Source organism: Humulus lupulus, chromosome 7 (genome assembly GCF_963169125.1).
Source record: "Humulus lupulus chromosome 7, drHumLupu1.1, whole genome shotgun sequence".
Lineage (NCBI taxonomy): Eukaryota > Viridiplantae > Streptophyta > Magnoliopsida > Rosales > Cannabaceae > Humulus > Humulus lupulus.
In genome coordinates this window covers 101,513,377-101,585,465 of record NC_084799.1, presented here as the reverse complement: position 1 = coordinate 101,585,465, position 72,089 = coordinate 101,513,377, and the positions used below count along the sequence as shown (strand labels likewise).

The 72,089-nt window shown below is 38.1% G+C and overlaps 1 protein-coding gene and 1 long non-coding RNA gene across 2 annotated transcripts; one reads left to right on the top strand and one right to left on the bottom strand.

Moving 5' to 3' along the window:
* Window positions 1-49,019: 49,019 nt before the first annotated feature.
* Window positions 49,020-52,007, top strand: LOC133788495 (uncharacterized). Its single transcript, XR_009873235.1, has 3 exons — window positions 49,020-49,536; window positions 50,003-50,110; window positions 50,528-52,007. It is a non-coding gene; the product is annotated as an uncharacterized LOC133788495 (long non-coding RNA).
* Window positions 52,008-55,431: 3,424 nt separating this feature from the next.
* Window positions 55,432-58,365, bottom strand: LOC133792028 (protein FAR1-RELATED SEQUENCE 5-like). Its single transcript, XM_062229938.1, has 3 exons — window positions 58,146-58,365; window positions 56,185-56,480; window positions 55,432-56,121 (listed from the first exon to the last, which is right to left on the bottom strand). The coding sequence occupies exons 1-3, from the start codon at window positions 58,363-58,365 to the stop codon at window positions 55,432-55,434; spliced, it is 1,206 nt and encodes a 401-aa protein (XP_062085922.1).
* Window positions 58,366-72,089: the final 13,724 nt, after the last annotated feature.

The window sequence follows — 72,089 nt, the reverse complement described above, 5'->3', positions numbered from 1 at the left end:
TGACATTTGGATTGATTCCCACCATATCTTCATGTGACCAAGAAAAGACATCCAGGTTATTTCTTAGTGATAAGTGAATTTTAGATTCACTAATTATTGTCATTTTATATCTCATTTGTAGGTGTCTAGGTTGTTTTCTTTGGTTTTACGCTTGTGTTGTGTATGTGTAGGGTCCAAGGAGAAGTGGTGCGAAGTTCGTACAAAACGAGAGTGAAACAGAGAAAAAATGAAAAAAAAAATGAAATAGGGCTACAGCCCCTTGTTCTAGTGCTGCAGCCTTATCCTGTAGAATCAACATTCCAGGAATTCGCCCAGGCGCTGCAGCGCCACCATCAGGGGCTGCAGCACCTGACTATTACATAGAGCATGTATTTTGTCTTCCAGTAGCGCAGCATCGCCCGTTCGAGGGGCAGCAGTGGATGGATGCGTACAAAGAGTTTAAGTGATTACTTTTGAAGGGCAAACAAGGTCTATTTGAGGGAATATAAAAGGAAAAACATAATTAGATCCATAATTATGTTTTGGGAGAGATTAGACCTGGTATTGCACGCTTGGAAAGGGGAACGAAGGCTACAATTCATCAACATCATTAAATCTAGTTTCTTTCTTCCTCCTTTTATTTTAGTCTTTAATTATGAAAAACTACATTGCTATTGTGTTTAAGTTTGTAATGGAGAACTAAACTCCTTTTGTGCTAGAGTACTATATGGATCTATTTTAATTATTGAATTAAGGTTTCTCTTATTATCTTTATGAAGTTCTTCTTGTTTGTTCATATCTTCTTGATTTAATTATCTCATATTAATGTTTGGCCATCATTATTGTGAATTGAGATCTAGGGTTTATGCTTGAGAATGATAAACTTAGATTGGACATAGGAAGAATTGACATAGAGTGATTGTGAGACTGAGAGATTCCTTGAACTCTATGAATTTAACTTAAAAGAATTACTTGATTAATTAATAGCGAATAGAGGTATCATATTGATTAATTAAGAATAATTGCATATATGCTTGAGAGTGATAGATGCGTTACATTAGAATTCTAGAGATTACAAATGAAGAGAACTAATTAGGATGATAAAGAAACCATGGTTCATAATTTAAGATAGTGAAATCGTTACTCTAGTACATTCCTCATTCATTATATTCTATTATTTTGTTATTTCATTTTTTTATTTTCTTGTTTGAGTTATTTGTTGAATTTTCTAATTAAAATTATAGACTTAAAAATGTATAGTAATTGGTGAAATTAAATATTTAATCCCTATGGGTTCAACATCCTTTAAATTAAAACTATATTGTAATGCACCGCACACTTGCGGTAGAAAAATCTGTATCAAGTTTTTGGCGTCATTCCCGGGAATTAAAATTAATTTTACTAATTTTGAAAATTTAAGTCTTGATTTTAAATTATATTTTAATTTTTTTTGTTACCAACGTTATTGTTTGTACTTTTATTCTCAGTATATGCAAAGGAATAGGAGTTCTACACCTATTGAGCCTTTGAATCCTGAAATTGAGCACACACTCCATCAGTTGAGAACTAAGAAAAGGACTGAAGCACTTAATATGGAAAACAATGGAGTGAACAACAATGATGACAATGGCATCAATAATAATCAACCAGCAGTCGGTGGGGCTCCACTTAATCCAGCGCAGCGGGCAGTACATGACATTTACATGCCAGTTGTGAATGAAAATCTCACTAGAATCGCAAATCCAGCCATTGGTGCCAACAACTTTGAATTGAAACCTATTGTAATTAACATGGTGCAGTAAAATCAGTTTGGGGGTTTAGCTACTGAAGACCCCAACATTCACTTGGCCATATTTATGGAGGAATGTGCCATAGTGAAGATGAATAACGTTACTAACTATGCCATCAGATTGCGTCCCTTCCCCTTCTCCTTGAGGGATAGAGCCAGGAGTTGGTTGCAATCTTTGCAGCCTGGAACAATTACAACCTGGGATGAGATGGCAAGAAAGTTCCTGATTAATTTCTTCCCTCCTTCCAAGTCAGCCCAATTATGAAGTGATATTGGGAAATTCCGACAGTTGGAGCAAGAACCATTCTATGAGGCTTGGGAAAAGTTTAAGGACTTATTACGATGTTGCCCACAGCATGGTTATCAAAATTGGATGCAAGTTTAGATTTTTTATCAAGGGTTAAATGCTCCAACATGAACAATGGTTGATGTTGCTGCTGGGGGTGCTCTATTAGCCAAGACAGTTGATGAAGCCTTCACTTTGATGGAGGAAATGGCTACCAATATTTACCAGTGGCCTAATGAGAGGTCAGGCCCAAGGAAAGTTGCTGGGTTATATGAAGTTGATCAGATGACATCCATGCATGCCCAAATTGCTACTCTACAAACCCAAGTGGTTTCTCTGTCAGTGCAGAATAATCCAATTGTTATGGAGAGTGTAACAGTGGCTACTGCAATACAGGGGCAAGATATGAGTCTAGAACAAGCCCAGTTTATGGCAAACCACTCCTTCACCAATAACTATAGAAGCAACAACATGCCTAATTATTATCATCCAGGATTGTGAAACCATAAAAATTTCTCATGCAAATAACAAAAATGTGTTGTAACCACCTCCGGGATTCAATTCTCAATAGCAACAAGAGAAAAAGCAATCATTGGAAGACATTTTGGGAACTTTTATTATGGAGTTTAACAAGAGGTTCGGAAAAAATGAAGCAAGACTCGACAATATCGAAACCTATATGACTAACATGGGTGCTTCAATGAAGAAAATTGAGACTCAAGTGGGCCAATTACATATTGTTGTGAATTCTAATCAGAAGGGAAGTTTTCCTAGTGACACTGTGGTAAATCCAAAGGAATCATGCCAAGCAGTTTCTTTGAGAAGTGGTAAGGTGCTTGATGAGGGTAATGTTCAACAAGGTTCAAAGGAGAAAGTAGAGTCAGTGGTACAAGAGGTAGACAAGGAAGAGCAAGCCAAGAAGTAGAGTGGAAGTGACAAGACTGACACGAAGAAAGATAGCCTTCCAATGTATCAACCTCCCATTCCTTACCCTCGGTGATTTCAAAAGAAGAAATTAGATGAACAATTTGCAAAGTTTCTAGAAATCTTCAAAATAATTCACATAAACATTCCATTCGCAGATGCTCTTGAGCAAATGCCAAATTATGTGAAATTCATGAAAGAAGTCATGTCGAAGAAAAGAAGATTAGAAGACTTTGAAACCGTGAAACTAACAAAAGAATGCAACGCCATCTTACAGAAAAAGTTACCTCAAAAGGTGAGAGACCCTGGCAGCTTTACTATACCATGCACTATTGGAGGGTCGTCATTTGACAAGTCATTATGTGATCTTGGAGCGAGTATTAATTTGATGCCACTTTCAGTTTTTAAGAAGTTCGGGGTAGGAGAGGTGAAGCCCACAACCATTACTCTTCAATTAGCAGATCAGTCACTTACTTATCCTAGGGGAGTGATTGAAGATGTATTGGTTACGGTGGATTCTTTCGAGACAGTAGTAGAAGAGACAATGAGAAAAGAATTATGTGTTGATCCTCTACAACATTGTCTTAATTCTATTATTACTCAATATGATTTGGAGAAGGTGAATGGTGAGTTCGTGGATGACGAAGTGGCTGAATTTGTGATGGCTCTTAGTGCCATTCCTAGTGCTAGTGGTGTTAATGTTGAAGAAACTCTTTCTCAAGCTAAAGAAGGTGAAGTTGAGAATGAAGCGGTGGGTAAGCAAGATTTGAAACAACTCCTAGATCATTTGCACTATGAGTATCTAGGAGTGAATTTCACTTGTCCAGTGATCATTTCATCAAAACTCTCGGAATGTGAAACTGAAAAATTGCTAAGGGTTTTGAGGAAAGATAAATCTGCAATAGGATGGACAATTTCAGATTTGAAGGGAATAAGCCCAACTATTTGTATGCACAAGATTTTGTTTGAGGAGAATTACAAGCCCTCCACTGAGCATCAAAGGAGATTGAACCCAGCCATGAAAGAAGTGGTGAAGGCAGAAGTTTTGAAGTTGTTGAATGCTGAGATTATTTATGCTATTTCTGATAGTAGTTGGGTTAGTCCTGTGCAAGTTGTACCAAAGAAAGAGGGGATAATAGTGATCAAGAATGAAGCCAATGAATTGATTCCGACAAGAATAGTAACGGGGTGGAGAGTTTGTATTGATTACCGGAAGTTGAACAAAGCTACTAGAAAGGATCATTTTCCACTGCCATTTATTGATCAGATGCTTAACCGGCTAGCTGGCTAATCAAATATACACATTATTATTTCTTAGATAGTTATTCAGGCTATAATCAAATAGCCATTGCCCCTGAAGATCAAGAAAATACAACTTTCACATGTCCTTACGACACTTTTGCTTACAGGAGGATGCCTTTTGGACTTTGCAATGCATCTGCCACTTTTCAGTTGTGTATGATGACCATTTTCTCAGATATGGTAGAATAGATCATGGAGGTATTTATGGATGACTTTTCTGTTTTTGGGTTGTCGTTTGACCATTTCTTGCACAACTTGGAATTGGTCCTTTGTAGATGTGAAGAGAAGAACCTTGTGCTGAATTGGGAGAAATGTCACTTCATGGTTTAAGAGGGAATTTCATTGGGGCATAGAGTTTCAAAGCAAGGTATTGAAGTAGATCGGGCCAAGGTAGCCATTATTGAGAAGCTTCCTCCACCGGTGAATGTCAAGGGGATAAGACATTTTTTGGGGCATGCGAGTTTTTACAGAAGGTTTTGTCTTTCATGAAGAGTGTAGGAAGGCATTTGAGTTGATAAAAGAGAAGTTGGTGTTAGACCCTATAATGATTGTACCAGATTGGAGTCAAGCATTCGAGATTATGTGTGAATCTAGTGATTATGTAGTGGGGGTTGTGTTGGGGCAGCGAAGAGAGAAGACTTTCCAGGAAATTTATTATGCGAGCAAGATTCTTAATGATGCTCAACGAAATTATTCAACCACTGAAAAAGAACTATTAGTGGTGGTGTTTGCATGCGATAAATTTAGACCATATCTCTTTTGTGCCAAAGTTATTGTATACATGGACCATGTAGCACTCTGTTATTTGTTTGTAAAGAAGGATGCCAAGCCAAGGTTGATACGTTGGGTGTTGTTATTACTTCAAGAATTCAACATCGAGATTGTGGATAAGAAGGGGAGTGAGAACTTTGTGGCAGATCATTTATCAAGATTAGAGAATGAAGAAGCTGAATGTAAAGATCTGATCAAAGAATTATTTCCGGATGAGTTACTATTGGCTGTATCAACACAACTTCCATGGTATGCCAACATCGTAAATTACATTGTTAATGGCAAGCTTCCTCCTGATTTTAATGCACATCAAAAGACAAAATTGATCCATGACTTTAAATACTGCTTCTTCGATGATCCATACTTTTTCAAAATGAGTACAGATTGAATGATTCGTTGTTGTGTACCAATGGAAGAGATTCAATCAATAGTAGAGCAGTGTCACTCGGCACCTTACGGTGGGCATTTTGGGCATCACGTACAGCAGCAAAAGTCTTGCAATCTAGTTTTTATTGGCCTTCGATTTTTAAAGATTGCTACACTTTTGTCAAAACTTGTGATAGATGTCAACGAGTCAGAAATATCTCACAAATAAACGAGATGCCCATGGATGTGATTTTAGAGGTGGAACTATTTGATGTGTGGGGCATTGATTTCATGTGGCCTTTTCCACCATCTTTCGAGAAATTGTTTATCTTGCTCGCTGTTGATTATGTGTCAAAGTGGGTCGAAGCGATAGCCACTACTACAAATGATTCCAAGGTGGTTTCTTCTTTTCTGCAGAAATTTATTTTTAATCGTTTTGGAAATCCAAGAGCGATAATAAGTGATGAAGGAACACATTTCTGCAACAAAGTTATTAAACCACTCTTGACGAAGTATGGTGTTCGACATAAGGCGGCTTTAGCCTATCATCCCCAATCTAATGGCCAAGCTGAGGTATCAAACTGAGAGATCAAGTCCATCTTGGAGAAAACGGTGAATTTAAATAAAATGGATTGGTCTCAAAAGCTTGATGAATCTCTATGGGCCTACAAGACAGCGTACCAAACTCCTCTCGGTGTGTCTCCTTATCAACTAGTATTTGGCAAAGCTTGTCACCTACCGGTAGAGTTGGAGCACAAGGCATATTGGGCGATCAAGAAGCTGAGTTTTGATTACGAAGCAGCGGGTGAGAAGAGGTTATTGCAGCTGAATGAAATGGAGAAGTTTCGGAATGATGCATATGAGAATGCTCGCATTTAAAAGGAGAGGACCAAGATAAATCATGATCAAATAATCTTAAAGCTAGAGTTTGTGCCAGAACAGCAAGTTTTACTTTTCAATTCTCGTTTCAGGTTATTTCTGGGTAAGCTTAAGTTCTGATGGTTTGGTCTGTTCGTCATCACCCAAGTTTCTCCTTTTGGATCTGTGGAATTAAAAAATAGTGATGGTTCATTTTTTCAAGTGAATTGAAAAAGGTTGAAACATTATTTCGGTGAAATTAATATGAAGGTGGAGATGATGTATCTCCAAGACAGCGAATGAAGCTTCATCAACGTCTAGCTAAAGCGAATGAAGCGATAAATTAAGCATTTAAGTTCTTGAATATATATGTAAAGCAAGAGGACATTTTGTTTTGCGATTTTGATGAGTGTTGTGAGTTGCATTGTTGGAATTGATGATTAATGGACTGTCTTTGAAGTGTTATTTTGATTTTGGGGGATTAATATGTAATAAAAAGTGGAAGTGAAGAGTGAAAATAGTTTTTGCCCACCAAGTGTTTGAGAATTTGCCTAAGTGGCTGTTCTTAGTGATTTTTGCTTAACTGTAACGAGGTAGCGGTGGTGAATTAATTTTGGTGGTATTGTTTGGTTGTTAGGAGGGTTAGTACGTGATTAATTGGGAAGTGTGTTATTGCTTGGTTGCTTGGAGGGTTGTTCAGAGTCACCATGGGACCTAAGAGAAATAATCCAAGACCATCAACTTCAAGACCATCGTCCTCAAGGACACCGCCATTTGATGCCACCAAATTTGTAAGTAAGGAGGCGGAAGAGCGGTATATTTCTCTTGTTGGGAAACCGATGCTAAAGGAAAGAGGTATAGAATACACCCCTCAACCTAGTTCGTGTCCTATCTTTGAGCCAATTCGAACAAATATAGAAAGTAGGCAGTGGGAAACCATTGTGATGCAACCAGATAAAAGGATGAAAATCTCTTCGGTGTATGAGTTTTATGCTAACTTTCCGGAGTTGAATGAGAAGGGTGAATGTTTTATGAGAGAAAAATGGCTACTTGTGGGCCATTATAAAGCAATCGATGAGTTTTTGATGACTAAGAGCTATGATGAAGAGCATGGTGAGTACCAAAAGTTTGTACATGGCCAGCAAGATTATGTTCTTATAGCGGAAACATTAGGATCTCTCGGAGCTAGAGTTTTCTACGCACGCGATGAGCCCAACAGATGTATTTATGGCAACTTAACAAGGAAGCTCGAGCATGGTTCTACTTTGTGGTGGCCAAATTAATACATACTGGTCATGTTAACCATGTCACAAATGACCGGATGTGGTGGATATTTGCTATCATGAAGGGGATGACAACTGATGTTGGAAAAATTATTAGTCAGGGTATGCGGTTTGTTCTTCGTGGCACCACTACTGGGGGATTTCCATTTGGATCATTTATCACGAATATATGTGCAATGTATGATGTCTGGAAGGAAAAAACTGATATAATGGTGCAGGTCAAAGGGAAACTCACTCAAGCAAGAATTGTGTGTTATCCGAATGCCTATTTAGTAGCACCAGTGGCACCCCAATATAAACAAGGATAGTGACGAAGGCGGGAGTGTGATGATGGGGACCTCGAGAATCAAGAAGATGACCATGTTTCATAGAATGAAGAGTGGCCAATGAATGCGGATGTTCCTTTGGCTATTGGTGGTCCAATTGATCCTAATATGCAATACTCGCATGACATGATGCACTATATTGTCCAACAAAACACAATAACTCATAAATATTTGGCTGTCCAAGGGGAATATGAGCATAATCAGGTTGATCAGCTCAATTTTTTGGTGGCTTAGTGGACATTGAACAGAGGACAAAATAATTGCTTTGCTTATCCTCCTCTGTTTGATGGCATGCAAGACCAACCACCACCTCCTCCTTATTAGCGAGCAAGAACCGTTTGTAAGTTTCTTTCCTTTTCTTTGTAGTTAAACATTGGGGACAATGTTTGATTTATGTTTAGGGGAGGGACTTTATGAAAAAAAAAATTAATTATCATTTTGTGAATGTGTGTTTAGAGTTGGGTTGTTGTGAGTCGTGTTTGAATCAAATCATAATAAAAGTTAAGGATATGTAATGAATGCCATGTACATAAAGTTAGGAAATAAAACCATTTTGCATCCGTGTGGTTGATTTTTCTGCTGCCATGATTGACTAATATATGATAATGGAATTAACTTTTTGCCATGATTGTTAAATTCGTGCTAATTGATTGTGGTTTGCATGTTAAATGGGATTTGTGGAAAGATTTTGTTGACTACTCTAGAATTTGTATTACTTGTTATTTGAGACGAAATCCTAGATAATGTGTGCTTAAGAAGACGATGTAGGAAATTTTGTTTGGTCCGTTTAAGCCTTTCTAGCCAACTCAAAAAAAAATTGTATCCGTAGTCACCCTATTTGAGCCTAAGCCTATTTGTTGTTTGAAACCCTAAATTGTTGAAACTTAACAAATATCTTATCAAATATCCTACCCATAATAACATCATGAGCATACAAAGATAATTTGGGTTGTGGTTTTGTAATGGAAATCATTTTGGGTTTTCAAGAGAGGAATAGATGAATGAGAGAAAGTTTCTTCTTAAAAGAAAAAAATCATCATGGAGATACACTCCCTTAAGGAAATATATTGTAGACGCAAAGTTTGGGGGAGTGAGCTTTGCTAAAACAAAGAGGAAAAAAAACAAATAAAAAATAATAAAAACAAATATATATATATATATCTCATTCATGTCAGTGTTGTTCAATTTGGGTGTTGGGGATTTATGTGTACACAGTTGTTTGAGAGTTTAGTATGCTTATGGTATTAGTGCCTAATTGACCTTCTTACCTACCTTACCTAAGCCATACATTGTAAGCCATTAAAGTATTATTGAATCTTAAGCATGCATTGTTTACATTAGTGGAGAATAATGAGTAATGCAAACTTATGGAGTAATTTTGATTGTGGTACGAATGTGACGATTTGATATGCATAACTATGTCAATTGCTTGAGTTTTAATCATTATGGTGAATAGTTAAAGGATGTGAATGATGATTAGTTGATTATGGCAGTGGTTGAGATTGGAAATCTGGATTGTGTTATTGGAAAATTTCTGAAGCATTATGTAAGCGTGGTATTCAGGAAATTGAAGCTTGAATGTTATTGTTGGTTTGATTCGCATTGTGTGAGTGTGTTTAGTTGTCTATTGTTGACCCAGATTTTGGTCAATTGACACGGAGTCAAAATATGCTTGATGTGGAAGAATGCGTTGGAAGAAACGTAATGACGAAAATAATAAGAACACGATATTTTATAGTGGTTCGGCCCCAGGATCTGGTAATAACCTACGTCCACTTAGATTGTTATTGATGTGAGAATCAAATGAGTGATCAAAGAACTAGGGTTCAATGAGTTTCACTAGCCTCTGAAGAACAATACAATATGATTTCTATGATCTTTATGATCACCATCGATTTAGAAGTAGGAAAAGAGTAAAAAGGGTCTGATCCCCTTCCCTGAGCCCTCCTCTTCTATTTATAAGCTCAAGGAAGATTTACATTGATTTGTTACAAATATTATTTCCTAAATAATCGGATACTCAGGAAATCGTGGGAGAGAATTTCGAATTCCATCATAACTGCCTAAGATTTCCTCCGCATGTTACGTGCCTACGACCAGACTGGTCGTAGGAAAAGACTGATCGCACAACACCGAACACCTTTCTGGTCGATAGTCGAACATAGGCTTTGCCAGGTGTCAGCCACGTGCAATTAATTCCTGCCATGTCATTCACTTCTGATTTTTGGGATAACATTTGCCCCCCAAGTTTGTTTAGTGCGACCAATAATGAAGAAACTTAAGGAAACAACCGTTCGCCTTCCCACGCTTGTCAGAATCCCCGTGCACTTTCGAAAACTGTGACATAATTATGTCTAATCAAGTCTTTTCGGTTTCCAAAAAGGAAATTTGACGGCTTGTCCACTTCACTACGTTTCGAAAGTGGGAAGTGATGATTACCGTATTTTGGGCTACCCGTTTGATCTTTATAAGTAGCCTTCCTTCTTTTTCAAGAAATCTTTACACGTCATTCTTGCCAAAAATTTCAAGAACTTGCACCAGTTGTTCAGAGCTTCGAAAACCAGTTCGACGTCGTGCTGAAGATCTTCCGTCTCAAGTTTTCATTTTCCTCCGAATCTCCTCCCACTCTCAGGTAAGAATTCCATTCTTTAAACTCTGTACTATTCCATGCATGCTATTTTTGTGCTCTGGTATGTCTGCGTTCTTGAATAGGGTTTTTAGGGTTTTTGATATAAATCGCCTAACATTCTGCAGAACTGTATGGGTTAGATCAGTACTTTGATAGATAGATTTTCCGATTTGGGACGTTAGGTTGTCAAAAGGTTCAACCTTTAAGCTAGACGAAAAAACTGAAATTTTTTCCGGCCCCTTAGGAGTTGAAAAAAGTTATGTTCAGAAAACGTTCTTCTTTCCTTTTTTCGTATTTATTTACCCACGTTGAAGTTAGCGTAGGATTAGGATGCTGCTGGCTACTTAGGCACGAGCAACGTTATCCCAGTTCCCCACACTACTTTGCGGATTGTCTTATCTCCTCCATTGTCTGTTTGCAGTTCATATGCAAGACCCTTGGGGAGGAGAAAGACCTATCGAGGACGAACTCTTAGCCCAACTGCTCGAAGGTGAAGAGAATCCATCCACGTTGATTCCAGAAATCCCTTTCTCACGTTCTAACCCAAATCCTCCACCAGCTCCTACCCAGAAAATGTCCAGAACAAAAACTATGGCCAGAAAAAGACGTAACCCTTCTTCAAGTCAGCCTCCTGCTGATGCCCCCTCGACCAGTGGTTAAGGAGAATTCCCGCCTGAGACCGAAGTCCAGGCACATGCCCGTCCTTGTCACGCCAACCAGCCGGCTGTCGAGTGGCACATAGTATCTCCGAGCACGGTGACCATTCGCATGGTCTCCAATTATTTAACTAAGTACAATCTGACGGGGATAACATTAGTCAGACCTTCGATCGACCAGCGAGCCAACCTGACAGGGGGGGCTTATAGCGCCTGGTCGAGATATCACATTGAGGCGGGTGCCACCTTGCCTCTGCATTCTTTTTTCCAAGGGGTGGCTAATTACTTCGGGGTGGCCCCTTTTTCAGATTACCCCAAATGGATATAGGATGCTGACCGCGCTCTATATTCTTTACAAACTCAAGAAATGGCCAGCCCCCTCTCCTCACGAGGTCAATTATCTATTTGACCTTAATTCTAATCCTAACCAAGACGGTACGGGGTTCTTCCATTTTTTCCACCAGGAGACCGGACGTACATTTCTATCCGAGACCACCCATATCTCCAATGTGGGGAAGTATCATCTGGAGTACTTCCTTACGCCTGATATTGTCGCGGACAACCTGGCCTTCACCCGAGGAGGTAAGGGAATTAACGAGCCTTAAACCAGTATTTCCTGTCCTTTAAATCCTCCTTATCATAATGCTTTTCTGTCCCACTGTACTCCAGGTCCATGGTTGCGTCCGACCCCCACTCCAGGAATGGAGTCGAGGGCAGCTCTCTTAGTTAGCATGCCCAATGCTGCTAAGAGCGTGAAAAACTTGATCACTGAGGCTAACCTTAGGTTGGCTAGCCTCAAGGGCTCTCTTCCTGCGTCCAGTGAACCTGCGACGGGTGGAGTCTATGCTGATGTGGGACGTGAGCAAGGTCCCGAGCAGCAACCTCAGGCACCTCCTCCTAGGAGGAGGCCAACTGGGGTTACTATCAGGGAGCCTGGTGTTTCCCAGCGAGCAGCAGAACCGTCGGTTCCCGAGGGCAAGGGGAAACAAAAGGCTGCTGAGCCTGCCGAACAATCTGACGACTCATCGGATGTATACGGTACACCATTCTCGTTTTTAAATAACTTGCCAATTCCCATCCATTTATTTGATGGGGATGGCAACTTTAGGAACGCTCCTTCATTAAATTCAGATTTCTTCCAGGAACTAGGTAGTTCTGTAGATAATGTTACGACCAGTAGGTGTAGCTCAGGTACCTTACTTTTACAACACTTTTATACTCTAACCTTTGTTTCTTTGCAACCCCTTAATCTCATCATTTGAAATGTTGCTCCTTGTGCAGGCATGGAACCAGGGGATTTCTTTGCACACTACCAAGCTGCTGTCGAAGCCTCTGTCCCGATGAAGGACAGCAAAAGAGCTCGTGGGGAAAGTAGCAAGACCCCTGCGAAGAAGGCCTGAACAGAAGATGCTCCTGCCGACGCCCCCTCCAGAGAGGACTCAACACCTCTGCCTGCCCCCGAGCGACAAACTCCCGCGCCTGCCAACCCTCGGCCTTCCTCAAGGGCCGTAGACAAAGAGACCACAGACAACTTGCCCGAAGGCTCCCTGCCCAGCCACATAGTTGGCATGGCCAGGGAGAGATTATACCGGCTCTCCAAGCATAAGCGCGCCCAGGTCGCCATTACTGACACTGCCATGATGGATATCAACAAAATCATAAACAGGGGGTTGAACGAGATAGCCAGTGTAAGTCGCCTTTCGCTGCTTTGTCATTTATGCTTACTTCCTTTCTTAACTCATTTTTTCTTCAGGGATTCTTGTCCTTGACTGGCAGTTGGCGTCGATCTGGGGCGATGGTTTCTCGGGAGAGGAACTTTGATGCCAGGCTTGCCCGGGCCACGCAAGCGCTCGAGGATGAGAAGGCCAAGCTGCTCGAGGAGAACAAGGAGCTGGCTAAGCTGAACGAGCAGCTATGCGAGGACCAATCCACTCTTACCCGAGAGCTTCAGGAGAGTGAAGCGGCCTGGAACAAAGCCATCGACGAGCGGCACAAATGGAAGGAGAACTGCAAACTCAACACCCAAGAGTGCAAACTGCTCACACTCGATTGACTGCCAGTAGGGATGAGGTAAAGAAGCTTGAGGAACGGGTGCGCGAGCTCGAGGAGGACAGAGTTAAAACTCTGCAGAAGTATAAGGAAGCCACCTTCCTCTGCTTCTACGACCTCTGGAAGCACAATCGGGGAGTAGACATTAGCTATCTCTCCGAGCAGTTGCAAAAGACGCTGATGGCGCAATGCGTTGCTCGGCTGGAGGCAGAAGAGAAAGCCAAGGCCCAAACTCCTGCTGCTGCTGCTGTGGCCAAACCTCCGGCTGATCAAAACATCCCAATCCAGAAGACCCTCCTGCCCCCCAGCAATATTAATATTTATTTATTTTTCTTTTTCCGCTTTATGGCCCACTAGTTTTTTTGTAAAGACAATCTTTTTTTCTTTTATTACTGCGAGGGTAGCTCTTTTGCTTATACTTGAACAGTTACATCCGAGCAGTACTGCTCGCGGTGTAAAGGTTTCTTTTCTTTTAATTTCATATTTACATCCGAGCACTAATGCTCGCGGTGTAAACGTTTGCCTCTGATATTATAATCTTTCTATTATAATACATGTTTGCATGACCGAACTTAGCATAGTACTTTGGTTTGATTTAACAAAATCATATATTTTGAAAAATACTCTAAGTACCATAGCATGCTTTCACTTATTTTGTTCATGTGTTTACATACCTTGTAGTATGCTTTGCTATCGATGTGCCTTATATGCCCCCCAAGTGATCGAGGAGCTTTAGGTCCTTGGTCACTTGCCTTGACCACGACCTGTGCGAACATTACTGCTCGCGTGGAAACGTAATACTTTGTAATACAGCAAAACAACACATGTAGTGAACAAATACTTGTAAAAATAAATTTACAAAGGTTGGCAAGAATGACTGGCTGCGCACAGTCCCTTATAATCTCGTATTAAAAATGGACTAAACATGTCTTTACGAGTGATCCTAAAGAAAGGATCTTACATATATAAGTGATTAGCCATACAACGTGGCTAACCCTTTTTGCAAAACTTGTAAAAAGTAGAATTTAATACAAGCCAGTCCTTTAAAAAGGACTGTTCACTGATAATACTTGCGCAGGTGTTCTCCATTCCAATAACGTGGAACGAGATCTCTGTTTAGGCGTGCAAGTTTGTAGGTGCCCGGATGAAGGACTTCTTCAATCTGGTAAGGTCCTTCCCAATTAGGTCCGAGTACTCCAGCAGTGGGGTCGTGGGTATTTAAGAAAACTCGTCGTAGCACCAAGTCACCGACGTTGAATTTTATTTCTTTAACTTTTGAGTTAAAGTACCGGGTGACCTTTTGCTGGTACGCAGCAACTCGGAGTTGGGCCTTCTCCTGTATCTCGTCAATTGAGTCTAGGGACTCCATCATTAGTTGACTGTTCTGGTCCTGGTCGTATGTTATGCGCCGATGCGAGGGGGGATCTAATTCGACACACAACATAGCCTCATATCCGTAGGCTAAGGAAAATGGGTTATGTCCTATCGTTGTTTGGTGAGACGTTCTATATGACCAGAGGACTTCAGGCAGCTGTTCTGGCCATGCTCCTTTAGTGCCTTCAAGCCTCTTTTTCAGGGTGTCCTTAAGAGTTTTATTCACGGCCTCGACCTGCCCGTTTGCTTGGGGATGCGCAACTGAAGAAAAGCTTTTGATAACTCCATGCCTTTCGCAGAAGTCGGTGAATAAATCGCTGTCAAATTGGGTTCCGTTGTCTGAAACTATCTTTCGGGGCAAACCATAATGACAAACAATGTTCTTGATGACAAAGTCAAGAACTTTCTTGGTCGTTATGGTAGAGAGTGGTTCAGCTTCGGCCCATTTGGTGAAGTAATCAACTGCCACGACTGCGTACTTTACTCCACCCTTTCCGGTTTGCAGGGATCCAATCAAATTTATCCCCCATATCGCAAAAGGCCACGGGCTTTACATCTGTTTCAATTCGTTTGGTGCTGCTCATGGAGTTTTGGAGAACCTTTGACACTTATCGCATCTTCGCACAAACTCCATCGAATCTTCGTTCATAGTTGGCCAAAAGTAACCTTGCCTTAGAATCTTCGTTGCCAAACTCTGCCCCCCAGCGTGATCCCCGCAGAAGCCTTCATGCACCTCTTTCATGAGTTCCTTAGCTTTTTCTGGTGTAACGCATCTGAGTAGTGGCATCGAATACCCTCTTCGGTACATAACACCATCGACCAGTATGTACCTAGCGGCCTGCCTTTGTAGAGTTCTGGCTTTGTTTCTATCTGTTGGTAGCACACCGTTTGTCAGATACTCCAAGTAAGGTGCCATCCATGTATCCTCCATTCGAATTTCCATACTGGTTCCAACCGCTTGTATGCTTGGCTCACTCAATCTTTCTACCGGCACAATGTTCAAAGTGTCAGCATCTTTCGCGCTCGCGAGTTTGGCTAAGGCGTCTGCGATTGAATTCTGATCCCGCGGTATTTGCTGGAGGGTGTACTTCATGAACTGGGCTAGCAGGTCCTTAGTTTTATTCAAGTAGGACACCATTTTTAAGCCTCTTGCTTGATATTCCCCTAGAACTTGATTCACCACCAGCTGTGAGTCACTGTAAATATCAAGCGTCTTTATGCTCATGTCTTTCGCCATTCTCAATCCAGCGAGGACTGCTTCATATTCGGCTTCATTGTTTGACGTGGTGAAGTCGAACCTGATGGCGCAGTGAAATCGATGCCCTTCCGGCGTTATCAATATCACTCCCGCTCCAGCGTGGGATTCGTTGGACGACCCATCCACGAGTAACTTCCACGAAGGAGCTTTCTCTTGAGGCTCAGGCGCACTAGGCGATTCGCACTGCTCGCTGTCTGGGATTTCTGTGAACTCTGCAATAAGATTAGCCAAGACTTGTCCCTTTACCACTGCTCGCGGTGAATAAGTTATATCGAACTGCCCTAGTTCGACTGCCCATTTATTAATCGCTCAGCCGCCTCTGGTTTTTGGAGGACTTGCCGAAGGGGCTGGTTAGTTAAAACTGTGACAGGATGGCCTTGGAAGTAAGGGCGCAGCTTCCTAGAGGCCAAGATTAAGCAATAGTCTAACCTCTCAATTGGTGGATATCTCAGTTCTGCCCCGATTAGCCTCTTGCTAACATAGTAGACTGCTTTTTGTATGCCTTCCTCTTCTCATACCAGCACCGTGCTAGCAGCAACTTCTGTGATCGCCAGGTAAATAAACAAAGTTTCTCCTTCGATTGGCTTTGATAAAACGGGAGGCTGTGCCATATGGGCTTTCAAGGCCTGGAAAGCCTGCTCGCAGTCTCCTGTCCATTCAAACTTCTTATTGCCCCTAAGTAGATTGAAGAAAGGGACGCATTTGTCTGTTGACTTCGAAATAAATCTACTTAGGGTTGCGATTCTCCCGGTTAAACTTTGTACATCTTTGATTCTTTCTAGCGATTTCATGTCGATCAGGGCTTTTATCTTGTAGGGGTTGGCCTCGATTCCTCTTGAATTTACAATGAACCCCAAAAACTTCCTTGATCCAACTCCGAAGGAACATTTGAGGGGATTTAACTTCATCTGGTATTCGTTCAATACATCGAAGCACTCTTGTAAATCCTTCACATGTCCTTCTGCTTTCTTAGACTTTACCAGCATGTCGTCTACGTATACCTCCATCTTTACTCCGATCAGCTCCCTAAACATGTGGTTGACTAGCCGCTGGTAAGTCGCACCTGCGTTTTTCAGTCCGAAGGGCATTACTTTGTAACAGTATAAGCCCGTATCGGTCCGAAAGCTGGTGTGATCCTCGTCAGGGGGATGCATGCTAATCTGATTGTAGCCCGAATATGCATCCATGAACGAGAGGATCTCGTGTCCTGCAGTAGCATCAACCAGCTGGTCGATTCTTGGGAGTGGAAAGCAATCCTTTGGGCAGGCTTTATTGAGGTCTATAAAATCCACGCAGGTTCGCCATTTGCCGTTAGGCTTGGGAACCAGCACCGGATTGGAGACCCACGATGGATAAAATGCCACCCTGATGAACCCATTCTCTTTTAATCTTTCAACTTCTTCTTTTAAGGCTCTCGATCTATCCTTATCGAGCAGCCTTCTTTTTTGTTGCACGGGTGGAAAAGTCTTGTCTATATTCAGGACATGGCTGATAACTGCAGGGTCTATCCCAGCCATGTCTTTGTGTGACCAGGCAAAGACTTCCTGGTTACTCCGCAAAAATTCCACCAGTGCATGTTTCGTGGTTGGTTCTAAGTTTCTCCCGACCTTTATGACTTTGGTCGGGTCTTTTTCGTTGAGTTGGACTTCTTCCAAGTCCTCGACGGGTCCAACGTTCTCTTCGAAATCCCCAAAGCGAGGATCTAGATCTCTATCCTCACTTTGGGCAACACCCAATTTGGTGACCTCATCACCGGATTGGGCTTGTGTATTAACCGCCATCTGCAACCTATCTGAGGTAGTGCTTTTTGATGTTCCTTTTTTCGCCTTTGTAACTGAGGCGTTATAACACTCTCTGGCTTCTCTTTGGTTCCCTAACACACATCCTACCCCTGCGTCTGTTGGGAACTTCATGGCTAAGTGCCACATAGAGATGACGACCCGCAGATCAACCAGTATAGGCCTTCCAATGACGACATTGTATGCCGAAGAACAATCAACTACTACAAAAGTAGCGAGTAATGTCCTGGTAGCAGGTGCTGTACCTGTCGTCACTAGTAGTCTGATCGATCCGGCAGGGGCGAGTCCCTCACCAGAGAAGCCGTATATTGTTTGGTTGCAGGGCTCCAGGTCCTTAACGAACAATTTCATGCGTTCCAGCAAAGATTTATACAGGATATTCACCGAACTTCCTGTATCGACCAGCACTCTCTTTACCATCATGTTGGACATTTGTATGTCCACGACCAGCGGATCGGAATGTGGGAACCGGATGTGTTGGGCATCGCCATCAGAGAAGGTTATTTCGCCCTCTTCTGATCGAGCCTTTTTTGGCGCACAGTCCTCCACAGTCATCATCTCGATGTCCTGGTCATGGCGCAGAGTCCGAGCGTATCGTTCCCTGGCCTTTCCATTATTTCCCGCGAGGTGCGGGCCTCCACAAATGGTTAGGAGTGTGCCAGCCACGGGGGCAGGCTGCAAAGGTGGCGAGTGTTGGCGCGTGGGCGCTTGCTCGTTGCTTTCTGGAGCTTCTCGTTGGGAATTTCCTGAGGCCCGTACATATCTTCTCAAGTGTCCTTGTCTAATAAGGAACTCGATTTCGTCTTTCAACTGGTTGCATTCGTTGGTGTCATGTCCGTAGTCGTTATGATAACGACAGAACTTGGAAGTGTCTCTTTTCGAAATATCCTTTCGAATGGGGCCAGGCTTCTTATAAGGCACAATGGAACTCGTGGCCTGATAAACCTCTCCCCGAGACTCAATTAGGGCAGTGTAGTTAGTGAACCGAGGTTCATAACGATTACCCTTGGCTCGTTTATTGTCAGAGGTGGAAGGCTCATTGTGTGGCCGTTTTCCACCATTCTTGCCTTTGTCGTTACCGTTCCCGTTGGCTTTGCCGTTGCCGTTAGGTTTGGACCCATTGGCGGCTTTGGCAGGCTTGGCCGCTTTCTTATCCTTGCCTGAGGTCTTTCCATCGTCGGCAATGGCATCTTCGAGCTTGATGTACCAATCAGCCCGGTCCAAGAATTCCTGGGTAGTTCTAACTCCATCTTTGCGGAGGCTCTTCCAGAGGGGGGAGCGACGCCTAACCCTCGCGATCATGGCCATCATTTTGCCTTCGTCCCCTACCATTTTTGCTCCAGCTGCTGCTCGCATAAAGCGCTGGATGTAGTCCTTCAGTGATTCTCCATCCTGCTGGCGAATTTCAACCAGCTGGTTTGCCTCAGTCGGATGCACACGACCTGCGTAGAACTGTCCGAAAAACTCCCTTACGAACATTTCCCAGGAAACTATGCTTGCAGGAGGGAACTTAAAAAACAACTCCTGTGCGGCATCAGAAAGTGTTTCAGGGAAGATCCTACACCGAGTGTCTTCGAACACTTTCTGAATGTCCATCTGTATCTCAAACTTATTGACGTGAGATACCGGGTCACCGTACCCATCAAAGTTTGGTAGTGTAGGCATTTTAAACTTGCCAGGAGTCTCCACCATAGCTATCCCCTGGACGAAAGGAGTGCCTTTCCTCCTATCGTGGTCGATGTAAGATGTTCTTCCCCCAACCAGCTGTTGCACCGCCTGGTTGAGAGCATCTATCTGGCCCTGTACAACGACAGGAATTATTGTGGCCTCTATTGCTGGGGGGACGTTCTCGCCATGCTGCTCGCGGCGATCATTGAGTACATCTCTCAAATCCTTGTCTGTTCTCCGCTGCTCACTACCCCTGAGCCGGTTGAAGACATCATTTTGCCTGGGCTGCCCCCCAGCATCCCGTCTATTGGGTTGGTCATCTTGAGGTATCTGGCTCCCGCCTCTACCTCTTTCTTCATTCCTCCGGCCGGCATTTCCCTTGCCTGAGTCGGCCTCATTATACCCATGGCCATCTCTGAATCTTGATTGGCTATGGTGGGATCGACTGTTCCCTCAATTTCCATCCCTGGCTGAAACGTCTCGAGCGTTAGAGGGTGGCCTGCGCTGGTCGTTGTGTCCCCGTGCATTATCATGCCGTGGGGGACCCCGAACCGCAGAGCCTAACTCTGAGTTCCTCCTGTTACCAGGAGGATTTTGACCTCTGTTCGGAAGATTCGGTTCGTTGCCCCTATGGCGCGTAGGACTACGAGGCTGATGCTCGGTCCTATTTTGCCTCTGATACGGGGGATTGCCGCGACTGGCTTGGGATGGAGGCTGTGCCTCGGGGTCCTGTGGGACATCCTCATGGGGCACCTGAGGCTGCTCGGGTCTTTGCGGGCTCGAGGGTTGGATAGGCGGGCTGGGATTGGTACCCCTGTAGGGTGGCCCATTCGCAGGATGTTCAGGCTGCGAGGTAGGTGCAGCCTGATTCCTAGCCAATTGTAAGGCTGCCTCAAGGGCTGCCATGGCTTCGTTCTGGCGACGGTCCATCTCCGCCTGCCTCTCACTTAACTCTGCGCGCTGCCGTTCAATCTCTTGCTGCTGCCGCGCCATGATTTCGCCAGCACTTTCTTGGCCGGCCCTCAGATTAGCCAACTCTTCATGCAACGTCCCCAGGGTACTCTTTAGCGTCACGTCATCCATTTCTTCTTCCTCAAAGTCCAAATGTGGCTCATCCTCAGCCACGCTTGCAGGAGGAGGAGGAGGAGGCGGGTTTGACGGTGCAGCGGTGGCCGTCTGTCCAGTTTTCCTTGCAGTTTTTGCCATTGTTTTCTTCAACGATGATATATCAAGCTCTCAATGAAAGCACCAGAATGTTGACCCATATTTTGGTCAACTGACACAGAGTCAAAATATGCTTGATGTGGAAGAATGCGTTGGAAGAAACGTAATGACGAAAATAATAAGAACACGATATTTTATAGTGGTTCGGCCCCAGGATCTGGTAATAACCTACGTCCACTTAGATTGTTATTGATGTGAGAATCAAAGGAGTGATCAAAGAACTAGGTTTCAATGAGTTTCACTAGCCTCTAAAGAACAATACAATATGATTTCTATGATCTTTCTGATCACCAGCGATTTAGAAGTAGGAAAAAAGTAAAAAGGGTCCGATCCCCTTTCCTGAGCCCTCCTCTTCTATTTATAAGCTCAGGGAAGATTTACAGTGATTTGTTATAGATATTATTTCCTAAATAATCGGATACTCAGGAAATCGTGGGAGAGAATTTCGGATTCCATCATAACTGCTTAAGATTTCCTCCATGTGTTACGTGCCTACGACCAGACTGGTCGTAGGAAAAGACTGATCGCACAACACCGAACACCTTTCTGGTCGATAGGCGAACATAGGCTTTGCCAAGTGTCAGCCACGTGCAATTAATTCCTGCCATGTCATTCACTTCTGATTTTTGGGATAACATCTATGTTTAGTTATTGTCTAGTGTATGTTTTGAGTCGTTACTCGAGGGCAAGTAAATGTCATGTTTGGGGGAGTTTGATAAGTGAATTTTAGATTCACTGATTAATGTCATTTTATATCTAATTTGTAGGTGTCTAGGTTGTTTTCTTTGGTTTTACGCTTGTGTTGTGAATGTGTAGGGTCCAAGGAGAAATGGTGCGAAGTTCGTACAAAATGGGACTGAAATGGGGAAAAAATGAAGAAAAAAAATATGAATTAGAGTTGCAGCCCCTTATTCTAGCGCTGTAGCCCTATCCTGAAGAATCAACATTCAAGGAATTCGCCTAGGCGATGCAGCGGCACCACTAGGGGACGCAGTGCAATTTCTGACTTGAATTAGGGAAGCAGTACCACCACCAGGGGCTGCAATGCCTGACTGTTACATAGAGCATGTATTTGGTCTTCCAGTAGTGCAACAACGCCTGTTCGAGGGGCAACAGTGCCTGGATCTGTACGAAAAGTTTAAGTGATGACTTTTGAAGGGCAAAAGAGGTCTTTTTGAGGGAATATGAAAGGAAAAACATAATTAGGGATCTAATTATGTTTTGGGAGAGATTAGATCTGGTATTGCACGCTTGGAAAGGGAACATAGGCTAGAATTCATCAACATCAACATCACCATCATTAAATCTAGTTTCTTTCTTCCTCCTTTAATTTTAGTCTTTAATTATGAACAACTACATTGCTATTCTGTTTGAGTTTGTAATGGAGAACTAAACTCCTTTTGTGATAAAGTACTATATGGATCTATTTTAATTATTGAATTAAGGTTTCTATTATTATCTTTATGAAGTTCTTCTTGTTTGTTCATATCTTCTTGATTTAATTATCTCATATTAATGTTTGGCCATCATTATTGTGAATTAAGATCTAGGGTTTATGCTTGAGAATGATAAACTTAGATTGGACATAGGAAGAATTGACATAGAGTGATTGTGAGACTGAGAGACTCCTTGAACTCTATGAATTTAACTTAAAATAATTACTTGACTAATTAATAGCGAATAGAGGTATCATATTGATTAATTAAGAATAATTGCATATATGCTTGAGAGAGATAGATGCATTACATTAGAATTCTGGAGATTACAAATGAAGAGAACTAATTAGGATGATAAAGAAACCATGGTTCATAATTTAAGATAGTGAAATCGTTACTCTAGTACATTCCTCATTCATCTGTTCAATTTACAAGATCATTATCTTCTTTTCTTTTGTTATTTCATTTTATTATTTTCTTGATTGAGTTATTTGCTGAATTTTCTAATTAAAATTACAGACTTAAAAATGTATAGTAATTGGTGAAATTAAATATTTAATCCCTGTGGGTTCGAAATCCTTTAAACTAAAACTATATTGCAATACACCGTACACTTGCGGTTGAAAAATATGTATCACTTAGAAACTGGACAAGTTCTTTCTTCCTTTTAGTTCCAAGATTTCTTCCAACTTTTACAACCCTTGAAGGTACCTCTGGGTTTATACAGACTTCTTCGAGCTCCTCCAATGCTTGGAGCTCAGAACTGTCTTCGCCTAATCTCATATCAATGTCATCATGTTGGGTGACCTCGTTACCTCCTTACTGAGGTTCTTCTGCCCGATGGGCAATTTCCATTACTCGAGGCTCCTCTTCCCCCTTAACAATAACCATTGCTTGCTGCCTGAGTTGTGATTTTCCCTTCATAGCAATTTGTTGATGATAAGAACTCGTCAACTAAGTTAGATAAGGAAATTTTGGAATTGTAAAAGGAGTGAACTTTAAACTCTCTAAACTTTGGGTAAACTTCCTTACTATCTCAAAAACATCAAATGTAAATGCTGGAATTCTAAAACAAAGAATGGAGAAAAAGTTGAATGTCCCTTATCATTAGCAATAATTGGTTACAAAATGCTTCCCCAAAATCCTCCCCCCCCCTTCTCAGATGAAGGGGTGTCATATTTATAATAGAGCACTAATGACTCTTAGTACATTGTGGTCCCTGGGGACACGACTCTGCATATGCAGTTTACAGGTGGTAGTGGTGCCAGGAACGTAGTGATCGACTCTAGTACATGCCGAGAGTTTATTGGAGCACCTCAACTTCAATACATGGATGTACCTCTACCACTTGTTTGGTACGAGTGTCAAATATTGGATGATGAGGACCACAGAAGGAACCTTAATCGCACAACCACTACTTGTCTGGCGTTTACATCGTGTCCATACTCCAACTCCTCTTTGTTTGTAGGTACATTCCATATTTGTACGAGCTCCTCGAGCCACAGGTTTTCGCCCTTGCAAGGTACCTTATTCCCAAGGGCTTCAAGTGATGAAATCCTTATATGTTATTCCAAGATGCCTGGCAATCAAGGACCTCGCGAGATGGCCCTATGAAAATGAAACGAGGGAGGCCTCTCGACCCTAAGTGCATATTCTTCGCGCAAAGTGTGGCTTTGTAGGTGAGGCATGTGTCTCGCGAGACCTTCGGTGAGAGATGCGATGCCACTTATGATGGGAGACCTCGCGACATCCCCGACACGAGACCCACGGGACACCCTCGGCATGGAACGTTCATGACACCCTCGGTGCCCCTTATCATGGGTGACCTAGAGACATCCTTGGTGCAAGACACTTGGGACACCCCTGGCACGACACCCTCGGCATGGGACGTTCACGACACCCTCAGTGCCCCTTGTGATGGGTGACCTCGCAACACCTTCGGTGTGAGACCCTTGGGAGACCCCTGGCGCGACACCCTCGGCATGGGACGCTCACGATACCCTCAGTGCCACTAGCGAGGGGTGACCTCACAACACCCTCGACGCGCGATGAGGCATGTGCCTTGCGAGACCTTCAGCGCGAGGCCCCTACGTGCCAGACGAGGCTGTGGCGCGAAGCGCAGGGGTGTGTGGGTGAGACGATGTCTGCGAGGCCCCTTGGCGTGAGATGCAGCGGCGTGTGGGCGAATCTATCTCCATCCCAAACTTATATTTTGAGGGTCATGAGGCAAGGGCCTCATTCAAGTGAAATTTTGGTATTCACATTTGCCCCCCAATCTATGGGAGGGCCTTTAGGTGCTCCGATAGACTTTTCTGTAGGGTGTCTTCAAAGCATAGGTGGTGTTAGTGTGTTTCTTTGCTTTGGTGGCATATAAAAACAGAATTTGGAGGTGGTGATCCTTGTGAACCGTTGAGATTGAATGTGAGCCTATGATTTGGCTTCGCAGATCCCAATGTAGGTGTTTGGTTCCATTTTTTACCATAGGTCAAGCATTGTATTCAACGGCTAAGATGAGTTTCGGCTTCTTATAAATATATCTTCATCTTAAACATAATTACTACACTTTCTTTTCTTATCTTGGTGGTATTTGTATCTTCACATCCTCCAAGAGGTAAGTGGTTCCATTCCTCGCAAGGTCACTTTGGCTATCTTTCCTCTTTATTATTTTAAAAAAAAATTATATGTAAACATCTATATAGGTGCTAGGAGACTAAAGCACCTTTCTCCTCTCTTTTTGCACACGTGTAATTTCAACCCTTGGCATTCCTTCGACTGCAACGTGTACTTTCGACCATTGGCATTCCCTCGGCCGCGACGGTGCTCGATTTTACCTGCTCAAGGTACAATTTCTTCCTTTCTTATGTTCAATGGGTTTAAATTAGCATTACTCGGGATGGCTTGTCTTGGCTAGAGCTCCTCGTGAGCTAATCCACATATATGCCCCTGCTTGCTCATAAACCCTCCCTTGTACCCCGTAGTTGGCCGTTTCGAGCACTTGTGTCTAGAGGTTTTGAGCTTATTCCTTTGTGTTTTGTAGCATCCTTTACACCTACACTTGCACACCTAATATCAACAAGACGAGGTTCCATGGCATGTGGGGGATCATCTAGCGTTCCTCGGGGAGACGAGTTTGTAGACTTATCTTCAGACTCGGGCCCGTATACTTGCACCCTTATTACCAACAACCCTTACCAAGATTATGAGACCTTGAGGAGGGCCCGTATATGTCACCTTGAGCACATGGCCGAGCTTAGGCATAAAATCTGGGTGTTGGAGAGCGAGATAGATTTGGTTTTGAGGGGTGATGGAGTCATTTTCTCCTTTGACCTTAATGACCACATTGCAAGCCTTAGAGTGAGCCTTTTTGATCTACAAATGGAGTTGGAGTTCATGGCGGGAAACCTCCTCCTAAACCTCCTGCCCCATTCTCTCCCTATAGTAGCCCTGAGGCCACCCCTGGTCCCCCTGAACCCTTGTCTTCAATCCACCCGTGTTCGATGCTTCCACATTGAATGCTTCGGTGGAAAACTCACGCAAGAAGAAAAAAATGGAGGGTAAAGTGCCCTATTTTGACCTCACCTTTTTCCTTGGGTTTTGCAGATATGTCAAAGAGAATGAGATGATAGGTGGCTCCTAAGAAGCCATATTATGGTCCTTTGTTTCCATCCACCATCATTTCCAACGTGTCTGAAAACTGGTTGTCAGAATTATCCGAGAAGTATCACATTGGAAAAGAGTACAAGTTGTACGTACCTTCCAACAAGTGTCGGGCTGATAATCCCCCCCCCCTCAGGGCTACGTGGCAATGAGCGAGCACATCTTGAAGGTGGGAGGAACCATTCCCTTACACCTTTCTTCATCATGGTCTGCAACCACTTCGACCTTGCTCCACTTCAGCTGGCGCCTAACAGCTAGTTGACTTTAAGTTGCTTATATATTGCTTATATGGCGCCCAAGAGGTGCATTCTATGTACAATCTCATGCCCACCCCTAAATCCAAAGGCTTCTACTTCCTATAAAAAGCCAATTCTCATGTCTCCTTGATAAAGGGTTCCGTGTCTAACCCGGGTTCCTAGAAGCAGGACTTTTTCTTTGTGAAAGGTCCCCATTCCATCCGCGAACATTTTCGCCCATCCCCAAGTAAGTACTTCAAGCTTTTTTCCTTTTACATTGAATTTGCTATTTTGGAACTTACACTCATATTGATAATTAAGTTGATTGTTCAGAGAGCTTCAGTATCCCCAACGTTCCTGAGTCAAAGGCAACATCAGGAGACGTCTTTCTCGATGCCAACCCTGCTATGAAAATGGTTGCCCGTCTCTTCACCATGGCCAACCTTAACCACTATGGTTTATCCAGGGTTTCGGAGCCCGACCTGCTATGGCATATTTCTGAGCGAAAGGAGAAGGTGACTCTAGCTGAGCCTCACTCGGACAGGGGTGATGCAGAATGGGTGCTTGGGGAGGTTTCCCTAGAATCTAAGCATCTAGCCCAGTCATCTCCGTCCTCCAGGGGGTGCCCTCCTTTTGTCCCTATGGATCGCGACATGGCCTCTCATTCCCGCGGTCCACAGACCATGCCTGGGTGCTTCGTTATGCCTTTCTCCAAGGAATATGATAATCTTCCCTACGCTCCCACTACTCATGGCCATTCGAGGCACCCTTTGTCCAATGTTCCTGCTCCTCCTCCTCCCTCAATGAGTGGGTCATCCGTCCCTGCTCACCAGGGCACTCCTAATTTGGAGGGGTCATCTTGGGTGAGTCGTACGTCAGCTCCTTACGTGCAAAGGTATACCCGAGTCATCGAGGGTATTCCTGAGATCGAGTGGAGAGGTCTCGGGAATTTTTCCATGGCGGAGCTTAGGGAGACCCTTGTGCACTCCACAACTTGGGTGAGTTCATGAATCTTACATTGGTCATTCTTTTTATTTTTTTGTGTTTTGGGTTCTTTTCTTGCTCATTGTTTTTTCTTTTCGCTTCCTTGTAGGCTTCTCTGGTGGCTCAACGTTTCACAGACTCGACAGGGGACCTATCTTCCTCAAACACTGAAAGGGACCATCTAGTGGTCAAAGTTCAGGAGCTCGAGGGAAAGCTTGCTGACATCAAGCTCAAGCTAAAGAAACCCCTGGCGAAGGCCTCTTCGTCATCAAAAAGGAAGGGGAGAGCAGAAGCTAAGGCTACGATGTTGCAAGAGAGGGTCACTATCCTGGAGGCTAATTTGGCTGAGGTCAAGTACAAGTCCATAGTGCACACCCTTTATGGAATGTGGAGGTAGATTCCTAGCTTTGATTTCTCCTCCTTTGGTGACCATCCCGTTGCCAAGGTGGCTAAGTGGAATGCTCGTGGAGGGAGGCCTTGAGATTATGCTTCTATAGCTTTTACCTTTTACTTCGATTTGGTTGTATGCTCATTTGAACCTCATTATTTTTAAGAACTTTTCTAAGTCCTGCTGTGGCTGATGTCGATTTTATCTTGCAACATTATCGCAACTCTCTTTTTTTATATATACATAAATGATCATTTGTTTTTGCTTCTTTATGCTTGAGGTCCTTTTGAGCCCGCCTTTGTACACAGAGGCCGAAGGGGTTTAATAGGTCACTCTTTTTCCCAAAAACTCGTCGATACTTTATTTGGACCGGTAGTGATGGTCTCTTTGGTGCAACTTGATATTATTTGTAAGGATATGTTGACCCTTTGGGTTCTAGCCATCCTTTTATATATTTTTGATCGCCCTGGTTATTTCTTGCGAGAAGCGTCCTTCTCATCATTATGCATAGTACTACTTTTACAATGGTTTCTTTTAGGACCCTTTTTGGCTAGACGACTTGCTGGCCGCTCTAGGCTTATTGGTGGATGTTCTTCCTGAGGCCTTTCCTTTTGTGGAGGTATCAACCTTTATTAGGAGGCTCTTCCTGTAGGACCTTTTGACCCTCTTGATGTTCATAAGGGTAGCTAATCCTCATGAACTCAAGAGAGCCTTGCAAGGTTTTCTTCCTTATTTCCCTTTTTTTGTAAGGGTATCTTTTAGGACCCTTTTTGGCTGTATACTCTGCCCCCCAAGTGGTTGGCAAGATTTATCTCGTCGGGCACTTTGATCATTTTTTTCATGCACTTTGATAATTCCAATTGGTGATAGGTACACGAGAGTTAGATATGTTCTCACGTGAATGAGGAGTGTGTCATGCCAATAAGAAACATATTCATTGAAAATAAGTAGGGTACATAGGTATCTATGGCGACATGGTTCTTACTACATATCGGGGCATTTAGGTTACACCTATAATCCATAGCTGCTTTTAAGGGGAGGACTCACAACTATGTTGGGGGGCTAACTATGGTAACACTTTTGATTTATCGCACTAAAAGTGTGGCTTTACCTAATGCTCCCTCTTAGGCACGTATGCACAACCATCAATTCTGATCTCCTTAGTAACTTTGGGATTGAACTCATGCAGGTTTATACTCTCATGCACTAGCATCGCCATAGGTTCTGGCGGTTTCATGACTGTGCGGAGGGACATGTTATAACATTCCCTTGCTTCTTTCTGTTCCCCTTTCATGCTCGCTACTCCTCCAAGAGTTGGGAATTTTATGGCCAAGTGGTATATCGAGGTTATCGCCTTCAATTCTCTCAGGGAGGGTCTCCCTAATACCGCGTTGAAGGCCGAGGAACAACTTACTACAACAAAGTTTGTCATTACAGTGGTTTGTCTAGGCAGCTCTCCCATGGTGAGGGCCAACTCGATTGTGCCCGTGGGTTGTACCCAGTCTCCTATAAACCCATAGAGGGAGTTGTTTCAGGGCTTTAAGTTCCTGATGCCCAATCCCATCTTCTCTAAGGCCGGGTGATATAGGATGTCTACAGAGCTCCCATTAACTACCAGAACCCAATATACCTTCATGTTGGCCAGTTATATTCCTAACACCAAGAGGTCATTGTGAGGAAAATGCACACCTCGTGCATCTTCTTCGGTGAAGGTTATTGAGTCATTTTACCCTTTAAATTTTTTCGGAGGTGATTGTTCTAAGCTTAGCATGCATGGTGGACTTCGTCTGGCCTTCTGGGCGTATCTATCTCACCCATTTCTCGATTCTCCTCTGAATCCTGGTCCTCTGCAGATCATCCTCACCTCTGGGCTACATCTCGTGCTCGTGGCGAGGGTGGTCTACCATCTGGCCATTCATTTTCTCTTTGGACGTATCTACTCAAGTGCCCCCTGCGTATGAGTTCCTCTATTTCCACCTTTAAATGAGTTCATTCTGCTATGGTGTGGCCAATGTCTTTATGATACTTACAGTAATTTTTGGGGTCTCTCTATGGCTGATCTATCTTCATTGGCAGAGGTCTTCTGAAGGGGACCTGATTCTCGTTTGCTACGAAGATATGCTCCCTAACACACGAAGATATTCTCGTGTGTTAGGTCAGTGTAGAAGGTGTGGGATGTTTGCCTAGGATTTCCTCCGTGTTTGTGCTTCCTGTGGTGGTCATCTCTTGGTCCTTCGTACACCCTTTTCTTTTTTGCGTCATTCGAACCTTCAGGGGCTGATGACTTGATAAGTGATGCCTTCAGATTCTCTCCGTCGTCTTCGACACGAATGTACTTTTGTGCCCGTTGGTAGAAATCATCTAAGTCAGTGACCTCCCTTTTGAGCATATTGTCCCAAAGCTTACTGCCTGGGCGCACTCCAGCTGTGATTGCCATCTTGAGTTCTCCCATGTTCAGGCTTCCCACTTTAGCCGCCTCCATGTTGAACCTATGGATGTAGCTCTTTAAGCTTTCTCCTTCACCTTGCTTTATATTAGTGAGGCTAGTGCTCGGCAGGGTATAATCGCGTACAACATGATGTTGTTGGAGAAACTCGTTGGAAAATTGTTGCCATGACCTTATGGTCCCCGACCTCAGCCTTTTGAACCACTTGTATGCAACCATTTAGCGTGACCGCGAAACGGTGACACCTTTCTCTGCTATTGATTCCTCTTAGCTTCATCAAATCGTTAAAGGCATCCAAGTGGTACTTGGGGACCGAGGTGCCCTCATATGGGGTCATATAAGGTTCTTTAAAGTTAGACAAGAGCCATTCCAACTGGATTTCTCGCATGAAGGGTGACTGTAGTCAAACTCTTCATCAGTAATGTGCCCCCCAGATGCTGTGACGATCTTGCTCTGAAGGCTCCTCATTTCGATGTCTAGCTCCTATCGCCTCCTATTTAAGGAGTCCCTCAACTCGGTTGGGTTGGCCTTTTTCTTCTCTTTACCCTTCATAGGGGCCATAGGAGGTGTCATCCTTACTTCTGACCTCCTCCCATGGAGCTTTTTTCTTAGGTTAGGTGGCGCCTCCTTAGAGGCAACTTCAGCTTCATTATGAGGGTTAGCATTGTTCTTCTGCCCTGGCCTCTGGGGCTGCTTTGCCTGCCCAGGACATTCATGCTACTTTTTTCGAGGGGTATTACTAATGGAGAGTCAAGTCCTCCCATCATCAACAGGGACTGTGGTTTCTCCACCCTCTTGGCCTTTCTCCTTTCGTCTAGGAAGAGGCATGCTTGATTTTCCGTGTAGCAGGCCATTCAACACCTCTTGCTTATTCTCTAAGGCTCTTCCAATGTAACTCGCGTGTCTCCTCTTCATAAAATCGAGACCTAGAGCTTGAGCTTATGGAATGTACTCAGGGGCTCTTGTCTGGCCTACGCGTTGATGGACTCGGATCTTGCCGGCCGGAGTTCGGCACCTGCGGTGGCCTTGGGGGGGGGAACTCTCTGGCATCTCTCGCGGGAGCAGCTGTTCATCTCGGATGGTTCTCATCAGGCTGGACAGCTAGGGATGAAGCCTCCCTTTCATCTCCAGGAACCATGGGCTCCTTTGGTGCATCCACATTTTCGGGTGGCGAAGGATTCTTCATGGAGGCCTTCAGCTGATTTCCGTCAAGGTGGACCTCCACCTCTCATGGTTCTCTCAATCTCTTAGAATGTCTTGGCATCATTCTCTACCGGAATCAATGGAAGAACAGTGGCTTGGCACTTATCATTCCCACAAAAGGCACAAAACTGTTGACGGTAAGAACTCACCAACTAAGTTAGATCAAGAACTTTTGAAATTGTAAAATGAGTGGACTTTAAACTCACTAAACTTCAAGTAAACTTCCTTATGATCTCAAAAACATCAAATATAAATGTTGGAATTCTAAAACAAAGAATGGAGAGAATGTTGAATGTCCCTTTTCATTAGCAATAATTGGTTACAAAATGTTTCCCCAAAATCCTCCCCCCCCCCCCTTCTTAGATGAAGGGAGGTCATATTTATAGTAGAGCATAAATGAGTCTTAGTGCATTATGGTCCCTGGGGACATGACTCTGCATATGCAGTTTATAGGTGGTAGTAGTGTGAGGAACGTGGTGGTCGACTCTATTACATGCCGAGAATTTTTTGAAGCACCTCCACTTCAATACCTGGATGTACCTCCACCACTTGTTTGGTACGAATGTCAGAGATTGGCTGATGAGGACCACATCAGGTACCTTACTCGTACGACCACTACTTTTCTGGAGTGTACATCATGTCTATACTCCAACTCCTCTTTGTTTGTAGGTACAGTCTGTATTTGTACGAACTCCTCGAGCCACAGGTTTTCACCCTCGAAAGGTACCTTATTCCCAAGGGCTTCAAGTGTTGAAATCCTTATATGTTATTCCAAGATGCCTGGCAATCAAGGAACTCGCGAGATGGCCTTATGAAAATGAAATGAGGGGGGCCTCTCGACCCTGAGCGCATATTCTTGGCACAAAGTGTTGCTTCGTAGGTGAGGCATGTGTCTCACAAGACCTTTGATGCGAGACGTGACGCCACTTGTGGTGGGTGACCTCACGACATCCTTGGTGCTAGAGCCTCGGGACACCTCTGGCATGACACCCTCGGTATGGGACGTTCACGACACCCTTGGCGCCCCTAGTGATGGGTGAACTCGAGACATCCTTAGTACGAGACCCTCGGGACACCCCTGACGCGACACCCTTGGCATGCAACACTCATGACACCCTTGGCGCCCCTTGTGATGGGTGACCTTGCAACACCTTCGGCGCGAGACCCTTGGGACACCACTGGCGCAACATCCTCGAAATGGGATGCTCACGACACCCTCAGCACCCCTTGTGATGGGTGACCTCGCGATACCCTCAGCGTGAGACACTCGCAACACTCTAAGTGCCACTTACGAGGGGTGACCTCGCAACACCCTTTGTGCGAGGCGAGGCATGTCCCTCGTGAGACCTTCAGCGCGAGGCCCCTATGCACAAGACGAAGTCATGGCGCGAGGCCCTGTGCGTGAGACGAGGCTGTGGCGCGAGGCACAGGGGTGTGTGGGTGAGACGGCGTCTGCGCGACCCCTTGGCGCGAGACAAAGGGGCATGTGGGAGAGTCTATCTCCATCCCAAACATATATTTTGAGGGTTATGAGGCAGGGGCTTCATTCAAGCAGAATTTTGTTATTCACACAATGCTAGAGCATTCTCTGACAGTGAGTTGATCTCCTCTTACAGTACAAATACATGAGGTGACAGCCTCAACAATTATTAGCGCAGGTCATCCCAAAATTGCATTTTATGCAGCTGGACAATCGATTACAACGAACTCGAGCATTTTAGCAACAGCTCTCACATTATCTCTTAGTGTTTCTACGAGCCCGATCGTTCCTATGGCTATTGTTCCTTCTCTTGATAATATGTATAGGGTCATCGAGGTTGCCTTAAGATCAACTACAAACAATGCCATCTTTTCTAGGGTGGACCTAAATAGCACATTTACAGAGCTCCCATTCTCAATCAATATTCTTCGTACTCTTCGATTGGAGAGCTGAACGATTATCACCAGCAAATCATTATGCAAGAATTAGACGTGGCTAGTGTCCTCTTCCACGAAAATGACTGGTTGTTTCTCCAACTATTGTTGTTTTGATAACCTTTGCTCTGGAATGAACCCAGTGCCATTGTGGATTTAAGCTCCAATATGTACCTTTCTGAGCCCCATTACTCTTGCCCGCCAAATGAGGTTCCCCAGCAATAATGATTATATCTCTCCCTTCTATTGGAGGTGGGACGATTTGGTTCCCCTGATCTGATTGAGCCTGGGATTGACTGACCAGATTTTTCGGAGCTGGATGAATATTTTACCTAGTTGGTTGATTGGGAACTACCCTATTTCGGGCATATTGGCTAACGGTCCAACTCGGGTGAGAGTCTCAATCTCATCTTTTAGCTGACGAAAATTATCAGTATTATGGTTGATGTCATTATGATATCAGAAAATTTGGGTGGGGTCTCTCTCCCTCTAGTGCCTCAAGGGCTCCAGTTTCTTCCATGGAAGGCAATTAGAGTTTTCCAAAAAGTTACGCTCTCACATATCTATCAGGTCGGTGTAGGCGATGTAGATGGATTTTTACTTTTGACTGGGCTTGTTCTTTTTGGTTCCATTCTGGTTGCCCTCACCAGTCCCCTTCCGCTTATTGCTCCCCACCTAGTTATTCTGAGTGGTAGGTTGAGTCATAACTACAACATCCGCCACCACTCCAGTAGGCTGAACAAGGGTCTGGCTGGTTCATTCGACAACAAATTGTGCCCCCTCCAGATTTATACATTCCTGAGCCCGAGTGAGGAATTCATCAACACTCTTTACTCCTTCCCGCTGAAGTTGTTTCCATAAATTACCTTCTACTGTGATCCCTGTCCTCATAGCCATGAGCCTGGAGCTGTCATCAAAATCCCTAACTCGTGTTGCTGCATTGGTGAACCAGTTCAGATATTCCTTCAGGGACTCACCAGGTTCTTATTTAATGTTAGCCAGGGAATCAGCCTCAATGCGAGCTTCCTTCACAAATTGTAACTTTCTCTGAAACTTGAAAGATAGTTTCTTACAAGAGGTGATTGAATGCTTCTTGTACTTGTTGAACCACAATGAGTTGAATGTCTCGAGGTGACTAGACGGGTCAGTATTTCCATCATATGCGAGCATGGTCGACATCATAAATCTAATAGGATATGGAGTTGCCACAATGGTAGGAGCAAAAGGCTTGAGCTCCTTATCGAAATCACAATCATCTACTCATTTTCCAGATAGGAGTCTCTTCATATGTTCTTCCATTAAGGCTAGTCGCTCAAGGGTTGGATCCTTGGCATCTAGGTTATTTGGGAGCTGATTATCAGCCTCCATCCTATTCTACGGGTTAGATGGGTTGTTTTCCCTCCAAGCTTGAGCTCGATTAGGTTGGACCTTCCCATTTTAGCGTAAAATAGACGGCTCTCCCCTTGGTTGAGTGTAAGTCAAATCATCATGGCGAACTGGATATCGTCTTTGTGAGTTCAAATGATCACACAGGTTGGGATGTGGGTTGGAATGAAGATTGTTCGGAGCTTAAGTGATTTCTCAGGTCGCTCTCATGCCGGCCTCCGTGTTGGCTCTCTGTCTAGTAGCTTCCATTAGCAAAGCTTACAGCTCGTGGTTGAGATCGAGGACCTGGATTATTAGCGTGAGGTCATGGAATATAAATGTCCACTGAGGGAGGAAGATTTCTCCTGCCATCCCCTTGAACTAGAGCATTCCTTTGTGGCTGAGGTGGCATTGGATGTCGAACTGGTGACGATGGATTTCTCATTGGTGAAGTTATCTGTATTCCAACGGGGCACACTAGATTAGCTTTGGTCGTGGCACAGATGGATTCGCTGGAGTGTCTCACCTCCTCGAATAGGCTAGTTCCTGGGAGTGTGAGTTGAATGATCGTTCCTTCGATGGTTGATAAATTAAGCATTCCGTGGGGTATATATAGAAGGTACGAAACTCGAGGTTGCAGTCTGAACAGACCGACTGACATGAGGTCGATGATTCCTATGAGCATTAGCAGGTTGAGTATTTTTCTGTATCCGCTCTGAAGGTATGGAGCTTGGAGTTGCAATTTTGACAGAGCGACGAAGATTGGATTGATTATTCCTGTGGGGCCTATGGGTTCCACTTTTCCTCCTTCCAATGTTAACATCGATTATAGGAGGGGGTAATTGAGCCAAGATCTCCTTAATCTTCTTGTTAGCTTGAGCAAGATGGCTCCTTAACTAGGCATTTTCCATCTCGATGAATGTCAGGTATCCCAGATGGGGATTTGGTGGGCGTGATGCTGAGCTCCTAGCATCATGTTGGCCCACATGTTGTTTTCCAGGGCTACATTGAGTAGTTGAACCTTATCCAATGGGGACAGGTGCACGGTGCACCTCCTGATCATCAGGTTGTTCTGTCTCGTTGTCATGCACATAACAGGTGACCACCATAGTGCATGTTAGGTGAAACTTGCGTGGGGAATTAAGCATAATATACTCTCAACGAAAGCATCACTCTGTTAACGCAGTTTTTCGCCAACAGTGGATTAAGAAATATGAAAATAGAGATATGAGGCTTTTGCTGAGACGTAATTGAATAAATAAAAGAGTATTGAGATCACCCACACTTTTTACGTGGTTCATTGGTTAAAATCAACCTAGTCCACGATTCACTCTTATTAATTTTTTTGTTTCTCAACATGAAAATCTTTGTCACAATTTCACCAGAGTTTCAATATACAAAATGTTCTCTCGCTTTCTGTCCATTTTTCCTGTATTTATAGGGAATTCTACCTCGACAGTTTTGGGTAACTGTGCATAAATACATTAATGCTTATTGATTCTATGCCCCCAAAATAGGGTAATAAATACAGAATAATATATGAGCATTAATTAATGTATATGGAATCTCTGAGTCTTTTGGGATCCTTCACTATACGTCATGACCAGGCTTTCGCGAGTCGAACACTTCCTTCGAGCTAGATGTCGAAGAAGTATCCTAAACTGACATGGGTCACATTCAGAGCTTGTAGAAGGCGTTCTGGCCATCGCGCATCTCAAACTAAGTTGTCGGCGAAAGAGGCGATCTGGAGACTATCTGGTTTTCATAAGCTGTTAAGTTTGACTCGAGCTGCTCACTCAAGAGTTACCTAGATGTTCTATCTGTACGCTTTCTTCATACACTTGTCTGCCAGCGATACCCCATGCTTCGTAATTTATTTGGTATTTATTTTGGGTACAACAATAGAAGTGACCGCCTCTTTTTTCTAGGGTGTAGCCCACAAAAATGCATACTTCAGACATCAAATTAAGTTTCCCTTATTTTGGTTTAAAAACATGAGTAGAACAACCCCAAATGTGGAAATGGTACAAACTATGTTTGTTTCCATTCCACAGTTCCAATGGTATTTTTCTTATGGTCTTAGATGGGACAACATTCAAAATGTAAGTCGTTGTTCGAAGTGCATATCCCCATAATGAGAGAGGAAGAGAAGAGTAGCTTAACATAGACCTGGCCATGACCATCAAGGTTTTGTTTCTTCTTTCTGAAACACAATTTTTCTATGGCATTCCAAGTGTTGTGGGTTAGGATAGAATACCATGCTACAACATGAAATCTTTGAATTCTAAATACAAATAGTCACCACATCGATCTGATCGAAGTGTCTTAAGAGTCTTACCTAATTGCTTCTCAACCTCAGCTTTGAATTCTTGGAACTTACCAAAGGTATTAGATTTCCTAAGCATTAGGTAAGTATGACCATATCTTGAGTAATCGTCAATTAAAATGATGAAGTGCTCATACCCACCTCTTGCTTATACACTGATTGGACCACAGACATCGGTGTGTACAAGCTCCAAAGGTTCTTTAGCTCGATTGCCTTTCGCTGAGAAGGGAAGTTTGGTCATTTTGCCTTCTAGACAGGATTCACAAACTAGAAGAGTTCCAACTCTTAGTTCTCTCAGAGGTTGTAGAGTCCAAGAACTTTACTTAGCTAATTGTTAGTAGTATTATAGTATATTTAGTGTTATCTTTGTTACTTTGGATTTTTGGTTCAGACCGGGAGTTATTTGGACACTCATAGTAGTACTTATAGATTTTCCTAAGTTTAACCTATAGTTTAAGTATATTAAGTATAACCTAAGGTTTGATTAATGTGACTGGTATTAAGGATTATATTATTATATTATAAGGTTTAGACATCAACCAATAGGATTTTAAGCACATGTTATGAATGGTAATTAAGGATTAAGTATTTTTGAGGATTAAATTAAATAAGGGTAAAGTTTGAATGTTATAAGGTCAGTCAGCAGCTTTGAGTACGTTGAGGGCTTAGTCAAGGCTGTTTACTCCATTCAAACTTTGCTAAAAATGTGTAAATTCGTGTTTAAATATTCAGCGTATGCCGATATATCGCAGCTATAGGGGGCAATATATCGCAGCACGTAGATACGGAAAACACGAATCGATGCACGGTCGCCTCGGGAACAAAGGTCCAGGCGATATATCGCCTATAGGGGGCGATATATCGCCTCCACCAGCATGTTTTCAAATACTTTTGAATTCTTTTCCTTTCAGCCATTCAAACTCCTTCAACAGTCCAGCATCTTTTGAACGAGTCTTCAGCCTCTGCTGAACGATTATTCAAATGATTTTCACCTAAAAAGCCATTATTTTTATTCAAGTAAAATCAAGATATTTTCATTCCCAAACTCTATAAATAGGACCTAGTACCCAGCCATTATTCACCATTTGCTCTAAGTTCAGAAGCTGCTAGTGTTAAGTGAGTGTGAGAGTGTAAACACTTGGTTTGGGGAAAAACTATAAGCTTAAACATCATAAGCTTATCAAACACTTTGGGAAGTGAGTTCTATAGTATTTCGGTGGAGGTTAGATTGATCTTGCAATCTTTGAGGTAAACCCAAAACTCTAGTTCCTTTCTGTATTTTATGTTATTTCCTTTCTCAAAACCTTCTACTCAGTCCCCTAACCTTATTCTTATTTTGGTTAGGGAATCCAAGCTCTTAAGCATATAAGTCGGTAAGTATGTTTTTTTTATGGTTTAGTCCTTCCATCTCTTTCATTTCATCTCCTTTCTTTAGACTCACTCTTTCTTATGGTTTTAGGAGTGTTCCAAAAGTCCCAACTCAGTCCATAATCCCGGTAACTTTGGTAAGGAAAATAGGCTAGAATCTATATGTTTGTGTTTATGTTATCTTATGTGTTATGTTATGATATGTTATGAATATGTTATGTATGTATGTTTGTAGGCTTGGGCATATGACCCATATGACTAACAAGACCCCAAATGGGTTATGGGCATATGACCTACTTAGCTAGTAGGACCCCACTAATCCCATGGGCATATGCTTGTTTAGTCTATGGGACCCCAAGTAATAATGGCCATTATAATAAGTGTATTATGTGTTATGATATGTCTTTACGTTATTATGAAATCTATGTTTATGACTATGTGTTAGATTTTCCTTGCTGGGCATTAGGCTCATTCCTTTCTGTTTATGTGCAGGAAAATAAGCTTTAGAGGCGGTAAGATTCGTGACGCTTAGAGGATGTGTATCGATGGTGAATGGAGTCAAGGGGCCGAGCGTTATTCGATTCGAGGATGTAGTCTTGTTTATGTTTTATGGTTTTAAATGTATTTTCCGCATTTTCTATGTAACTCTTTTTACTTTAAGTTATTTTTGTTTTAAAGACAATGGGTACCCATATCCTACTTATATTTATGAAAGTAACCTTTGTTTTTACAAGTTACTCAATAAAATTATGGTATTTTTGTAAAAATGTAAGTTTTATGTATAGATTCGTTAATGGTCCAAATAGTCTAGATTAGTGGGTCATTACAGAGGTCCATCTTTTGTTAACCGATTTATTCTATCTAGTCCTATATGATCAAGTCTAAGATGCCAAATAAATGTGTTGTCCTCATTTGAAACTTTTTGTCTTTTGGTTCCTTGCAGTTTTGCTGCTTTAAATTATTTTGAGTTATTTAATGTTTGTTCATTAGGTTTGAGCATGTACAGTCCGTTTGTATGTTCTGCTTGAAATTTTTTGAAACCATTCATCGAAATAACAATCGCATTATTATTAAAAGAAATATAAAAAAATTGTTCATGCAACATAGATAAAGAAACTAAGTTTATATAAAATCTAAGAAAAAAATAAGCATAGTTCAAAACAAGATAATTGATCCAAAAATATAAACAGATTGTTCCCTTTGCTCTAGCTGATATGAGCGCTCCACTTGAAACTCGCATTGTCACCTCACAATCAACCAATTCCCTTGATGAGTAAAGTATTTGCATAGAATAACAAACATGGTTAGTGACTCCTGAATCTAAAACTTAGGATGACATATTGTCTTCCACTACACAAGCTTCAAGGACAAGCAAATCATATTTACCTTTCTTATTTTAGCTCAGCGAGATACTTTTACAGTTTCTTTTCCAGTGACCTTCAACTCAACAGTGGAAACATTTTCCTTTTGGTTCTTTCTTCTTGGAGTTGATGTCATTCTTGTTCTCCCTTGCTTTTGGTGCCTTCTGGCCTTTGTTGGACTTCTTGTCATTGTCATTGTTCTTCTTCCTCTTCTTGGTTTTATCCTTAGAGGTTGAAGGTTTCTCCTCTGCCACATTTGCCTCAGTCTCTTTGGTTATGGTTTTGTTAAGAGACTCAAATTTTTGCTGTTCATTCAACATCTGGGTCATGTTGAATTCAAACTTATTCATAATACTGTTGGTACTGTTGGTCGTGAATGCAGAGAAAGCAAGAATGCGTGATTCAAGTATGATGCTTACTTGTGTACGCTCATCAATGACGGCCCCATGTATTTTTGCTTCATGCATCACATTAATCATGCTCAAGACATGTTTACAAACAGAAACACCTTTCCTCATCTTAGTAATAATGTAGGTTCTAGTAGCCTTAGGTCTACTTTGATCAGATTGCTACCCAAACATGGCGTGCAAAGATTTCATTATCTCAAAAGCAGTTTCCAATGATTTATGGTTTTTTCTCAGAACATCATTCATGCTCAAAAGCATGTAACACTTAGCCTTATTGTTGGATTGAATCCATGCATCATATTTGTTCTGAATATTCTTCAGGGCATTGGCAGCGGGCTCTTCAGAACATTCCTCAGTTAGGACTAATTTATGGTTCTCACAGACTAACATCAGATTCATATTCGATTTTCATCTTATAAAATTATCTCCATTAAGTTTTTCAAGTGAAAGTAAAGTAGTTATTGGATTGCCACTATTCCACATTACTGAAAGAAATAAAATACAATAATATTACTATTTGAAAAGTATAAATTATTCGGAAAGTAAATATGATGCATGAATGCAACAATTAAAACACATGAATAAACATTTACTATTCCATGATAAGACTACCCAACAAATAAAGTTTCGCCTTAGGGTCGGTCAAGTTAAATTCATATAGTTTATAAGACAATCTTATCTTTGTTATTTAAAACTGAAAATAACTCTTTATTTTCTCTTTTAAAAATAAACTACCTTTGGTTTGGCCAAGATGCAATTATTCACTGTAAAAGCTTAATTTCATCTTTGTAAGTGTAACTCATTTTTATCGGAATTCATTACTTGACCTAGAAAGTGTCCCCTTAGGGTCGGTCAAGCCTAAAATACATCACTCCTTCATATCTTCGTAAGAAGTCAACCTTGGTATTAATATGTCAAGAAACCTTCCTTAAGAGGACGGAAACAAAGCCACCTCAAGGCCCTTTTCATATCTAACTGTGTTGTACTAATAATGGAGACCTAGGTCACATTGAGATGTTCACCTTCTCCCACTTATTATTTTTTTTTAAATGAATTTTATTAAGCTAATCAATTAATTCCAAATTAATTAATAGTTTATTAATAACCTATGAATGTAATTAAATACAAATTATACTTAATTATAAAAGAGCTTGTTTCTACAATTAATGTGATCTAGATAATTACCCATTACATTCATCTAACTTTACTAAAACACTTTTTAAATAGAGTTGGTTATCTTAAAGGCCTATAATGACTATTGCATTTATTATGGTATGAGTTACCAAGTTTTAACTAATTTAATACTTTGTAGTTTACATGCAATTGATTTCTCCAAAACAATTCACATAAACAGTTAGGATAATCCTAAATAATCATGTTTCTAAAAGATGCATGATTAATGAAAACTGTGTGGGGTTTCATGAAATGGCATGTAATTGACTAATGCATGATCATGTTATCAATCAAACATTAATAAGCGATAAATGATGAATCGAGTACTATTGGGTATTTCTAAATTTACAACCTATGAAAAAATAGAAATAAAATTACAAAATAGTCTTTGAGTAGTTTTCAAGACTCCAAGAATGTTTCTCCTCTCTTTTAGGCTTTTATGCTATTCTTTTGGAATTCTTTTGGCCCAACTAATTAATTAAAACTAAATTTCCAATTAATTCATTTAATTAAATCTAACTTTTAATTAAATAAGCATTTTTGTCATCTTTTTAATATAGTTGAATTTAAATAATTAAATAATCAAATTCAAATAATTATTTAAACTTAAGATAAAATCTTAACCAACTAAAAGATATTTTATTTTTCTAATAAAAATAAAATAATAGAGAAAAGAAGAGAAAGGAGAAGAAAAAAAGAAAGAAGAAGAACGGGAATAGGGTTTCAAAAATCCCTAGGTAAGAATCTTGTTGTGTTTTGAATTCTTTAGCCTATGTCTTCTATTCTTCTTATTTCAAAGAGGCATTGTGTTTTGGGTTTCAAAATTCCTAGGGTACCATAAAGGATTGACTAGGGGTGGCAGTTTGGGTCACGACACGATGACACGACACAACACAACATGAAAATAAATGAGTTCGGGTGACACATTTAATAATCATGTACGTGTTTGTGTTTGAGTTTGAGTTTTTGACACGTTTAATAATCATGTCAAGTTCGTGTTTACCTTAATCACGTCGTGTCATAATCATGTTGACCCGTTTTATAATCGTTTCGTGTTATAATCGTGTCAACATGATAATATGAATAATTATCATAGGTTTTATGATTTTTTTTCATATAGTTATGATTAATTGTGTCAATTTCATGTTGTGTCATGACACATTAATCGTGTCATAATCATGTTATCGTGTCATATTGTTTTCGTGTTGTGTTGATCCGTTTAATAATTGTGTCGTGTTTTTGACATGTTTAATAATCATGTCGTGATCGTGTTTACCTTAATCGTGTCGTATCATAATCGTGTCGACATGAATCTGACACATTTACACGAATTTCCAGCCCTAGGATTGACCGTAGTTTTTGTGTTCTTGAACAATACCAAGGAGGTAATGGAGAATCCTATCCTTTTTGTTGTTTTGATGTTGTTATATTCTTGATTATGGCTTTGAATATTGTTTGTTGTTTTGAGAAGGCATGTTTATGATGTAGGATGGTGTATTGATCTTTGTAGTCTTGATGGGTATATATTATAGTATGTGTTTTTATAATATTTCCATAATAAATACATGTGTTGATATGATATTTTGAATAGAGGCATGTTAGGGGTTAATATTTTTCTTTTGAATTTTAATAAATATGCTTATTGATTAGAGTGTGTTGTTGTGTAAATTTGGAACATGAGAAAGATGATGTTTATATTGTATATTTATCATTTGGAAGCATGCATATTTTAGTCTGCTTGGGCATATTTTAGGTTTAGGATTATGATGATAACCTATATGAAAATTGTGATTCATAAATTTTTTATGGTGTTTAGGGTTTCGGCTTTGGCATATTTAGGTTTAGGGTTTCTTGGTTTTATTCAATTATGAGCATGAAGAGTTTGATGTGATATAATTGTAACAAGGAGTATGTTAGAATTTCCATTGATGTAATAATTAATAAAACATATTTGAGTTGGTTACTTAGAATGTAAAACTTTGTGTCTTGAATATATTAGGGGGTATGTTTGAGTTAGGAAGCATGGTAGTAATGTGTTAATTTATTCTGCATTTTTTTTATATTTCTTGTGAGGGTGTCTCGGCCAATGCTCCTAAATTGGGGTTTAGGTTTCGGAACGATTTAATTCTATTAAATTGATTGTTTGCATATTAATTTTAATATTAAAATGAATAAAGTACAGAAACATGTTAGGGTGACTTGTTTAAAAGTGTGAAAAATGACTATGAGTATATGTAGAATGATTTATGCTTGCTGATTTTATTTTATATTTTTATAGTAATTTGTAAATAATTTGAAAAGAGAGCAAACTATGTCTTGAAATCATTTTTTAAAACTAAGATGAGAAAATGCTGTAATTTTGTACATGTGACTTGTATTTCAAAATATAATATGTGCTGAAACTTTATTTTAAAAATTGTAAAATTGAGACTCATGAATACACAAGGTTATTTTAATGTACATGTTAAGAGTTCTTTTTACCAAGTTTAATTAATTATAAATAATGTGATTTTATGACATAATTATTTTAATATATATATATATATATAAAGATGTCATATTCTATATAGCCTAAAGGAAAATGTTATTTTCTTAATTTTGCCAAATTCAAAAAGGAGCTTTAAATAAAGTTAAATAATTATTTTGGAAAGTGGGTTTCCAAAATCAATTATTAAATAATAAATTTTTTTATTTTTTGTATAACTTAAGCTATGATCATTATGAGTAACATAAATTTTGAAATGAAATTTAAGTATGATATAGGTAAGTTTTAAGAGAATAAATAATTGCAAACTTAAAGTTGGTAATTTATTTTTAAGATTAATGATACTTGTTGAATTTTTGTAAAATAATCAAGAAAATAAAATAATCAAGAAAATAAGAGTATAATAATTCCAATTTAATTGAGTTTTTTATAATGGTCTCACGTGTTCATGTTACATGCAATAACACTTTTACGCGCAATTATATGTTATTTGATTAAATCAATGGTTGTTGTTTAAAAATCATTGAGAATTAATTAGTAAAAATGACATTATTATATTTGTGATTTTATGTGAGGCTTGATTTATGAATTCTTGTAATGCCCTAGATAGCCAAGATCATTACAATGTGTAATTTAAATAGTGCAGGACTTGCTAATCAAGACATTTGCTAATCAAGACGTTTGGACATAAATGTGTTACTAAGGCGGATTAACGGATTACGGTTAAAAGATTTCGATTATAAAATAAATTGTTTTTTTCATTAAAAAGTTGAGTCTATACATGGGATCCCCAAAAATAGAAGTTTACAAGGCATTTACAACTCTTAAAATGATTACAATTAAAGCCAGACTAAGCAACAAAATCAAATTTGGCTCTAGTCCCTGTTGATTCCTCAGCCGTGGCGTTCGAGCAGCTACAAATGTACACACCGCCCCTAAAGCTCTCAAACTCACGGCTAGTCTAGCTTTCCCTTTCCCTCACCTGCACCACATAGCACCCATGAGCCAAGGCTCAGCAAGAAAACTTAATTCGTAATCACAAATGAATAACAATATATATATACAGTAAACTTAAATCGATCAATTCTATAACAACAGAACATAAGGAATAAGCTAGGGAATGATAAACAGTTCAATCCAACATGTAATTCAATCTTAGCATTCAATACAGTTAGTTAAGTGCAAAAGGTACTTCTGTTTATTCAGAGACGTTCAGGCGCAACGCCCTTAGGCCGAGCCCTCTGGTTAATTATCTGACCCAGGCACGCTTAGGTCGGGTTGTGTTCCGCACGCATAACATCTGGCCTGACTCCCTTAGGCCAGACTTTCAGATAAAATATAACAAATAAATAGATTGTGAAACATGCAATCAACTGCTACACAAAAAAATATGCCAATCCAGATATTCTCAAATACTGATATATTCACAATCATAAGCATACTCGATAACATGGGTCCAAGCCCCAATCACAACCCGGGTGTAGTTTTCTTAACTCGAGTCCGGAGCTGAAGGTGTATGGCGGTCCCGAGCACGATCCTCTATCCCGACCCTTAACGGTAAACCTAGTCACAAAGAGATAATGGATTACCATTAAAAATTAAACCAATTAAAAGCTTCAAAATAACATACTAGCCTCTAGGACCTCGAATTCTACTAAACTGGGTAGTAGGATCCTTCCCGGGCACTTAGGTTTTAGTTCCCGAGCCTAAAAACCTGATTTGCCTATTTCTCTCAATTAGAGTCGTGGCCCTAGGCCTAAGGGCCACGGCGTGCTACAAGTCAGAGAGCCCCAAGGCTCTCTATCTCTTCTGGGGGACGTGGACCGCAGCACGCCCTAACCTGCGCCACAGAGCCTGGGCAACTTCAGGGACCCCCAGGGCTTTCCCGCGCACATGGGCTGCGCCGACTGAAGAACAAGACCGCGGCTCAAGCCCAAAACCCAGAAATCCCCAACATTTTCAATCCAAAAATCCTCAGAATTTCCTACCTAAACCTCATTTTTCCCAAAATCAAACCCCCAAACAAGTTCATTGTGGCATATACAACATTTAGGACCTATAAAATAGCTCAAAACAACCTCAAATCTCAAAATTCACACTTAAGCTAACAACTCCAAAAACCTTAACTTGATCACAGAAAATTATAGAGAAATCAATTTGTAAAGCTTACCTGAGAAAGGGTTTCGACCCCTGAGCTAACTCCAATCTTGCTCCTAGCTTGATTCCTCAGTTCTCAACTCAAAATTTCAAAGCTTCACCTCAAAATCCCAAAATCTTCCCAAGCACCATGAAGAGAGGAGGATAACGAGAGAGAGAAAAGGCTGAGAGATTTTCTGAGAATATTCTAAGTGTTTTCTAGTGGTTCTCTCAAACAAATATGTCTAACAAAGGCTTTAAAGAATGACCATAATTCCCTTATACTTATCCTTAGCCTCTTATTTCCTTTAAAGGAAAACCCGCCATTTACAGCATTTCCCGCTAATCCTCAAGTGGTCCTTTAAATTTCCAATTAATCCCAACGTCCCCAATTAATCACCAAATAATTACCCATTACTCTGTAAATCCCAAATATACGCTAAGATTCCTAAAATATCCCTTGGCTCACCCTGAGTCGGGTATTAGACCCTGTTGTCACTATTTCGCTAATATGATCCCTAGGATCGCCTCGAGCCGAATATCATAAATATATCCACATAACAATGTGGTCTCAATCATTTAACATATACAATCACATTTATATCCTCAACGGGTCAAAATTACAAATATGCCCTTATTAACAAAAATAGGCCCACATGCATATTTAATACACATAAACATGCACATATATTCATTTTACCATATAAATCATGTATGCCACATAGTCACACATTTAATCAATTAATTCCACACATATATATCCAATTATGCCCTCTCGGCAAACTAATCAAGGCACTAAGCCTTATTAGCAATTTGGGACATTACAACTATCCCCTCCTACTGAAAATTTCGTCCTCGAAATTTACCTAAATAACTCGGGATGATGATCCCACATAACCAACTCTAGCTCCCAGGTCGCTTCCTCGACCTTGCTATTGCTTCATAAGACTTTGACTAGAAGAGTCATTTTTTTCCTTAAAACCTTGTCCTTTCTGTCTAGGATATGCATTGGTCGCTCCCCATAGGACAAGTCCATCTGTAGCTCCAGATCCTCATATCCCAACACATGGGTTGTATCTGAAACATACTTCCAGAGCATTGAGATGTGAAACACATCATGAACTCCTGATAACGATGGGGCAGTGCCAATCTATAGGCTACCAGCCCAATCCTTTCCGGGATCTCAAAGGACCTACGAATCTAGGGCTCAGCTTGTCCTTCTTCCCAAATCTTCTTACTCCCTGCAATGGTGAAACTCATAGAAATACGTGGTCCCCTACATGGAACTCCACGTTCCTACGCTTAGGGTTAGCGTAGCTTTTCTATCTACTCTACGAACCGAGCATTCGAGCTCGGATCTTCTCAATAGCTTCATTAGTCTTCTAAACCATCTTTGGCCCCAAATACTTCCTTTCCTCCATCTCATCCCAATGAATGGGGGACCTACACTTCCTTCCATACAAGATCTCGTATGGAGCTACTTCAATCATTGACTGATAACTATTATTCTAAGAAAATTCAATCAACGAGAGGTACTTATTCCAAGACCCCTCGAAGTTTAGCACACATGCTCTAAGCTTATCCTCCAATACCTGAATTGTCCTCTCAGACTGCCCGTCTATCTGAGGATGAAAGGTTGTACTGAACTTCAGCTGAGTCCCCAAAACCTTCTGTAAACTACCCCAAAACTTGGTAGTAAATATGGGATCCTGGTTTGATACTATAGACTTTGGAACCCCATGGAGACGTACGATTTCCCTCACATACAACTCCACATACTGGTCAACAATATAGTTTGTCCTCACTGGCAGAAAGTGAACTAACTTGTTTTATCTATCTACTATCACCCATATCGAGTCATGTTGCCCCACCGTCCTGGGCAAGCCTCCTACAAAGTCCATGGTAATATCTTCCCAATTCCATTTGAAAACACCTAAAGGCTGTAACAACCCTGCTGGGTGCTTGTGTTCAGCCTTCAATTGCTAATAGGTTAAACACTTCTCTACGTAATCAACCACCTCCATCTTCATCCCAGGCCACCAGTACAACGACCGTAGATCCTAATACATTTTCATGGCTCCTGGATGTAAAGAGTATGGTGTGGTGTGACATTCATCGAGAATCTCTCATCTGATACCCATGTCCATTGGAACACAGATCTGATCCTTATATCTAAGCAAACCCATATTTGAAATGGAATAATCCTTAGCTACTCCATCTAGGATATCCCCTTTAATCTCCTTTAACTGTGTATCACTCATCTGGCCCTCTTTTATTCTCTCCAAGAGGGTGGATTGCAGGGTAATATTGGCCAACTGGCCCACTACCAATTATATCTCTACTTTGGTCCTATCTTCTTCCAATTCCTTCAATATCTGCTTTTAACTAAACAACTATCCTGGGCCCCTCCGGCTCAAAGCATTTTCCACTACATTGGCTTTCCCTAGGTAATAAAGAATCTCACAGTCATAATCCTTTATCAACTCTAGCCAATGTCTCTATCTCATATTTAGGTCCTTCTGGGTGAAGAAATACTTCAAACTCTTGTGATCGGTGTATATCTCGCACTTCTCTCCATACAAATAGTGATGCCACACTTTCAGTGCCAATACCACCACTACTAGCTCCAAATCATGGGTAGGGTATCGTTGCTCATATTCCTTCAACTGTCGCGATGCGTAGGAAATAACCTTCCCACTATGCATCAACACACATCCTAACCCCAGTCTCGATGCGTCACAATACACCACAAATTTTCCCCCATCTAAAGGAAGACTCAGCACCGGAGTAGTAACCAATCATTGCTTCAGTTCTTGGAAACTACCCTGACATTTGTCTGACCATGAGAACATCAGATTCTTCCACGTCAAGTCAGTCAATGGTGTGGCAATCTTCAAAATCCCTTCCACTAACTGCTTGTAATATCCCGCCAACCTAAAGAAGCTTCTAACCTCTAAAGCATTCCTTGGCCTCGGCCAATCTCTAACTACTTCAACCTTGGTCGGATCTATCTAAATTTCATCTCTGCTAACAATATGGCCAAGAAATGTCACCTCCGTTAGCCAAAACTCGCACTTCTTAAACTGAGCATATAACCAATGCTCCATTAACCTCTGCAATACAAATCAGAGATGTTGCTCATGCTCTTCCTCTAACGAGAGTAAACCAGGATGTCGTCGATGAAGAGAATCACAAATTTATCCAAATAATCCTTGAACACCCTGTTCATCAGATCCATAAATGTTGTTGGGACATTGGTCAATCCAAATGATATGACCAAGAACTCATAATTACCGTAACTCGTGCAAAAGGTCGTCTTAGAGATATCCTCTTCCTTGATCCTCAGCTGGTGATAACCAGATCGAAGATCAGTCTTCGAGAATATTGTCTTACCCTGCAACTGATCGAACAAGTCATCTATCCTTGGTAGTGCACTACACCAAAATCTACTTTCTACAACACATAATTATAAGTTTATTGAAAATGTATTATAATTGGTATATATAAGAAAGAAAAAGCGGTAAAGTACACTAACTAAAAAAATAAGCGGCAAATAAAAATATAAGCAGCAAATTATATGTTAACTTTTCCCTCAATCATTTTTCCCCAATTTGTTTTCGTTCACTCTTCCCTCCCAATAAAAATAAATAGAAAACCCTAACTCATTAATTCCTCACTTCTGTCATCTTCTCAGTTGCCCTTACAGTTTTCTCTCTCTCTCTCATCCTTATATATTTTCTCTCACTCATCTTTTTAGTCGCTGTCACTTTTGGGTTGGGTATGTAATATCTCTCATTGTTTCATTTTTTTTTCATTTGGGAAATGTAAGGGTTTTAATTTATTCATCCTTACCGAATCACACCGAGCGGTTACAAAGATACAAACTGCACTACAACCCGATTGACTCCTATACAATCTCTCACTGATTGACTCTGACACTAATCAGTCATCACAGATCGTGGCGTCCGTCGCCGTCGACCCGTGGAGAATTAGTGCCGCCGATGGTTCATCCTCAAGTAAAGGGAAGCTCCTCTAGTTTGCTTCTATGCTACTAATTCTAGTTCATCGCTTTGGAACTATTCGAGTTTGAAAATCTGAGGTCAAATTTTGGTAAAGTTCTCAAAACTTCTAAATTTTATGAATTTGATCCCAGAAACTTGGCCTCTGTTTTTGGGGAAATTTCTCATGCATGCCACTAGAACTGCTGTCTTCATCCATGTTGTGTTGTTTGTCCCCAGCAAAGAAAGATACACATCTGCAATCGAAGTCACAAAGTATTGCATGCTTGTTGTTTGATAAAATGACTCAACGAAACAAAATTAAAAAAGTAAACTCAGGCTTTTTTACTAATAGATTAATAATTTTTGGTAAAATGACTCACTGAAACAAAATTAAAAAAGTAAACTCAGGCTTGTTTACTAATAGATTAACTATGAATTGTCATTTGAGGAGATTACTCTGAAGTTTATTACTGTGAGGGAATAGTTAACTGCCAATTAATGTTCTGGGTGATTTTGTTATTTAAATGATGGATGCATAGACTTTGAGTTTTATTAACTACTTTGCCTACTTGCAGAATGCTTTGAGAACTTTTTTACTGTGAAAGATTGATAATCTTGCAAAAGGTGATAAGTGCCCAATAACAATGATATCAACTTGGGCAACTGAATTATACTTGGACAAGGTTTTATTCCCCAAACCCCTTTCTTTTTTTCTTTTTATTTGGTGTGTGTGTGCGCGCGCGCATAAAGTTTGGATTTAAGAACTCTGATTTCTCTCTTTATTTTTTGTCCTGCTGCCTAGATGGGTTACAGATTTTTTATCCAAAATGAGATATTATAAAAAAAAAAATTGCATAATGACTAAAAGAAGGGAGCAGAAATTTCACCAAAAGAAAAAGGATTCTAACACAAACAAACCAATAGTACAACTCAGCATAAAAAAAACTAACTTATCTGATAGATATGAGTTCCAACTTTGTGAACACAGAATTATACATATTTGCATTTATGGCAGAACATTTTGATTTTACTTTCCTAGATATTTTATTACTATTTGCTGTTGTTTCAGATAAATTTCAAACTTGATCTTTCCATTTCAGATAAATCGTCTACTCTTGGAAGATGACACTGCTTTGGATAACCATAGTTCAGAGTACTGATCAATAATAAAAGAGTTATGTGCTTTTCTAAGTGACTGCAAGGATGTGTTGGATGAGGAAACTACAATGAAACTTTTAGAGAGGTAACTATTGACAGGATCCTCTGTAAGTTAATCACATTTTTCATAAAAGTATCAAAGCAATAGCTAATTATTTTCTGTTTTAGTTTAGATGGAAGTTTTGGTTAGTGTTTTAGTCGCTTTTATCCGTGGATGCTTACCTCTAACATGACAGGTGTTACGGCAGTATGTGTCACTTTTTTTAAACATTAATAATAGTTGTGCATAAGCAGAGACTGTAATTAACTTCTTCTTTTTTTAATCATTTTTTGCATAATCACGTGATCTTTTTTATGTTCTTATTTAGATGAAAGAACACTAGAATTAATTATTTAGCAATATGTTGCAGTTATGGCCGGGTTGTAGAGTTGGTGTATTTTTCCAGTTTAAAGGAGTAGTATGAAATTGTAATTCATCATTACATACAAGTGCTTCATCATTCCTTTCTATTATGCATTTCATTTTTGTGATTTTTGTCATCATAAATCGCATTTACTAATGTTTTATACTAGTTTTGTACTTTAATCCATAAATACACATACGCACTTAGTATTGACATCTTCCTCCTTTATTTATTTTTTCTTTTTTTCTCTTCCAAGTAAATTTATCATCACTTGAAATCTATAAAATATGTTTATGTTCACTGTACGGATGAGATATACATGATTATGTTTTTTTTTCTTTTCCGTATAGGACTTACTACTTATTAAACTTAAAAACTATTAGAACTATCGTTCTTTTCTATTGAATTTTTCAGTTCAATTCTATATCCTAGGCCAATTTGTTTAAGTTGACAAGTATTTAATTTTGTTTTCCCGTATGGATTCTATCATTAGCAAGGAGAAGCAAAGAAAGCATTGGAAGTGCTTCAGAAACCATCTGTTTCTTTAGATCTTCAGGTATAGATATCCAATCATTTCAATTAAAATTGATTTTTACCCCAGATTGTTTAATTCTCTAAAATCTTTGTAACACTTGATTAGAAACAACCAAATATAAATTACTTATAGAACTAGTTCTCGGAGTAAGCCTGAAACAAAAAGAAAGAGCAGCCCAACAATTGGAAAAACCACTACGAACAAAGTTCATCCAACTAGAAACACTGCAGTTAGACCTAGTGTTGAAGATCAACCAAAGTCACAATTTTCACAGCTCTGAAGTGGAAAACTTAGATGTTTTAAGTTTTCTGATGCTATATTTGCTGTTCTGAGTTTACTTTGATGGATTTTTTGTTTTGATTTAAGGATTTGCTTTGAACATTTGGTTGTGGACCTTTAATTTTGAAGTAATCTTTAAACATTGTAGTGAATTTGCTATTATTACTTTATTTGAATTCGCCACTTGGTTCAGAATTTTATTAACCTATCTGCTTCCTTCAACCCCATTTTAAAAAAGACCTTATTGAAAGTCAGGCAAAAAAAAAAAAGAAAGAAAATGAGATAATGATTGAGACAAAATCTAAAAAGAAAATCAAAATCATTAATAACTTATAAAAAGAAATAAAAAAAATTTAATCATTACTTACATATGTAGCATAAAATTACAATAACCCAAATCTAAATAAGAAAAAAGGCAATTCTAGGTTTTTCAAATGTATTTTTTCTTTTAAAAAAGGTCAACATTGTTGTGACTTAAGGTGCTATTGGAAACTTCATTTCGTGTAATGTTTCTGGCTTATATCCTCTTCATCTCTCTTGTTTTCTCATAATTTTGTGCCAATCTCTTTCCATTATTATCACTCCTTCGTTGGTTGGGGCCAGAGAAGAAAAATATATTCATTTCACCATTTGAGCATCTAGGTTACAGTATTGCTTATCGGTATAAAATGACAATGCCTGCAGGGGCAATTTAACTCTCAGTTGCCTTAAATAACTGAAGAAAGGACGAAAGAGATGAGAGACCTAACTAGGTTGTGGCATCTTGACATGTAGGGACAATGATGATTCATAGCAGAAAAATTTTACAAACTATTTTTCTTGCCTTAGGAACTTCACTTGTTCACTTTATTCTTTTTATTATAATGATTCTTCATGTTACTTTGTATTTTATATCTTTATTTATTAGATACTGTTTGCTAAAAGGTCTCACTATCAATCAATACCTCATTTCCACCATAAAACAGATATTAATACTTTCATTCTTACTCATTCTATGGCTCTATTTCCTAATATGCTGCTTGTGTCTCTCAACACCAATATTTCTCATCCAGGGATTGTAGAAAAAATGCCTCTAAGAAATTTCATTCACTGTGTATATATATATATATATATATGGCCTTGGATTATATTCCGTTCACGGAACAGTTCAGTCATAAAATAGTCAAAGGGGGCCCTAATTTGTACTACTATTCGATTGACATTGTAACACTATTTCTGATAAAAAGTGAGGCTAAATAGTGTAGTTTGTCCCATCGAACAGTTAATGCAACTGTGCAAGCCACCGGAGATAACCAGTTTTATATTATTTTATGTGAATAGTTACACGTTGGGGGTGGTTTTCTGGTAATTGTACTTCTTGAACTTTTGTTCTTTTGGTAATTTGTAGTTTCATAACATATTTGTTGTTTTTTTACATTGATTGTACATTTAGTACATTGTTCTTACTATTTTGCACATTGTTTATGATTTCGCAACACATACTGTTTAACACAGGTAGATGGGCCACTCCGAGTCCATGAGCACGGCCCAAACGAAAAGGGTCTATTACAGTGAAATAAACTTTAAAATTGAGATTTTTTTTTATTAGGCCCAAAGTTATGAATGGGGCACGTAAGATAAATTTTTGTAATGAAGATGTTTTATTTAATATATCTTCCCCTTTTGTTATGTTACCAGCAGACAAAGTAGTGATCAATTAATATATCAGAAGACGTAGTATTGAATATTGTAGTGAAAAGTTAGTAAAACAATGAGGACTGCTAAAATCAAAACTAATTAACACTTTTTTTTTATCCTAATTAACGATAAAGATAACAATATTATTAGTTTACTTAATAGAATAATATTGGTAAATTTGTAATAGTAATAAACAAGTTTGGTGAGTTGCATTAACAATGAAATTTTTTTTGTTTTTTTATCCTAATTAATTACCTAATTCATATTAATATTATGCTTTAAACATGGTTTTAATGATTTTATGCCTATTTGGTGAGAAGCATATATACTTTAAGCAATCAATTAAAAAAGCTAACAAAGTTACTTACTATTAAAATCTCGTAAGTATAGATAGTAGGCTCGAATCTACACGATATAATTAAGTAAGTGTAATTATGTCATATTTTGTAATCCTTTTCATTTTAATTGTGAAGATGAATACTTTTACTAATTCACTCTTTAATGTACAATTAATGAAATTTCAATAATAATGATACGCATGGTATATAATGAAGAGAAAGAAAAGAAACGATTATAGTCAATTTGTTATCTAATTTTATCAATTAGAGTGAAGCGTCACTAAAAAAGGAACGTATATTTAGGATTGGCCATTTGATTATCATTAATTTACGTTTCTAAAACATTACAAATATGATTGAACTGCCGTAATCAATAATTTTTTACCATTGAAACAAATATACTATTTAGCTGCAATTTGAATTCACTTACATTAATGCAATTTTTATACTAATTCAGCCACCTAAACTTTTACAAAACACTTTAATTGTTAAGTAGGACAGAAAGCCTACGAAAATAGACACTTAATCAATTTGCACTATCATTCTGTCATAAAGTTTGATGGTCATCTAGATTCGTCGAATTTAGCCGAATGTTAAGCTCTCTTACTTGGTGAGGGTTGTTGACCGTGAGGAAGCGGTAGACCGACCAGCTGAGGGCATGTTCTTCGATTGTGGTCTACAGAATAACAGTTCAAACACTTCCTTTTAGTTTTAACGACTCCATCCGACATATCTATCGTAACATTGTCCCTATTGTTTCTTGCATAGGCGGATCCTTTAGTTCTACAAGGTGTTGGGTCCCTGGTAATGTTTTCATTTTCTTGATAGGTTTGATATCGTCCTGAGTCATTGTCACCGGTGTTTGATTCCAATGGAACTGCATCCTTGAACATTGCAGTTAGTGTTGCCACTTCTTGTTTCGCTTTGGTGTAAGATTGCTCAGACTTGGAAGTGTAATAGCTCAACAAGTTTGTATCCAAAGCGAGGGATGCCTGCCTAGCCATTTCAAATAACTGTTGCTTTTCTGTGGAGTGTTGCTTTAGTTCGAGAGGGAGGTTTGCTTTTGCATTCTTACTCCACCGTTTCAGCAGGAGAGACTGTGGTACTATCTTCATATGACGGTATTTCATTACGGCCCAAATATGTCTACACGGATAGCCGTCTGTCTCAAAAAGCAAGCAGTGACAGGTGAATGTCTCCTCTTGTGGGTGGTAATGAACGTTGTACACTCTATCCTCGTGTTGGAACTTTGACAAACTGTAGGAGAATGATTCACCGTTGTCTTCACAATTGTTGACAAAGTACGCATGTTCCGCTTTGATTTGATCAGCCACTTTATAGTACATATTTCTAGTGTACAATTTGGCACACTGCTCATGGTACGTCTTAAGAGCATTTTTGGGACCTGGTATTGTAGGACTACTGTGTCGACTATTGTAATCATCTTCTCTCTCGACGTGCCTCAACTTTGTCATAGCAACGTCAATCGAGGTAACGAATTCACGGAGATTATAACTTGCATGTAGGAATTTTTTAATACTTGAATTCATGGACTCACATCTTTGGTTGGTCCGCATTCCGGCGACAAATTTCCCTCTTAGGTATGTCTCTGCTCATGAACGATGACTGTGATAAGTGTTCGTGCACCATTGGCTAGAATGGAGGTCAAACTTGTGTATTAATTCCCCCCATTTTTGCATGAATTCCTCTATTGTGTAATAGTTGTACATGACATCTTGAAATCCTTGTAAGAATCGGGGGTCTTTCGAAATTTTTAAAGCGTTGGTACACAGGTGCCATGCACACAACCGATGAGTTGCATTTGGGAAGTACTTCAAGACAGCATTTTTGATAGCTCCATCTCCATCTGTCACCACAACCTTTGGTGTTACATGATTGTGGCATTCAATAAATTTGTCAAGCAACCAAAAGTAAGTTTGCTCATCCTCGGAGTTAAGCAGTGCCATTCCAAATATGCAGGTCTTGAAATGATGATTGACGCCCAAAATAATTGTCAGGGGTTTATTATATTTGTTTGTCATATATGTTGTGTCAAATCCAATAACCTCACCGAATGCGACGAAATCCCGTCGAGAATATCCGTCTGCCCAGAATAGGTTCCCCAATCTGTTGTCCACGTCACATTGATATTGAATGAAGAAATTTGGATCCCTCTTTGACAAACAATCCAAATATCCCAAAGCACCATTTGAATCTGTACATCTTTTCTCTTTTCTTTTGACATGGGCGACCTTGTTGTAAACGTCTCGTAGCTGGCAAGGCATCCTTTCGTACCCACCAGACTACATTGCCAAGTGGGAGATGATGTGTGAAGTTCTTATCCCAACTTGGTTCATTGACCTCACTTGAGCAACTAGGGTTTCTGACACGGAACGGTTTGATCTCAGAAATCGCAACTCATCTAATGTTGCCTTGCCATGGTTGTGCAGAGGTTGGAATTCCTTGCAAATCCACGGACCCTCATCGCCCATCATTACGACTCGAAAACTAGCTTGGCAACCAGTCCTAGTAATAGATGTTTTTTGTTTGCTCCCACCGGCCTTGTCAATTTCCATGTGTTTGCGGAAACCTTCTTTTGAACATACCCATTTTCTCATGGTGATGTTCCCATTTTTTTTTCCGTACATCTGCTTTGCGGACACTGTAGCCTACCCACAAAGAGTATGTGTAATAAAAATCCTCCCACTCTTCAAGGGACTCCAAGACCTTTCCCTGGACATCCTCCGTCTCAATATCATTTGCGAGTTTCTCAATCCCCAAAGATTGTAGTATATTTTCCCAATTTGATGTTTCTTGCAAACTCCTACCTCGTCCATATTTAAGTTAAATCTGGGAAAGAAAATCCAAGTTTTAGGAAATATATTATGAATAGAGTTATTGTATGTTTTACATAGCCCATTATACATACAATTTGACATGTAAATTCAGTCGATATTGGTGAAAAGCTTGATATTGCAAAGGTGTGTAAAAACATGGCACAAATGTGAAACTGGATTTTCAAAATAGAAGAAAATTCCTATTATTATAATTTTTCCTTATTTGGTTCCCATAGAAAATGGGAGACATACCCAATTAAAGGAAATGTGAACGTAAATAATAAAGGCCAATGCATTTTCAAGTGTAAGATTTATTTGGGCCTTCCATTGATATTGAGGAGATTAAACAATAGGCCCAGTAAAATGAGCTAGTCAATATATTGGAAGAATTTCTAATGACGAGGGAATGTGGGCATTAATAGACTTAAGACAAGTTTCCTTTGAAAATAAAAAAGAATTTAAATTGATAATAAAACGATTTTTTTAACTAAATTAAAATTTGACATCTAAACTAAGTGATTGTTTATGACAACCTTGAAAGTTACGTATGTGCATGTGTACAAACTTTGAGTCATGAAATTGCTGTTTAAAAATATGGTCAGTTTCTATTACTTTAATTATAGCCCCTATTTGGTTCCCACATAAAATAGGAGACATACTCAAATTAAAATAGTGTCAACATAAATTTAGTAATGGTCATGGAGAATAAAATAAAGATTATGCTCACCTTGTTCAAGGAGATTCGTGCACTGAAACTTTTGAAGGTGAACTTGGCATATCCTCCAGATTTTGTTATATTCTATTCAATTGTGAACACAAAATGTGCTGTTGGTTAAATTTTAAAGTTTGGGGATACATGTTTTTATCCAAGCAAGTTATTAGGTAGACATATTTATTGGGACATTTAATGTTGAATAAAGTGTACACCTTTTTTAACGAGGCCCAGTTGATGTTTTGGGCCACCTGAAATATATGTTTTTAATGAAAATATTTTATTAAACAATTGACCCTTATTTTTCCATGTATGTTTATCCTCTAATTTTGGTTGTTACTTGATTTAATTTGTAAACTTTGTGTTGTCGACTAGTGGTTTCTTGTGACTTACAATAGTTCAAACAATAAATCCATTCAACATATTTTATAATGTAAAATAGTCAACATTTACTAAAATCTAGAAACTAACCACATCACCACAAAGTTTGTCATAATGACATTTTCGTACAAGTACACACAATCATTTAATATCCATACTGCATGGTATTTTTAATTCAACCACAACATATTGAAACACTAAATAACCTAAGAGACCAAGTAAGGTTATCTGAGTTAAGACTCCAGCAAATACAAATTAAAAATACTTAACATAGTGAAAATGGGTTGATGTGGGCTTCATTGTCTGTAATAGTTGTCGGATCAATCAACATTGTCCAAGTTCAAACATGCGGCCATACTCAATTGATTGTTCATATTATCGACCACCATGTTAATACCTTTCATGTCCTCATTTGCAAGATTGGTTGTCTTTGTTAATTTGTAGATCAAATCTGACAAATCAAGCAGGAGGTCTCTTGCTTCCTTAGAAAGTCTATAGGCCTTATTCCTCAGCCTCCTCTCTTCATACAACTTATCCTTAAGAGTAGTGCAATTAGAACAATTAACACACTTAACAGAAACACGTTTGTATTTAGTTGAGATTGATGAAGCCTTCATCCTTGACGATCCCGGGCTCCCGCAATGCATCGGGCATGCACTGTTTGGAGTACCACATTCTCCGGACGACATAATTAATTTCAGGGGGAAAAGTTGTCTTCTTGGTGGTTTATGCATGAATCTCTAACCAATAAATGCACTATACCAACCATCCATTATATAGGTGTTCATTTCGTGTAGTCTGATTTTTATTAGTCACCAAGTATTATTCACATACTATTTGACCCATACTTTCAATAGTAAAATGTGTCTATGCCATGCCACATTAAATTAAGTGGACCCTAAAAATGTAAGGCCATGGCATGGGAAGTACTGTTCACAAACTATTCTGCCAATAGTTTCAATAGTAAATTAGGTGGCATGACAGTCCATTGTACATTGAATTCTGTGGACCCACCAAATATAAGAAGCACCAAACTAAAAGATTTTGTCCTCATTCATTGACATGACAATCTGAATTAACATTTTATTTTTAGATACATTCATAACAAGTTTTAATAAAAATAATTATTTTCTATTGTGGTCCTTATTATTCACTACTAATAATTAAAAATTATTTTATAACGGCTAAAATTTTGATATATTATAATTTATAAAAAATAATTTTTAGTCACATTTTCAATAAATTAAACGATATATTTATTGCCAAAGAGTTATTAAATATTTATGCTTAATTATATATTCAATCACTAATTATTTTTTTCCTATGATGGTATTATGGTTGAAATTAACAATTATATAAATGTTTAACTATAATTTAGAAGTTTATGCAATCTTATTTGTAACATGTTGCAAGGCCCAATGAGAAGGAAGGAGGTGTTGGCCCTTGAAAGAGCTAAGCCGATTTGGTGGGGCCATGATTTTATTTTTCTATAGTGGGATTGGGATTGTGATTGTGAGTGAGACCCGAGGCAGAGCAAGAAGCAGTCAGAAGAGGAAGAAGAGAAGGTGCTGGGGCAGTGGATCCCACCATACGCATACGCAGTGGTCTTGGGTCGTTGGCCCCACCTCGTCACCCAACTTTAGGGTAGGCGACAGACATAAATGGGCCACTACCAATGTAAATGGGAGAAGTCATACTTTTATGGAATGTTACAATTTATGTGTCTTTCCCACAACTGGTACACCTTAAAAGTACACATATCGTGTCTGGTACAACCCAAATTTTTTTTTGTTTAATCATCGTTTAGGTATTTTAAGAAGTGTCAATGTACACGTGGAAATTTTTCACAAAAAAAAAAAAATCAATACAAAACTCTTAATATTATTTTAATTTTTTTAGGTCCATTAATATGATTGCTTTATGGAACTATCATACATTCTAAAAAGGGGAAATAGTAGGATCACACGGATAACCAACAAATGAGGTTAAGAAGTAAATATCATTAGGCCAACTCCAATGGGGGGAGATTGCTTAAATGGTCACATCAAAGCTTAACCAATCAAAAAAAAAGAAAAAAGAAAAATATATATATATATGAAGGCAACGTTGCCAAATTTCTTTTGAAATAATCTCTCCACCTCAGCTTTCAATCTCCACCTTTGACCACCTGTGACAAATATTTAGGCATAGCAACTCCCATTGGAGTTGGCCTTAAGAAACAAAATATGTAAATAGTAACTACTACAGTACCGTTAGAAATATCATTTAATATTTTAAAAATTATCTAATAGTTACAATAGAGATTGTCACCCACCTGGATAGTAGAAACATTATAAACATATTGAAATATAGTTAATAATAACCATACTATTAAAAGTGGTGTACCACCAACTTAAAATTGTACTTGTTCGAATAACATTAATAAAGTTTTGTGTACTAAAAAACTAATTATATATGGAATAGTAAAAAATCAAGTCAAGGCATTGCACACTGCCTTGGCGGCACTCCTCTCAGCCAGTTTTTTGGAGCACTCTTCCACTCCTTCAAATATTCTACCTTCTACCTCCACACGTGAGATAAATGTAGGACAATGATCCGGGCTAGATTTTTTTGTATAATATCTTGGCAAGCTCCAATTCATTTTTTGGAGACGCTCTTGCAAGATATTTTTCCACGACACATCTTTTTCAAAAGATGTGTAAGGAGACCTACTACCATGGGAACTTGATGATGACCCTTAGTTTAATAAAGTGAGATTTAAACATTAGGGTTGAGAAGTAAATAATATGAAAAACGTAATAATTGTTTAAAGAAAAAATATATTTGACCCTTTATATATTTAAAAGTGAGTACCTCCATTAAATCCTGAAGGCTGAAAGTTGGCTTTCTCAACATAGAGGAATCCATATGCAATCCTTGCTACGTCATTCATAGCTTCCTTCTTCGTGTTAAATGTCGCGGGAACACGAAATGCTTCATCATTGACTGTGACGGAGGCAGCAAACATGGCTTTGTCAGTGGACCCATGATTAGTGCATACGTACAAGGGAGATGGTAAGTGATTTTTTTGACAAAATTCATTCAATTTTGTTTTATAGGCCATGTTGAATGAAGGCAATAAGTTTATGAGTTTTGAGAGGTACTACTTCAACACACTTCCCACTAGCACTTATGAAGTATTATTCTGGCAATGATGGTCTAAACCATTTCGGCTAGAATAATTTCTATACATAGGTAGAAAAAATATTAAAATATCATGTCTTTCATTGTAGCATTGTTGACCAGATATACGTGCTATATTGTCTGTATGTGCACTTTTTTAATGGGACTATTTTTCTACACATGTATAATTAGTGAGATCACCCAAAAGGGATGAAGTAATTTTGAAGTTCCAACTCACAATTATATTTTAAAATAATTGTGAATTACCCTTGCATTGTTCCAACAATCTACATCAGTGGATTATAAAAATATGATAAACAAAATTATTACCTTTCTACCCTCCTAGAAAGAACGATTTTCTTATTTGTTAAGTGAACATTAATTGTGGTAGTTATTTAATATATTCCAATATTTTTGTAACACTGTAACTTTTTAACTATATAAGAAATAAGTTCATGTAGAACAACTTTTATTTTTCCCACAATCTTCAAATTCCACTAAACAAAACATAAAAATAACCCAAAAAAAAAACAAACTTCAAAAAATATAAATAAAGCTTGAAACATGTACAATTTAAAAGTCTAAAACATATTATAAAAACAACTAAACATAATGAAGGAATGATTGTCTAGTTCATCCCCTAAATAGTTGTGACAATAATTCCACCAAAGTGTGGATATTTGTCTCCATGTCACGGAGCCTTTTCTCTAGCTTCTTCACAATTAACTTAACATCTTTGTATTGGGCCTCCATATCTAAATCGCAGCCCGAGACTGTGCTTGCTAAGACGGATACTGTATCATTGACCATGACAACTTCCTCATATTGCTTAGCCACTTGCTGGGATACTCCACATAGAGGACAGTTATGGGAAGGGGCGGGTAGGGCATGGTAGTGTGGCTGGTTTGGACAATTTTCAGTGCAATTATGGTCCATTGGTTGAATATTAAAACAATTGTCTTCTTCATTTGTTTGAGAGATTTCTCTAGACTCTTGGAAAATATGAGTTGAAAATGGCTAATGAATGCTCCATTTATAGGCCTTGCCTCATTTGGGAAGGAAATGTGACATTGCAGATTGCAAAAGTTTTGGAGTAGGTATGCTTTTCCAGAAAATTAAAATAAATCAAAACACATGTCAACTCATTGTAATTATTACCAACACATGTGAACTCATTTTGATTACACGGCATGCATACATTGAAAATTGACCACTCATACTTGTAAATAATCACATTTTATATTTTGACAAGTAGTCTACCCCTCGAAATCATCTTTATAATACAACACCGATTTAGAGCAGTCCCAATAGAGAACCGGTCAAAAAAAGAGCTCCATCACATAAATGTTTTAACCTTGCTACAGTACTACACTACATTTATAACATACTGTTCATACTCTAAATTATATTTTTATTAATTTCTCATACATTCTCTCTCTCCTTGTCTCCTTCAAGCTCTACTTCCATTTTTTTTTTATTTAAATGTCTTTCTTTAGTTATTTTATATTAATTGAAACTAGCAACACAGTCAAAAATTAGTTATGATTAATTTATTTAAATTGTAATTATTTTTTTTCTTTTTTTATATATATACTCTAATATATATATTTTCTCTCTACAATATATTTTTGTATAACAAATCTTTCAATATCTTTAGTTATATAAATATTTGAAATAAATATTAATGTAAATATGAAGATATATAATAATATTATTAATAATTAGATAAATATTTGAAATCAATAAAAAATAAAATATTTAAATGTTGTAAGAAAAATATATTTTAGGTTATTTTATAAATTTGGATTAATTGAAAATAAAATATTATTATATTTAACATTATGCATAAATAAATATTGCAAGTATTAAAAGATATATAAATATTATTGTAAGAAATAGAGATATTATTGAAAGTGACAGAAAATAATTAAAATTAATAAAATCTTAAAATTAATAATATATAAATGATATAGAGAAAAAAATAGAGAATCTGATGTATGGTGTAATGTAAAATTTAGAGGTAAAATAGAAAAAAATATGTTTTGAGGAGGTATTTTAAAGGATAGAGTAGAGCACAAGTGCTCTTAGAGAGGTGAATTTAAAGTGTGTGAATTTAAAAATATCTTAATTCGTCCATATTTACAAACAAGTTTATTTCTAAGTAAACACATATAATATCAAGTTATAAAAATTATCACGTTCCATTCCCAACTCATTCATGTGTACCCTCCCACAACAAAAAAATATATTAAAAAAAGGTCAAAATGCACACTATAAGACTTACACGCCGGACCCCACCCTATAAAGGACAAATAATTATATAACTACCCTCCTTGAATTGTCACTTCGAGTATAAGAAATCTATTAAAAAATTCAATGATTTTATTTTTTCTGAAAGGTCACTTCAAATGTAACATTTTGCTACTCACTTTCGTCTTGGTTATGTTTAATAGTCAAATTCTTCAGGCGGTTATGGTAATGTTTAATATTTGTTTTAGGTTTGAAACAACTATCTAGACAATGATTAACACACTACCCTAAAAAACAGGGGTATTAATTTCCTTTCTATGTTTAGAACAGAAAAACTTATTCTGCCCCATTTATCGATTAATTTCCCTTCAATTCAATGTTCAACAAAATAACATAAATATCAGACATCAATAAAAACCATTATGCATTTTGAATGTCACACGTTAAATTAAAAAAAACATAACAGCAGTTTACAATACAACAATTAAAAATAAAATTACAAACATAACATCGAAGGTGCTTGAACATTAAAAACTAAAGTAGAAAGACATCTAATTGAAGGAACATAAGTGGAACTACCTGAGTACAGGTATCACCCTTCCAGTGTATTATTGATAGCCTCTACAATACGAGCGAGTGCGTCGAGCTTCCTCTCCATCTCCTGAATGGCGGCTGATAAGGTGGTCATCTCGTTTGCTGCAGCATTATATTTTTCTACAACTTGTTTTCCCAATTTGATGATTTTGTGCCGAATGTTGTTGGATTGGTTGATCCCCTCAATTGACGGGCCGCATTTTTCACAATGATTCGAGAGTATTGGATCATCAAACTCATCCTCGCCATTGTCGGACCCAGAATAACTCTCTGAACCCCTTCCACCTATGAAGACAGACATTTCATCATCAGTAGAGGGGTTATTTGGGCTCCTCATTTTTCAATTTTCTTGGCTAACAATTTCAAACAAATTGAGACAATATGAGGACGGTATTGTTTTTTATATAGTCTTTGAAATTTCCCAAAAAAATTTGTAAACCTCTCAAATATTCCCTCCACAAGGTAAAACGCGTTTTCTTCTTGGGAAAATGTGACCATTGATGTTATAAATAATAAATAAATTTTTTTGGGCAGTGGGATTTCGTGGTGCGCGTAAATGACACATGATGAAATATTGTTTTATTTAAAAAAAATAAAAAGATAATACAACATATTTTTATCATATTATAATATTGTATTTATAAAATAGTAATGCGAACCCGATGGGACAAGTCAATCTTTTCACAATTTGACCCAATGTCACAATTATTGAGGTCATGGGTCTTCTACTCTATCATTACTATTTGAACTTCAGGTATACTGTTAATAATATTATAATTTATAATACAAATTAATTTCCTCTAAAACATTATATTTTCACTAAAAAAATCAGTTAATAAATAATTATTTCATGGTCTTAAAACATATAAAAAAAACCCACAATTCTATTTTTAATTTAGTACATAACATTTTACTTATATATTCTAAATTGACCATTTGTAAAATACTATAGGTCTTGTAACATTTAACAAATGTGCAACATGTTCGTGTGTGGTCACATCTCCCAACTACTTATGTCACTGCCATATTTAATTTTGTACATTTTTCCTACCATTTAATTCAAAGCTTTCCTCCAATCTAGACTAGTCGAATTAGTACATATATAACTATTCATGAATGAGGTTCATTTAAAAAACCAAAAAGTAAGTGTTCTACATTTAGCCAAAAAGTAGGTTTTACATTAATTTTCGTTGCGTAAAAACTAATATATCCCCTTATTTAGCCAGAATTGTCCTAAAGTTGGTACATTTATGGTATGTTGATAATATGGACAAAAGATAATATTAATTGTGTCTATTTTTACTAGTATTTTAATATAAATTATATTTTCGTTGTTGAAAATTTTTTATTGACCCAAATTAAGAACTCAAGAAATGAAAGGCACAATTAAAAATATACACCAATTATCTTCACTTTCAATAACTTATAATTTTAACTGTGAAACCCATACAAGTCATGTGGCGTTCATGATGAAGCAAGCTGCTAATTAATTAAAACTTAACCAATTTGTTAGAATAACTGGTCCAACTTATAGTAAGACAAGTTTACATTTAATTGGAACATTGTTCTAACTTAATAACAACACATGGTAGGAGAACCAATACAAAATATTGCAGGTGAATTGTTACGGAGAGGAGGTTACTAATAAATTTGTCATACTCTCAAAAGGGCTTGTCAGGTTTGTGGCAGAATTTCAAAGCAGGAATTCAGTCTACAGGAGTAATACTCTCCACCAAGGATGATGGGTTATTTAGTAGGTCTGCAATCTTCTCAACAACTTCATCAACACTCTTCGTCTGCTCTCTTGCCAAGCTAGAAGTCTTCAAAAGTTTGAATATTATTTCACTCAATTCAAACAAAAGGTCCCTAGCTTCAACACATTGTCGGTTAGCCTTTCGCCTTAGTCGCATCTCCTCCTCCAACTCATCTTCCAAAATGGGGCATCTCCTACACTTGACAACTTTATGAGCTAACTTGTGTCGACTCGAAATTGATGAACCCTTTTTCCTTGACGAACCAGGAGTCCCGAAAACCATGGGAGAAGCACTTTTTGGTGTACCGAATTCTCCAGAAGACATTGTGTTACACTTTGTTTTTTAGTGTGTTGGGTCTATGAATGTTTCCAATAAGTTTATATTTTTTGGACTGTATTCTTTCAAGTAGAATAAATGAAATGCCTTTTAAATAGGCGTGCTTTAAGAAATATGAATAAAACTTATACCCAAACAGACAACAATAATAGAATACATCCACTTAGTATTTTGTTTGTTTGTGAGTGTCAACATGTCAAAACATTGAATAGTTTCTGACCATAAGTTGACATGACATCACATTGTGGAAAATTTTCCAAATCGTGTTCAACCTTCCAATTTTTAATATACATTTTATTGTATTGTTATTATTGTATTCTATAGCTTCAACACATTAAAAGTAATTATAAATAAATTTGGTTCCATTCTAACTATAAATTTTAAATTATTACTTATGATTCATTACATAAGTAATTTAATAATCAAACCAATTAGATAGTAAGCACATATAAAGAGTGGAAGATTATTAAATAACTCAATAAAAATATTACCTGAATATTATTGTTTATTTTATTTTTGTTTGAATTAAGTATGTTTTACTTTATGAACATATGTACATGAAATTATAAGTAATTGAAAATATTAAAGGATTACTATTGTTTCATATATTGTAACATTTTTTGTTATAACTAAAAAGTGTTATCATTGATATATATATACTCGTAATCTATAAATTTTTTTTTTGGATATTTATTTAATGGTTGGGCATGGTTATTCCTGTGCACTTAAGTGCCAAACCTAAATAATATATTATCTCCACAATTGAAGGGTCATTCTTGTCTACTATTTCAATAGTAAAGTGGTCATTCACGTGCACTATTTCAATAGTAAATGGTCATTCGTGTTAAATAATATATTATGTCCCCAATTGAACAGTCATTCATGTCTACTATTCCAATAGTACAGTGGTCATTCATGAGCACTATTTCAATAGTAAACGGTCATTCGTATGCACAATTTACAAAAGTAGTCTTACTTTTAATATTCTTATCATATCTTGCCAACTATTACTAAAACAATCCGATTAATATTTTTTTTTTAAAATGTAGGTTTTTTTATATATAATTCGAAGGTTGGTTTAATAAAACAAAATCCAACCTAATTGACTTGGGTTTTTTTATAAAACATAATCCAAACTAGTTTTTTTTTCAAAATAACCCAACTATTACAAATCAATTTTCTCCACAAAACTAAAAATTTAAAATTATTTCTTATTTTTATATTAGAAAAGTAATGTAAATAATGAAGTCAATTACATAATAAACAAATATAAAAAGTAAAAGATGATTGAATAACTCAATTAAAATATTACCTGACTATTATCGTTTATTTTATTTTTGTTTTAATGAAGTTATGTTTTACATTATAGTCATTCAAATAATATCAAAACTAACTCAAATTATTAAATGAGTTCCAATGGCATTGTTTCATATATTGTATCATTTTTTGTTATAACAAAAAAGTGTTGTCATTTATATATATATATACTCGTGATCTATAAAAAAAAAATTTCGATATTTATTTAATGGTTGGCCATGGCTTTTCCTGTGCACTTTTGCCCAAAGCTAAATAATATATTATCTCCACAATTGAAAGGGTAATTCATGTCCACTATTCCAATAGTAAATGGTCATTCGTGTTAAATAAAATATTATATCCCCAATTGAACGATCATTCATGTCCACTATTCCAATAGTACAGTGGTCATTCATGTGCACTATGTCAATAGTAAACGGTCATTCGTATGCACTATTTACAAAAATAGTTTTACTTGTCTTTTATTACCATTTATTAATAAGAGTGTGTTACATTTACCTTGTCGTATCATATCTTGCTAACTATTACCAAAAAATCCGAATAATTTATTTTTTATAAAAAATGTAGATTTTTTTATATATAATCCGATTGTTGGTTTAATAAAAAAAATCAACCTAATTGACCTGCTTTTTTTATAAAACATAATCCAAATTAGTTTTTTTTCAAAATAATCAAACTATTACAAATCTATTTTCTCCACAAAAGTAAAAATTTACAATTATTACTTATTTTTATATTAGAAAAATAATATAAATAATGAAGTCAATTACACAATAAACAAATATAAAAAATTAAAGATTATTGAATAACTCAATTAAAATATTACCTGACTATTATTGTTTATTTTATTTTTGTTTGAATGAAGTTATGTTTTACATTATAGTCATTCAAATAATTTTAAAACTAACTCAAATTATTAAATGAATGAATATTCATGATACAATGATGGTGAAGCTTGAAACATATTGCATTTGAAAAAGACAATTATTTTTTATGGATTTTTTTTTTGATGGTCTGAAGACATATTTAGTCGACATAAGAAAATGAATTTAACTTCTATGATTGGGAAAAGAGTTTACAAGCACAAATATATAATACATGCTTCCCCATTGTACCCATTATGCACTTACCACTTTCAACCAATTAAAATCTATAAAAAAGAGTCGCACGGGTGCGGGTGTTTCGTACGCCCGCACCACAGATTTTTCATATATATATAGGGTATGGCTATAGTGCGGGCGTACGGAACGCCCGCACGTATACGGCTGTTTTTTGAGCAGAACATTGGTTGATTGCATACTTTAACCATAAGAACGGTTATATGCTAATGCTTTCCTATTTAATTCTTTTTTACTTAATATGTTACTGTGCTATTTTAATATAATTCTTTTGAGAAAAAGTCACATTGGTTAATGTGAGTTTTGCTGCTGGGCACCACGTTATGTTAACTAATGCTTTATTGTTTTTTTATTACAAATTAATAGCTTTATTGTTGTATTAATCATTTTGGTAGACACTAAAATCACATAATTATCCCTACACTAATTCACATCAAGAAATAACAACTTAAGGGACAAATGTATTTATATATTACCACGTACAAAAAAAATATATTATATTTACATATATAATCATCAAGATAACTATCATGTACACACAACAGTATACTCCACTATTTTTTTACACTATATCATTAGCTTATTATATAATAAGCTAATGTCCTCCAATTTTTATTTTCTAATTAAGATTTTTAGTTTTATTCTTTTAATAAAAATAAGTATATTTTGTTTATTAATATGCAATATAGTATTTTCATTACAATATAAAGTAATTTATATATGATGATAATTACACCTTTAATAATATATATAAAGACACCCGCATTTTATTAAAAAAAAACCTTTAACACTTTCTCTCAATTTTTCTTTACATTCTTTAGTTTCTTTTCTGTTTTAATTTTAATTATTTTCTTATCTCGTCTTTATAATTTTTTTAAAAAATAATGTATATTATTTTTAATTCTGACCTTAACATGGTATTCGTTTATATATATATGACAATTTTTGTATAGGAGCTTCACTTTAAGCCCTACCGGTGGGGCTCTCAGTGTTCTCGACATTTGAACAGTTTTCGGCATGATTGTCTTTATGACCGTGTATATTGTAATTATTTAGAGCATCAACGCGATTTTCATAAAATTTTGAATAATTTACATTACCAAAAACTAGGTTCAACACATGTTGTTGCATACGTGACTATTTTTTTTTATGCGCGTGGAAATGAACATGTTTGAACCTAGTTTTCGGTACTGTAAACTAGGGCTGAGCATTGGGCGAGTTGGTCGGGTTACAAGGCATTTTTACTCGTCCAATGTCATAATTGGGTTAGCAAAAGTGACCCGTAACTTGCCCAATTAAGAAAAAAAAAATTCAACCCGTCCAATAATTTGGGCGGGTTAACCCGCCCAAACCGAAATTGTATTTTTTTTTGGGCGGGTTGGCCGGGTTGGGTGGGTTGGTCGGGTCAACCCGCCCAAACAAAAGTGTTATTTTTTTTTTTTACATTTTTTTCTTTTAAATACTAGTACTAATAATGTGAAGTTTATCTTTTTAAGCTTAAAACAATATTTTAAATTTATAGTAAAAAAATTAAAACAAAACTTAATTAATTTATATATTTATTTGAATATATTAAAAATAATAAATTCTTAATTGGGCGGGTTGATAATTATTTTCAACCAGCCCAATGTAACAATTGGGCGGTTTAAATTTTGGTCGGTTTATTCGGGTTGCGTTTTTTGGCAGTTTTTTCGGGTTGGTTTGGGCGGATTATTCGGGTTGGGCGAGTTGTAAAAATTTCTGCACAGCCCTACTGTAAACAATTTAGAATTTTCGGGAAATTTGCAGGATGCTCTAAATAACTACAATATACACGGTCATAAAAAAAATCGTGCCGAAAACTATTCACGGGTCGAGAACATTGAAGAGTCTCACCGATAGGGCTTAAAGTGAAGCCCCTATACGAGAAATTCCCTATTTATATTATTTTTTTTTATATCTAAACATTTAAGATATATTTTTATTTATATGTTTTTTATATTAAGGAAAAGAAGAAAAAAATATAAAAGAGCGTGAGAATAACTTTTAAAATATATATTATTTTAGGGGAATTCTCTTATAGGGGCTTCACTTTAAGTCCTATCGGTGTGGCTCTCAGTGTTCTCAAACTGTGAATAGTTTTTGACGCGATTTTTTTTTATGACCGTGTATATTGTAGCTATTTAGAGCATCCTGTAAAATTTCAGAAAATTACAAATAGTTTACAGTACCGAAAACTAAGTTCAAACATGTTGTTGCACGAGTGACTAATTTTTTTTATGCGTGTGGAAAGCAACATGTTTGAACCTAGTTTTCGGTACTGTAAACTATTGGAAATTTTCTGAAAATTTGCAGGATGCTCTAAATAGCTACAATATACACGGTCATAAAAAAAATCGCGCCAGAAACTATTCACAGGTCGAGAACACTGAGAGCCCCACCGGTAGGGCTTAAAGTGAAGCCCCTATAGAAGAATTGTCCTTTTATTTTATACTAGTTTTTAATAATAAGTGGGGTGTCTTAATAAAATTTTAGGGTGTAAATATGTTAAAAGAAAAATATGTTGAGGGAGAGAGTCGAGGAAGAAGGGCAAAGAGAGTGAAAAGAAAATTTTGTTGTTGTCTTTACTTCTTTTTTTTTAAATAGTTTTGATTTTATTGATTGAGTCTAGAGAGTACAACTTTATTCATTGACCAAAATTGAGTTTAGAGTAGTGTTATACTTCTAACCCATTTTAGTAGAAGGACATGCTATTTGTTTACATCTACTAGTTTGTAAGGGATTCAATGTAGACTTTGATGGATATCAAATGACTGTTCATGTACCTTTATCTTTAGAGGCTCAAGCAGAGGCTCGTTTACTTATGTTTTCTCATACAAATCTGTTGTCTCCAGTTATTGGGGATCCCATTTCCGTACCAACTCAAGATATGCTTATTGGGTTCTATGTATTAACGAGTGGTAATCACCGATGTATTTGTGCAAATAGGTATAATCCCTCTAATCACAGAAATTCTCAAAATGAAAGAATTGATGATAATACCGATAAATATATAAAATAAAATGAAGTAAGAAATGAAATTTTGAAAGAATAATTTCTCATATTATACATAGACAATTATTTAGTTTTTAAAAAAATTGATATGATAAAAATTTATTAAAAAAATATATATATTTAATTATTATAAAGACTGCATGTTGTATTACCTAATTATATACATATTGTTTAAAAAATAAAAATATATTTGATTATATATATAACCATCCCATATTGTTTTTTTAAAGTTATATTTGTTAAATAATTTATTAATTAAGCTTATAATATATATAAATATAAATATTTATTAGTAAATAGAAAATAAATATATAATAAAATTATAAATATTTAATTCGTTCAAAGACAATTATAAATATTTACACTTTATATGTAAAGCACCCTACAAAAAATTAAACAAAACATGTCTTATAAAATTGGACTACACGTATGACATGTGATTTACTTAGTAAAAGAGTTTAATCAGCACAAATATAATATACTTGCATCCCCACCATACACATTATACACTTACTATATTGGGCCAATTAAAAGCTAATGAAAACAACCGCATAGGTGCGGGCATTTCGTATGCCCGCACCACAGAAAAATTCTATATATATATACTTAAACACTAACCACTTTTATTCAATTTTGAAACCATAAAAATATCTATTAACTATTTTGTTTTACTTCAATAAAGCCAGCCGAAATCTCCTCTTCATAATAGTAAAATAATATATATTTTTTTCAATACCAATAATTATCTATGCCAACAACTTCTTTTACAATTATCTT

Bases quoted from the DNA above. Each gene is read 5' to 3' on its own strand.
- LOC133792028 (XM_062229938.1), bottom strand. From the start codon at position 58,365: ATGAAGGCTTCATCAATCTCAACTAAATACAAACGTGTTTCTGTTAAG. The intron at 56,481-58,145 runs GTATTAACATGG...GGTAGGCTACAG, and splicing joins TGCAAATGAGGACATGAAAG to TGTCCGCAAAGCAGATGTAC. The intron at 56,122-56,184 runs GTGAGGTCAATG...TTGGCAATGTAG, and splicing joins CAGAAACCCTAGTTGCTCAA to TCTGGTGGGTACGAAAGGAT.